Source organism: Myodes glareolus, chromosome 1, assembly GCF_982192425.1.
Source record: "Myodes glareolus chromosome 1, mMyoGla1.1, whole genome shotgun sequence".
Lineage (NCBI taxonomy): Eukaryota > Metazoa > Chordata > Mammalia > Rodentia > Cricetidae > Myodes > Myodes glareolus.
In genome coordinates this window covers 46,505,771-46,577,859 of record NC_142026.1, presented here as the reverse complement: position 1 = coordinate 46,577,859, position 72,089 = coordinate 46,505,771, and the positions used below count along the sequence as shown (strand labels likewise).

At 41.0% G+C, this 72,089-nt stretch overlaps 2 long non-coding RNA genes across 2 annotated transcripts; one reads left to right on the top strand and one right to left on the bottom strand.

The window, feature by feature from the left end:
• Positions 1-44,941: 44,941 nt before the first annotated feature.
• On the bottom strand, positions 44,942-47,554 carry LOC146896083 (uncharacterized). The gene is made up of 4 exons (XR_015003852.2): positions 47,342-47,554; positions 47,035-47,094; positions 45,434-45,486; positions 44,942-45,339 (listed from the first exon to the last, which is right to left on the bottom strand). It is a non-coding gene; the product is annotated as an uncharacterized LOC146896083 (long non-coding RNA).
• LOC125405473 (uncharacterized) lies at positions 45,608-47,094 on the top strand. Its single transcript, XR_007233577.3, has 3 exons — positions 45,608-45,902; positions 46,066-46,135; positions 46,853-47,094. It is a non-coding gene; the product is annotated as an uncharacterized LOC125405473 (long non-coding RNA).
• Positions 47,555-72,089: the final 24,535 nt, after the last annotated feature.

Genomic DNA, 72,089 nt, shown 5'->3' with positions numbered 1-72,089 from the left:
AAAAGAAAATGCTTGTTTCTTACACCTCTACCACAACCCCCCATACGTTTCTCCTTTCAAGAATTGCCACTCTCTCCTCTACCATTTTTTTCAAACCAAAATTTGAGATTCATCTCTTTTCTCTTTTCTTATCTTCCAAGATAAAATCCATAGCAATTCTTCGCAACTCTACTTTCGAAATAAATCCCAGGTCCAACCATTCCTCACTGTCTCCACATCTGTCTGTACAGTCCGGGAGTCAGCCTGTCCTGCCTGGACCACTTTGTCTTCTGTCTGGACTCACGGCTTCTATTTTTACCGTCTGGGTTCTACTGGCCATGCAGAGATTATTGAAGCCGTCAAGATATTCTATGCTCTTACCAGAGAACTACTTGTTCGGCCCATTACCTTTGCCACTTGCTTCCAAGCCTAGATTAAATTTAGGACGCCCCCTGCTGTTAACTAGCTGTGTGGCTCAGTTTGAGGCAGTGAAGAACCCTCCCAAACCTTCCCGTGTAGGCTTCTTTCTCTGGCTTGATGTAGCATGCAGGCAGCTTGCTCACAGGCAAAATCAGGCCAAGTAGCTGGTGAAACTACTGATGAGAAATAAATGTTCAGAGTTTCACATTAATGGGAAATGGTTTTGTTGCCTATATGCTAAGATACATCTTTGATTTTTTTTTATAAGAGTAACTAGAATTGCCCTAATTACTTCACCTAAATGCTAGAATATTGCGTATTACAATAGCTCTCCACTTGGGATAAATTTAGGCTTCTCTTGGCGTCTCTAAAGTCTGGTGACCTTGACTTTTGAACAGTTTTGTCGCAGCCCACACATCCTACCCACACTGGCCTCCTGTCATTCACAAAGCACCAGTTCTCATCTTGGGGACCCCCCCCATTTCCCAAGTTCCTTACTGCCGGGCACTTGTTACTGCTCAAATTTTAACTTCAAACAAACAAAACACAGTAAAAGCCAAAACAGAGAATAATGCCTGATATTTCTTTTTTTTTTTTCACAGTTCTTGGCTCTCCCTGGGAGTATGCATTCATTCATTCTCTTACTAACTTACTGCCTGTAGGAGGTGGTTTGTCGCTTGCTACAGTACTGTGTCTGTCCCAGAAGCAACACCCTTTTAACAACAGATTGGAGAACATTGAAAGGTTCTCTCTGACTGTGACAGGGTTGCCTTGGATTATAACTTCGTTCTGTGAAACATTTTCTGGAAAAGGTAACAGATACTCAGTAGGGATGGGGAAGAAGCAACAGAACCAAGTAGCAATGCCATCAAAGTCCACTTAGTGAACCAGGAAGCTTGTTAGGATCATTTAAAGAAGCAGAGGCAATTCAAAGGCAGTATCACTGAACCATCCGGGGAAATGACTGAGGCATGCTGTACCGCAAGAAGTTAGCTGGACCATGTGTGGGCAGCTGCAGAGGACGGAGCATCATGGGAACTGACTGGGGCATGGTAGACCACATGAAGTTAACTGCACCATGTGCAGGCTGCTCAAGAGGATGGGGCATCCCGGGAACTGACTGGGACATGCTGCAGTGCCTGATGTTAACTGGACCACATGCAGGCAACTCAAGAGGACTGAGCATCACTTTTTGTCTTTACTGCTCTTGTCACTTTGGGGAACAAGGGATCATGTGAATCTGGGAAGGTTGGGGAAGTCCCCAAGATATGTGAATTGTTTACTTTATAAATAATCCGTCCCAAAGGACAGAATGTTGTAGTTTGGAGGAAGTTGCTACTCTATGGACTTCCATCTTGCTAACAATATCCATTAACTTTCTTGACTTGCATATTTTGGTGAAGTAAGTGCTCAACAGTCAGCTAAGAACTGAGCCCTTCAGTCCGATAAACCATAAAAAAAAAATCCCTGAATCCTGCCACATAAGCCTGGAAACACAGCCTCATGTAGCAGAGCTTTCAGGTAAGAGTTTGGCTATAAACATTATGTCAGTAGCAGCTTTAAGAGAGGCTGAACAGTAAGTATAGGAAAGCTACGTCTTTGCTTCTGATCCGCTGAAACCATGAGATAATGCATGTAAGCTATTTAAGGCTGCCAAGTGTGTGACAATTTGTCACACAGAAAAACAAGTCAAATGCAACCTTGTAGATCAGTTGATCTGGATGGAGCAAAAAGAAAATGGAAGAAACACATTTTTTAAAAAAAAAATAAAAAGTATTGCGACAGAAAACTACAGAACCGATCTCCTTGCTCAAATGCCACATGTTCTAAAATGCAGTCTGTCATTATGAGCAGTGTTTTCCGGTCTGTGCTCTGGCTACAGCTCTATCTATAAGAATAAGTTGCTCTTAACATTTTCCCAACCGTTCTCAATGCTATGAAAACAGAAGATAAGCGTCACTGTATATATCCTCTTTACCCAGCTTCCTAGTTCTGTTTCTGTCACTGCGATAAACACCCCGACCAAGGATAACTTAGGGAGAAAGGGTCTAGTAGTCCCAAGGTCCCAGGTTAAAATCCATCATTGTGGGGGGTGGTAAGGCAGGAATGAGAAGCTAATCCCCATCACACTAAAGAGGAGAGAGAGGAATCAACGCCTGCATGGCTCACACCCAGCATTCTTTCTCACCTGCAATGCAGGCCAGGACCCCAAACTCACATTCGAGCTGGGTCTCCCCACTTCAGTTAGAGCAATCAATCCAATCTCAAAGACACACCCACAGATCAAACTAATCTAGACGATCTCTCATTGGAGACTCTCAGCCTAGGTCGTTCTAGGCTGTGCTAAGTTGACAGTTAAAGGAACCGTCATACCGAGACAGTCTCAGCATAGGAGAGCACACACAAGGGTTTGCCTACGAGGATGGTGTTCTCTGGCTGATGGGCTCTGCTTCTCCTCCTTTTAAAGTAAATAAGTATAAATAAATAACCAAAAGCCCAATTTACTTTGTTCTTGCTGCTCATATACTTACTAAGCTGAAAAAGAAGACATATGCAAAGTTTAGCTTTTGCTTCTCTATGGTGTTGATCTATTTTTTGTGTTTATTGCATACTCTGTTCTATCAAATAATTTTTTATCAACTGTAGAGATAAATCGTGACACAAAATGTAATAATTCTTCTATGTTATTATGTAAATGAAAATGAAGGCTTTTAACAAAACAAAACAAAACAAAAAGAGTGGAATATAAGAGGCAGCCAGATCTCTGTGAGTTCCAGGCTGACCTGTTTTATAGAGGAAGTTCCAGCACAGCCAGAACTGTTATACAGAGAAACTCTGTCTCAAACAAAACAAAAAAAAAACAGAAAATAAAGGTTCTTCTCTATAGATTAAACATATTGCAAAATCAAAACAAACAAGAGTAGTGGCAAATTTTCCATCTGTTTTCTGCAATAAATATGTGGGGTTAGTTGCCCACAGAGAAAGCAGCCGGATTCTCCCCCCTGTATGGTTTATAACGTACAGCTAGTTGTCTAGAGCAGAGCCCTGCCTCTGTGAAGATGGATGAACGACACTAAAATGATCACCAATGATGAGATGAGTGCCACGTTTGGAGATTTGCGTCTGCTTTCAAGGGATTTCCGCTAGAGAAATAGACATCTGTAGGCAACAACTACTCCAGATCTAGGTGTCAGAATGCAAGTGCAGTGTCTGAAGATGTAGACAAGCCTGGTGCTGGAGTATCTGAGTTCATCCTTTGCAGCACAAGAAAAATAATAACAACGACCTATGACAACATGGGTCAAGTTATCAAAGCAGACATAACAAGTATATATATATATATATATATATATATATATATATATATATATATACCTCTGAAAACATAGACCATATAAAATATGTATATATAAACATCTGCCTTGCTATAAATATACATGTACAATATACATGCATATGTCTATATAAAATAACCTCTGACAACATGGATTGGGCTATCAGACAGATGTGATACATGTATTATAATAATAATAACAAACTCTGACAACACGGATTGGGTTATCAAAGCAGATGTGTCCCCAAATATCTGAGTTTCTCATTTCTCACATGGAGACCTTAATCAATTTTCTTTGCATTATCAAAAAGAATAAAGTCCCACACCTGCACCTTTAAATGAAGCACCAGACAGCTGCTTAGTTTAGAAAACATAATAGTGTCCTTACACAATTCCAGAGTAATAACAGCACTGGGTACCAAGAGGGAAAAGGCTACTCTAGTGAAATAAAATAGGCAAATCTCTTCTACTTTCATTTAATATGGAGGATTTTTACTCTTTACACCATTGATTATACACAAAACAAAGAATCAACCATTTGAAACTTCTAGCACTGCCGTATGATTCATGCACATACAAAGGTCTTCCCAATATGTGAGATGGAAAAAGTTTAACTTTCTCCTCAAATAAGAAAGGCCATTAATACCAACCACCATTCAAAGCCAGTCTGGATCCAGGGCATTGGAGAAAAAGAAAATAATAGACAAGAATGAAAGTCTATTTGAATCTGCACTATCTGTTGGATGAAAAACAAGGACAGAGAGAACATCTCATCTAACAAAAGACAAATGTGAGAGTCATCTGAGTGACAACTGTATTGCTCCGTTTTGGAGCTAATTATACCTTTGAATCACATACAGAAAAGAAGACAAAGTTCCCTTCAGCAAATACGTACTTAATTGCTCAATAGTGAACACTTCTTTTTGAAGCAATTGGGTTATTTTTTAGAAGGTTCATTCAAAACATCTCCAGTCCTCAATAGAATACTGAAGGTGAACAGTTACTCCTTTGAAGAAAAATTGGAATACTGAAGTGATTGCTATGAGGTTGCTTTTTCAAAATAGGTTTTACCAAGAGCAAGGTATAACCCCCAAGGACTCTGGGGGCTGAGTGGAGCTGGAGAAAGGTGAGTTCATCACCACTCTGGCCATAATAGAGGTGGGGGATAAACTTCAAAATTGACTTATTTTTTTATGAATGTTTTGTGAAGGGACATCAGATTCTCTGTAATTGGAGCTACAGACCATTGTTAGTTGTCGCCTGGGTGTTAGGAACCAATCCCAAGTCCTCTGCAAGAGCAACAAGTGACCATAACTGCCCAGTTATCACTCAGCCATCTCTCCAGCAGAGAGATGGAGGTGGAAGCAGAGAGGGAAAGGAAAAGGGGATAAGGGGGTTTAAAATCAACTTAAATGTTGTATGAGGAGCAGCGGGCCACTTCCCGCTGCCTGGCTAGTTTAGCCCGTGAAATAACCACACAGAAATTGTATTCATTTAAACACTGCCTGGCCCATTATATCTAGCCTCTTCTTGCCTAACTCTCATTTCTTCTTTAACCCATATCTAGCAATCTGTGTATCACCACGGAGTTAAAGCTTACCGGGAAGATTCTAACCTACGTCCATCTCAGGTCAGAGAATCATGGCGTCTGTCACATTGCCTTCTTCCCAGCATTCTGTTCTGTCTACTCTGCCACCTAAGGGCTGCCCTATCAAAAGGCCAAGGCAGTCTCTTTGTTCAACCAGAGAAAGCAACACAAGAACAGAAAACCCTCCTACACCATTTCCCCTTTTTCTGTTTAAACAAAAAAGAAGGCTTTAACTTTTGGACTGGGCAGGAAACAGGCTGTACCGTATTACCCCTATATGGTGCAAACTAAGTTTTTAAGAAGTACTTAGCATTTTAAGAAGTGCTCCTGGACAGTAAAGAATTACAGATTCACAATAGGACAGAATCAGACATCAAAGACCTCTAAATGGATCACAGTGCTGGATGGGTATACGTAGGCCTGGGAGATAGAAGAAAAAGAATATAGAGAATAAACTTAATGCCTTAAAAAAGGTAAAGTCTTTAAAGAGACAGAGTACAGATAGTTATAGATTGAAAAAAATAAAGAAAAATAAGCCGCATAAAAGTGGAAAATTCACAGAGAGTCTTGGTCATGTTTATTGTGTTTTCTTTGAATTTTTTGACTGTGAAGGAGCCAAATACAGAAAGGCATTTCATTGTATGATCTGCTAAGCTATTCAACATGTACATTATAAAGCTATCTTGACTTCAGAATTTGGGTATAAGGATATGATGCTTTGGAAAAGAGGTTCTTTCAGAGGATGAGACCCTGTGGATTGCTTCTAGACCAATATTGTATAATATACCACACCCTCATGAAAGGTTGCTGTGAACACCCTCAAAAAATTACGTCACTAAACTGCCGACTGAGATGAACCTAGCAGACAGGTTATACCATGAATGACTTGAAAAACCGCACCCCCATACAGCAGGAAGCAGTTTGGAGAGAAAAAATGGTGCCCATATTCCCAAATATTGTTTATAAATGTTCTTTTACATTTAAAGGGGGATATGATATAGATATGAATAATTTACATTGGTATAAATTGCTTTGTTGATATAAATTTAAGGTCAATCTTGTTGTATGTATATTTCTGCTCTTGATTAAGGTATTGTAATTGTGTAATTCGTTTAAAAATGTAATGTATAATTAGGAAATATAGGTTGTTAATGGATAATTATTGATAATAGTCAAGCTTGTAGTTATGTTAGATTTTCTAGATGTGCATAGATACATTTAAGATGGTCTGGGAGACTTGTCTGTATTCTGTCAATCATGTTTTAAATAAACACTGATTGGCCAGGCAGGAGGTGTAGGCGGGAAAACCAGACAGGAAGTGGAAATGATGCAAGAAGACCAGGAGAATTCTGGGGAGGAGGATTCTGGGGAGGAGGAAGTTGATTCCTCCCACTCCTGCCCAGACCATCCAAGCAGCAGGATGTGAGCTGCCCCACTGAAAAAGATACTGAGCCACATGGCTAAAATAAATCAGAAAAATGGGTTAATTAAGATGTGGGTGTTAGCCAGTAAGAAGCCTGACCTAATGGGTCAATCAGCTTTATAACTTATAGAGTCCTTGATGTGATTTTTCTCTGGGACTAAACAGCTGGGGGAACAGGGCAGGACAAAAACCCCAACAAGCAAGCCCGGCCTTTTCATGTTACAGAATGGCGCCCAATGTGGATAACTGCGTCCACAGAAAGCCTGAGAAAGCTTGGGAAAGACTAGAGTAAAGCATTTTGGTTTTCAGCTGTAGCAGGAAAAAAGCTGTGCTGTTTTAAAATGTCGAAATGCTGGCTTTCTGGGCTGTCCCACCAGGGAAAACTCTGACTCTTTCAAGCAGGCAGTCCGGACTATGGAAACACTGTTGCAGCTTGCTTCCTGGCAAGGACCTTGAAAAGCCTTAGGAGCTTTTGAGTGTTGTCTTCTCCATATTCCTTAGCAAATTAAAGACCCATGTGGTCAGAAAAAGAGAGATCTACTGTAAAGAGAGATTCAAAGAGTAAGAAAACCTCTAAATGGTTCACAATGTGTTAAAAATATACGCAGGCTTGAAAAAAATGTTTAAAGCCTTAAAATAAAAAAGAAAGAAAGAGAGTAGTTGGGTGTGGTGGAACACACCTTTAATCCCAGCACTGGGGAGGCAGAGACAGAAGGATCTCTGGGAGTTCAAGGATAGCCTGGTCTACAGACGGAGTTCCAGGACAAAGATATGCAGAGAACCTGTCTCAAAAAGCCAAAAGTTAAAAGTAAAAATAAAAGAAATAGAGGTTAAAATAAAGCCACGTAACGATGGAAAATACACAGAGAATCTTGATACTGTATGCTGTTATGCTCTCTTTGAATTGTTTAAATGCTGAGGAAGGAGCAACAGCTGCCAAAAAATAATTTTTTATAAATGCTGCAGAATTAATCCAAGATAGTTATTTTGAAAATACCTTGGCTTCAAAATTGAAGTCAAAAGGTATGTTACTTTGGAGAAGAGATTTTGCTTTTGTTTCCACAGAAAATGAGAGGCTGTGGATTTATTCAGAGTTAAGAAAAATCATCTTTGACCAAGGGAGACCACTTGAGAAATCTCCAGTTGGAACAAATGGCCCAGATGTCTGAGTTCTTCATCCAGAACAGATTCAAGATTGCTGCCTGAGATGGTCAAGACTCACAGGATATTTCAGTCAGGATTTGTTCATAACTCTAAATTTTCTTTAGGTTCCCCATAAGATTATCAGCACCCCCAACCAGCAGGAAGTAGCCTGGAATACTACGCCCACATTCCCAAAAAATGGACTATGGATATTTTCCTTTGTTTTTTGGTTTTTTGTTTGTTTGTTTGTTTTGTTTTGCTTTTTTTAAAGAGGGGGGAGTGGTCCGGGAGAATTGTCTGTATTCTGTCAATCATGTTTTAAATAAACGCTGATTGGCCAGGCAGGAGGTGTAGGCGGGAAAACCAGACAGGAAGTGGAAATGATGCAAGGAGAGCAGGAGAATTCTGGGGAGGAAGAAGTTGATTCCTCCCACTCCTGCCCAGATCACCGAAGCAGCAGGATGTGAGCTGCCCCACTGAAAAAGGTACTGAGCCACAGGGCTAACATAGATCAGAAAAATGGGTTAATCAAGAAGAGTTAGCTAATAAGTAGCCTGACCTAATGGGCCAATCAGAATTATAACTTACAGAGATTTCTTTGTGTGATTTTCTTTGGGCTTGCCGGCTGTGGGGTACTGGGCAGGACAGAAACCTCCAACAAACAAACAACCCCTCATGTTACATAAGATATGCATTCTTCATATCTTTCAAAGACTACAGAATATGGCATTTAATGTTTTAAAAACTTAGGGCTTTTCGTGACAATGAGATGCGTCTGCTCCTTGAAGCACCAATCTACTTCAAAAGGAAGATGGGCATCGAAGAATCTCCTTATGGAGTTGGTTAGCCATTTGGGCAAGAAACTGCTCTTGCCTGGACTGTTGCATAAACTGGACACAAAGAACCTGCAGAGAGAGAACTGCTAAACTTGACTAAAGGTGAGATGATCCTTTGGGGTTCCTGTTTCATAAAAGAGTCTGCAAGACATTCTGCAGGACACAAAAAAAAGTGACTGCACTGTCTTTGAAATTTCCTGCTTCATGGAAATGTCTGCTGGATACTATGGACCTGTAGGCTGAATATGGATGCCCCAGTGGTACAGAGGAACTTTGGTGATTGTCCAGGCAGCGAGATGTCTCTGTCATTTCTAGAGTTTGAAAGTTGCTTATTTCTTGTTTCCCTAAGTAATATTATATCCTTCTGGAGTCTTTGATGGAGTTGAAGAATGGTTAGTTATAATTATAGTTTTCCTTTGTTATGATAAAAGATAAAATAGATATAAATATTGTAACTGTAATTCTTGCTTGATAACTGTTTTGTTATATGTCATTTTACTGTGTTAAACTGAAAGTCTTTCTTTTTTGTTTAAACAGAAAAGGGGAAAATGGTGTAGGAGGGTATTCTTTCTATGTGTTGCTTTCATTTGTTGAATAAAGAAACTGACTAGGCCTTTTGATAGAGCAGAACTTAGATAGGTGGAGAAGACAGGACTGGATGCTGGGAGAAAAAAGGCAGAGACAGAGAGCCACCATGGAGCCAGCCACCAGGTCAGACATGCTGAATCTTTCCCAGTAAGCCATAAGCTCGTGGTGACATACAGATTATTAGAAATGGGTTGAATCAAGATGTGAGAGTTAGCCAATAAGAGGCTAGAACTTATTTGTGTGTTGTTATTTCGGGATATAAGCTAGCCAGCCCACCACTCCTTTAACAACTCTTAAATTTTAATTCTGAGAATTGAACTATTCCATGAGGGAGTAGTCTTGAAGAAACCAAGCTCAGGATTTAATGCAATGCTGTAATCTGGCCTCAGGCAAGAAAGGAGGTTGGTACTCTCTCACAAACAACTCAGAACTAAGGCGCAGACCATCTTTCATCAATCTCCAGAAACCCTGTGTATGTCCATACATGTAGCTCATAATCGGCATTTATGGCACTTATGTCATCTGCATTTAGTGATATGTCAAGATAGAAATGGTGCGAGTGGAATACCCAGTAGGTTACCCATGTTGAAGTCTCTCAGCTAAGTCACAGAAAGCTCACCAGCTAAATAACTTGCCTACAGTCACCCTATTATTTAGAATTACAGGACCAGTTTCACTAGGAGCTAGAAGAACCAGGACCCACAGCAACCAACACCAAAAAGCTTCATGAAATAGAAAGACAACCACTATGAGGGAAGGAGATATCTTAGGGGACAGAAAGGGAATTACATAATACACATGGCCTGGAAGCAGTGTTCTAGGAGGGAGGAAGGGGACCAACAGGAGAGGAGGAGGGACAGGGGATGGCCTCTATAAGGAAAAGCAATAAGAACAAAGAATATATAAAAATGCTGAAGTGAGACCTATTACTTCATATGCTAAGCTTAAAAACTAACAAAATTCTGAAATAAGACACCCATTTACCAACCACCAGTTATGCTACACAAATCAAGACATGAACTTCTCCCTTAAATAGCACAATTCCCAATGTGAAAAAACTTGAGCCAATAAAAGGGGGGGCTGATAGAAATGGCATCTGTACCATTTGTGATAAAGAAATTCTTCCTCATAATCTATGACTCTTTCTGTTTCAAAGATCCAAATGTGAGATGCAGGGGGGAACAACTGGGTTCTCAGCTTGGGGCAGAGCATTGATGGAAGAGGGAGGTGTGGAATACTGTATGCACCATGAATACCAATGCTCCATGAGAGTGGCAAATTCTTTATTTGAAGTAGGTGTCAGTCCTGCATCCCCTACATATCTCAGACTCAACTGATCCATCTTTAAGTCAGCAAAACTGGACAGCAAGTAAAGCTAAGATAAAAATATGGAGAAGATTTTTTATCTATATTATATCTATTCACTCCAAAATTATACTCTCTAAATATTTGAACAGCACAATAAGAATAGAATAAATGCTATACATTTTTAGAGATTTATTAAATGCTTAATCATATTTTAAATCCATCGAACAAGGTGAATAGTTGACCTTAAGAGGAATGGATATTCCAAGCCAGACATTCTGAGAAGGATGTGGAGAACATAGATTTCCACAGAGGAAAAGGGAAACTTGCTTGTTTCTCAGGACATTATTAATGTGGTTTGGACTCCTGGATGTGAGAGAGTCTACCACGTTCATATAATGATCATATGGCTGCCACAATTATGAAGAAGCTTATATCCATAAGGATATCTGGGACAAGCTTGGCCCTTTCTGTGCATTGTTCCTTTTGAGTTCCTGAAAGTTAAGGGTCTGTCTAAGGTATACTATGGAAAATCAATAAGTTCCAATCTCATGCATAGGAAAAAAAAAAAAACAGGAAAAGTAGCTTCCTTTTCTGAGGCCAACTGCGTATGAGCATAGTCCTGGCAGGAACAGCTCTGCTCAGGTTGGGTGGTGATGTTCAGGGAAGCTACAGCACCAGGCATAAGATAATGAATCAGCTTAACTGGAGAAGACAAGGGTTCTACTAATTATAGAGTGAGCTGAGTGCTATAAAGCAAACAAAATATGCACGCGCGCACACACACACACACACACACACACACACACAGTCTGACATGACATTCAGTGACAGGTATAATGGAATTCACACCTTTGACTTACATGGCTGGGATATAACTCAATAGACAACAAATTTTAATTTCCAATTTCTTGGCATGAAAAGACCTTTCTCTGCCTTTTCAATCCCACTTGTAGGATGATTAGATGAACTTCTCTACTCCTCTTTGTCTCCAAGCATAAGGTTATAAGCCTTTATACCTATGTGATGAAAAGGACAGGCAGCTACATACATGGGGAGGGACCATGGATTGTGAGGTTAATTTTTTTCTAAATTCAACCTTCAGTTCTGGCCTAGATAAAAAATAATTAGGAGAATGTTTTACAAGGTTCCCAGAGGGGAGGCAGTTCATTCAACAAGCAATTTGGGAACATTTGGGCATTTAAATGGAAAAAAGAACCAGTGTTTAGCTTTAACATACTCAGAGAACAATCACAACCACTGAAGATAGATTATTGTAATATATCAAAGGAAAGATAAAGAAACTTCTTAGAAGAAAATTGCAGGAGAAAAATGTTATGACCAGTTCAGCCGATGTCTTAGCATGATCATAAAACAAAGAAATTAAAAGTAGATGTTATAGATAGCTTTGAAGACCTGAGTGGATGTATTATTTGATATAGGCACTACCATGTCAAGACAGTACCTCAGTCCCATGGGAATCTCAAAGCCTTCTCCAGGTGAGGCTCAGAGGGACAGCAAAGCCTTCCTGTGTCTAGCTAGGTGCCAGTGTTCACAGTGTGCGCAGAAAATGTCTAACTTAGCCTTATGCCCCAAGATCCTTCCAGCCTGAATGCTGCACCCCAGTAGAGAGACTCCTGCATCTGTATTCAATGACCCCACCTCCCTGTTTAGCTGTATATAATAAACACACTGAGCAGACAAAATACTGTAGCTTTTCCATACTAGATTCCAGGCCACCTGATCCCATCTTCTCTATGTGTGCGTTCATATGTCTGTGCTTTCTTTAGTGTCTGTCATTTCTTCATTCCCAATTAGAGCAACCCCTGGAGCCACGCAAGAGCACAGCAAGACATCACCACAATTCTGCTCTTCAAATAAAAGCATAAGGCACAGTCTGGTACAGAATACTCAGGGAAGACATGCAAGTAAAAGAGGATGAATCTAGAGTACACAAAGAAGTCTTAAAAACCACAAAAGAAAACAATCCGATTGAAAAATAAACAGATTTTAACAGACACTTTGACAAAGGAATTGAAAATAGCAATACAGAAAAGATAGCCAACCCCACTTGGGCAAAGGTGATTAAACCACGAAGAAATTTTACTGGCAAAGTTAAATCTAAAAGGATTGACAATGTCAGGAGCTGAGAGGGATTTGAAGTAGGTGCTGTTAGGCATGCAGAACGGTGTAGTCAGTTTAGAGAAGTTCCTGAGGTTCCCAAAAGTTTTGGATGCACACAGAAAATATTCCAGCAACTCCAACCATGGGAATCTACCTTAGACAAACAGTAGCTCACCTCCTTAAAGAGGCCTACATGCCAATCATACAGACTTTTCCCAGGCAAAAGCTGAAAATAATCATGTGGTTATCAAATGGAAACTGTATGATCAAAGTCCATAAGCTAAAATCTTTCACTGTGCAAAAATGAAGTGCTGTGTTAAGGAACCTCGACATTCTTCTAAGTGGAGGAGGTCTGTTACAAATGCATACTGCATGACTTCGTTTAAGGACATCTGAGGGAAGTCAAAATTTGAGGGAGAAAGATTTTTACCACGAAGGAGATCAGAATAATTTTCAAAGTAATAGGTATGCTTGCTATCTTGATCACCTCAGATATTATATAGGTATTATACAAATTGTGTCTCTCTGTGTGTGTGTAGTTTGTCAAAATTCATTATGAAACTGCATATTTTAAGGGATTTTTTTATTTCATATATGCATTACATTTTAATAAATTGTCCTTTCATTAGAACAAAAAACATCCTTCTATGATATTTACTACCAGGCTCAAATGATTCAACCTTCCATGAAGCTCATCTCCTCCTCTGTAAATGAACCACACTTCCGTTGCACAATTCTTTGCACGCTTTAACTTGCTCATTCTTTTTGCTGAGTAGTAACCCACTGTATATAATGTCTTTTATTTATTCACTCTGAGTTGGTTCCAGTGTTAAATAGCGTTGTGGACATTACCATGAGTGCCTTCAACCCACTATAATTTGCGATGTGTTTTGATAACCGGTACTAAAAACTACTCTTGTGTTTTCCTCTGTGTGTGACTAAGGAGATCATAATATGCTATACAACAAGATAGGCCAAGGGGTTGACCACTCAAACTCTCTTCGGTCTCCTGAATCATTACAGGGCGTTTGATATTTAAGATGCCGTTTTCTTCATGCATTGTTGTAAATATCCAGTGTTTTGCCATTGTGCCCTGTGTTCCACCCACTCAATTTGAGAACTAGCTCTGATGTGTTTGTTTCTCGATTTGGGGTCCTTACAAAGACACTCATCAAGTCTCAGAGCACAGTCCATTTGAATCCTGGGTTTTCAACGCTATGGATGCAGAAGATGCGCCTTCAAAAACTGAGGACCTATGCATCTCCTTTGGAGGTATGTTACCTGTATTGACAAAAAGAAGTATATTTCATGCTCCTTTTATCTATAACCCCACTCCTAGCTCAGTGTCTAGAAGAAACACATACAAGTGCCAAAAAGCAGTTACAATAATCTTACAGCAGTGTCATTTGGAATGGCCCAAAGTGGAAACAGGATAGATAGAATGGGAATATAGAATGTTTGTGTGCATCTGTGGTGGTTTGAATGTGAAATGTCCCCTATTGGCCTCTGTATTTGAAGACTCAGTCCCCAGTTGGTGGTGCTATGTGCAGAGGTTAGGAGGTAGAGCCTGCCTGAAGTATATCACTAGGGTAGGATTTATAGTTGTGCTGACTGGTTTTGTGCCAACTTGATCCTTGCTATAGCTATCTGAAAGCAGGGAACCTTTGTTCCCATAAGATCAGGCTATAGGAAAGTCTGCAGAGGATTTTCTTGGTTAATGATCGATGTGGCAGGGCTCAGTTCATTGTGGGTGGTTCAACCCTGGCCTGATGATCTCGGGTTCTATAGGAAAGCAAGCCAGTAAGCAGCGCTCCTCAATATCCTCTATGTCTGCCCCTGCGTCCGGGTTCTTTCTCTGAGTTGTTTTTATGGTGGCCTATTACGGACATGGATACTTTGCATTGGTATGGATCTTGGTCTATTGAAACAAATTTTAAGTCAATCTTGTTATATGTATATTTCTGCTCTTGATTAAGGTATTGTGTTTGTACAGCTCATATAAAATGTAATGTATAATTAAAATATAGGTTAATAGATAATCATCTATAATAATCAAACTTCTAGTCATGTTAGTTAGGTTTTCTAGATATACAGAGATATATTTCAGTTAGATGAGTATTCTTCAAATCTTTCAGAGACCTTCAGAATATGGCATTTAAAATGTTTTAAGAAGTTAGGACTTTTCATGACAATGAGACACATCTGCTTCTGGCAGCATGAATTATTTCAAGAAGAAGATGGATATTGAAGAGGAGTTTGTTACTCATTTGGGCAAGAAACTGCTCTTGCCTGAACTGCTTGCTGTTATGCTGTATGAAATGAACATGCAGGACCCACAGAGAAATGATTGCTGAACTTTCCTAAAGGTGAGACAGTACTTCAGGGTTTCTGTTTCATGAAAGAGTCTGCCAGACATTCTGCAGAACACAGAAGAAAGTGACTGACAAACTGCCAATATAGGTGGAACTGTCTTGGAAAAGTCTGCTGGATACTATGGGCCTGTAGGCTGAAGATGGATGCCCCAATGGTAGAGAAGAAATGTGGGTGACTGTCCAGGCAGCAAGATGTCTCTGTCATTTATAGAGTTTTGGAAGTTGCTTACAATGCACTTTCTGTTAATTTACGTAATATTATATCCTTCTGTGATCCTTGATTGAGTTGAAGATAAATAGTTATAATTATAGTTTTCCTTAGTTATGATAAAAAAGGTAAAGTAGATATAAATATTGTTACTATAATTCTTACTTGATACTTTTTTGTTATATGTAATTTTACTATGTTAATGTTAAAACCTTCCTTTTTATTTAAACGGAGAAGGGGAAGTATTGTGGGATTCCCTTCTGTATGCTGTGAATACCATTGGTTATTGAAGAATCTGTCTTGGCCTATTGATAGGACAGAACAGAGCTAGGTGGGGAAAACTAAACTGAATACTGGGAGGAAGAAGGCAGGATAAGGAGAGGCCATGTAGCCCTGCTGGAGACTGTGATGTGAAAGTATAATCAAAGTAAACCCTTTCTGCCCCAAGTTGGTTTTGGTCTTGTTGTTTCATCACAGTGATAAAACCCTAACTAAGGTAGTAGTCCCTCACCAAACTTGCTGTTAATGTCCTTAAGATTTAAAAAAAGACTCTCAGACTGGAGAAATGGCTCAGAGGTTAAGAGCATTGGATATTTTTCCAGAGGACACTGGTTCAATTTCCAACACCCACATGACAGCTCACAACTGCCTGTAACTCCAGTTCCAGGACACTTGACACCCTTACACAGACATACATGTAAGCAAAATACCAGTGTACACAGAAAAAGGAGGAATCATAAAAAACACTCTACATTTATCAGTTTCATTAGCTATCAACACGCTTCTTGAGTTTATTATGTCACATAATAATACCTTCGCTAATGATTTCCGTTTTTCAAAGTTTAACAATATTATTATCAACTTATTAGGTGAAAACTCATGGAAATCATATACTAATGCTATGTTGACAGATTCAACTTCATTCTCCTTCAAAGAAAAGAAAATTTGACAATTTCAAATTTAAATTTCTTGCAATATGTGTCTGGAAAGTATTTACTACTATAGTGCTTTTCAAAGGGAAGCATCCACGTCCTACTGCGGTAGTACTTTCTGGCCTGGTCTCTGTGATGACTCCCCCTGCCCCCTCCCATATAAAGAATCACATTAGCACAAAGGAGCCAGCAGACTCTTACAACTACAGATTGTCCACATTTGTTCTGAGAGGCCATGGCATTTGCAGCTGCGTATACATTCACGAGACATTGCCCAGCAAACACACACTGAGTCTTGCCTCCCACACATGACAAACAGAGTTCCACTTCACTTCCAATGTGATCTTTGCTTTGAATTAACTTTAATTATCTGGGGGAATTTCTAAGGGACCTTTCAAGCAGCACACTTCCTTCCCTCCCCCTCTTAGGTCTACAAAGATTGGGGTTTTATTTTTGTTGGTGCTGTTATGTTCTGAGCTTCCTATATCTCAAATAAAGGCAATAAAAGATAAATAAAACATCTTCTTACCTACAGCACTGTAACATTTCCGCTAAGCTAATACTTTCCAGCCTCTTGAGTTTTCTAACCTTGTGAAACATGACTCTCATTTTAGTGTCTAATGACTAACAGAAGCCTCTCTGCAATCTGGCTATGCCACTGATATTTGCCTATTCTCACATGCTTCACAGCTGAAGCAAAGGCCAAGGATCTGCCATTATGTTCTTTTTTTTTGCACCCAACATCTTCTTGGTCACTCCTTTACCTACTCCCTAATGTTCATGCTTGTCTAGGCTAGCAATTTCAAATAACTCCAAACTTCTGGAAAAAGTCATCCTTCCTTCCAGAATACACAGAGCAGACTTATGGTTGCACTACACAGATGAAGACTGGAGATTAGATTTAAGACACAAAAAGGCACCATTTGCTGAGGATGAACCTGCTTTGCCTGAGTCCTACTCAGTCCTAAAGTACTTCTAGAAATTTGATATTTTAAAACAATGAAATTGATTAAAACAGTTGCTAACTTCTTAGTAGCTAAAAGGTTATCAATAGGTTTCTTATAACTATTCCAACTGATTTTTGCACCAAATCAATTTCATCATGATTTAATTTCAGGGACAATACTGGGGGTAGCTTTTAATCCAGAAAAAGTCCCTGCAGAATTAATTGCTTCTTAGCTCCCTATTGGGCTTACTATTCCTGGCTTACAATTTCAATAATACTAAGGTTTGGATTGCTGGCAATTCTTGCTGATAATATGTTTGCTGTGACCAGTCCTTAATGTTTTCCAATAGATAAGAAAAGGAATTGAGCTAGCCCCTAACTTGAGATGGTCCTCCTATATTTAAAGTGTACGTATTTATCCTAAAACATGAAAATCAAGACATTTAACTGTAGAAACTCAGTTATTTAAAAGTAATATCATAGTGAGGAATTATGCTGGTCTAAGAAAGCGGAGCTCTCACATCATCAAGAATGTTTCTCTTTACAGTAAATGAAAATCAAGACAAACTGGATGCAATGCAGAGATCAATGGATTGTGGGGATACACACACCTACAGCACAACTCCTGCACATCAGAACCAGGGGAACATCTCAGAAGAAGGGGCAGACAGTCTGTAAGAGCTAGAAGTCTGCTGTGAGACTGTGACTGCTAATGGTTGCCTAAATGAGTCGTGAACAATGACAATATCAATAGACATGCTAACCCAGAAGGGGGAAAACCTCATGGAGGCAACTAACGACTGCAGAAAGGGACAATCAGCCTCTCCTCCTAAGTGGTTCCCCATTAGAAAGAGGTCAGCTCTGACAGCATAAACACATAAACAACCAAAATGGATTCAGTATGTTGTATTTATATATTTATGCATGTACATATATGTGCAATACATGTAACACTGACAATCATGGAAAAATATATGTAGCAATAATAATCAAAGAAAAAGAAAGACTGGAGAGTGGAATGCATGGGAGGGTTTGGGTGGAGGAATGGAAAGAAGAGGCATGATATTACTATATTTTAATTTCAAAAATAAAAAGCTGTATTGTGTGTTGTTAGTGTTTTTCACTTGAGGTGAAGTAATTGTTTGGATGTAATACTTGGAAATCTTTCATTATTGTATGTAAGACAAATGTGCATGCCCGTCTATTAACATAAAAGATGTGCATCCAGTAGTTTTCAGCTATTCAGTAGAAGCTAATAATCCCAGAATCTGCTCAACCCAAACTAGGTTAAAATGAACAGAAAATTCATAATAAATAGTGAGTAATGGATTAAGATTTTACCAGATTAGGGGTGACAACTATACTAACCTGTGGGTACAAGGATAAATGTTTAGAATATAGTCAGTGATTACGCTGGTTTAGTAAGGTGGTTGTAGTGGTTTCTCCTCCAAGATTTATGACTTTGCTAGCCTTGGGTAGCTGATTAGGTTTCCAGTAACCACGCAGGATCTCCCTCTTCTTGAGTGCACCTTAGATTCAATTAGAGAGCTCTTAGTTACTACCAAGGTATGTGCGCCATTATTACAAACTGCCATGCTGGTTTTTGCAGTTCAGAGACATCATAGCTGGGAGGACTGTGGGTTGCTTCCTTCCTTTGGAAGCGTCACAATACATAGATCCCCTTATAGAAAACCACAACCAATCAAAGGCAGAGTTGGGAGCCCAGGCTCAACTGATACATGTACAACACACCCCTCTCCACCTCGTAGAAAAGGGGACAGAAAGATTGTAAAAGCCAGAAGATCAAGGAGTTCGCTGTGAGATTCTATTTTCTAGAAATGTCAGAAGTTACACTCATCAAGTACCATCAACATGACTGATAAGCAGGAACTGAACAACAAAATATCAATAGAGCTGTCAAAGTAGATGGCGGAAAGACCACTTGGCCTCAGCTCAGACAAGAACGACTGGCAGCAAATAATGATGCCCATGGGAGAAACAGTCTTCGCCAAGGGAGAGCATGCCAATTGATTATGCAATACTAAATGGTTATCCCTGGAAACAAATATACACAAATAGCATTATACAAACTAATCAGGCTGAGCTTATGTGTTTAGGAATGTATAGAAATATATAAATATACCTATGTATGTAACAACAATTCAAGACCTTGAATTTTCAAAAGAGCAAGGTGAAGAGTACACGGGAGAACTTGGAGAGAGGAAGTGGAAGGGAGAAATAATGCAATTATAATTTCAAAAAATGAAATGATTTTATTTCACTCCTTATGGGTGTTTTGGCTAAGATCAAGTGTGAAGATGCTGTTTGGACAAAGAAACTATCCTTTAAGCTTTGGTTATTTTTATAGACTAGTAAGCCTGTGATTATAGCTACCAAGTTGAAACCAGACAGGCAAACTATAGCTTGGTTATATAGTCTATACAGATTGTAGCCTGTTTTTGTATGGATTAAAAGCTAAGTCTGAGCTTTGCCTCTTAAGCGGTTGTTTTAAAAAAGGGAAAGTAGCCGGTTGTGGTGGCACACACCGGCAGAATTTGCTCAAGGATGCGGATGCAGGAGGATGATGAGTTCAAGGCCAGCCTGGGCTACTCATTTAAAAAAGAAGAAAAGTAGAGGGGAAGTGGATGTATGGTAGAGCGTGTATATGGATATAAGCTGAGCATCTTCATTATCTGTTATGGACATAAGCCTGAGCATCTTCATTATCGAACTTTTCATAGTAAATTTTATTGATTTCTGAGCTGGTCAATAACCTGCATGTATGCCTGTGATAGTCAACCCTGTCAATGATGTTATCTCATCCTGGATCCTGCACCCGTCATGCTTTGTTTCCTGAGTCATTGTTTCTTTATCTTCCTCTTGTAGACATTTTTTTCCTATTTAAAGAATGTTAAATGCTTTATCTTTTTGAGCTTTGAATTTTCATTTAGTATTACACTACTAATGGGTCTGTTGATATAGTTAATGTTTTTCAACCTCTCTGTAATCATTCTAATTTGCAAATATAAAAGTATGTGTTATCTTTGCCTTTCACGGGAACTTTCTAAGACTTTTCAGTTGTTTTGAAATTAATAGAAATATTCTCAGATATGCGTTTGTATATTTAAAATGTTTGTGTTTGTATTCTGAAGTTGCTCCCAGTCACCATGTTATGAATCTTCTCAGATTGGTACAGTGACAAGCTGCTTATTTTTCTGAAGTGTCTTAAAATTTTACCATCAGTATAAAGGAGATACTTTGGAGGCATATGCAGACATTTAAATTTACCTTCGTTGGAAACCACATGCTATCTATGTGGTTTAAACGTGATTTTTCTTTTGCTCACTAAGAACATGTACTAAGCATGCTATGTGAAATGTTAGCTTTTGATCCTTACTCATATTGCAGTTGAATTCTGTCTCCTTTACTAGTTTCTAGACCCTTCCTATCTCAATTATATGTATGTGTGCACATACAAACATACACATATGTAATTTACAGTTATTCTTCACTGCTTGTGTGTCTTGCAACTGTGTTCTTCCAGGTAACAGGGTTTTTTTTTCTCACTCTCTATGTTTACTCCTGACAATAAGACTAGTAATATATTTAGGTGATGGGGGGATGGTGTTTTTAGCAGGCAATGTTGTTTTAAAGAAATATCTTCCTACTCACATCTAAAATGTATTCACTTTAGTTTCTACTATAAATTTTCAAATGTTGTGCTTGACGCTGGAGTTGCTGACTTTCCCGTCAGGCTTAGCTTTTGCTTTGACATGTATTTTCCTTAGGGGTGCAGTTTTGCTTTTCAGCAGAGGTAAACTTGTCTGGCAGCTCCATTTCTCCACTGACCCGATGCCATCTTTTATCACATACCGGTTACGTCACAGGTCTCTTGTGCTCTCTGTTCTGTTTCTCTCTCTTGTTTATCCCTACTTTGTTGAGTCACAGTGTCCTGACTCCTATGGTTCCACATTAAGCTATGGCTATAAGTGGCCGCTCTCTGGTCCCCATCAGGAGCATTTGGTTAACCTTGGATAATTTCAGTTCCATACATATCTTAAAATTTTCTTATCAATTCCTTCCACATTTTGCTTAGAATTAAAGTAAATATCTACTTTACTTTGGGGAGATGGAGTGTTTGGCGAGTATTTAGCTCTTCTGTGCTTTAAATGGTACAGAATAGCTCTTCATCTGTTTACTCTTTGTCTTAAGTCAGACTGTTATGAAAATTTCCCTATGTAGCACAATTTCTAATTGGTTTTAGTAATAAAAAACCAGAGTCAGATATCAGGGTAAATGCTGAAAGATCAGAGAAGTGAAGGAGTCAGCCACTAGAGAGACTTTTTATTTTCTTTTACCTCTATTGAATCCTTAGACTAAGGGAGGGGGCAAGTTCCTGTCTCCATGAATCCTCAGACTGAATGCTCAGAGCTCCTGTCTCCTCTTTTCTTATATTCTCCTCTCTATCCAGCCATATCACTCCTGTCTCCACTTCCCTAGTGCTGGGATTAAACACATGTGATCCTAAGTGCTGGGATCAAAGATGTGAGCTCTGTTTCTCTTTCAGACTGTATCAATCTTGTGTAGCCCAAGGTGGCCTTGAACTCACAGAGATCTGTCTGTCTCTGCTTCCTAAGTGCTCAGATTAAAGGTGTACACCACCACCTGGCCTCTATGGCTAACTGGTGGCTTAGCTCTGCACTTTCATGTTCAGACAGCTTTATTTGTTAGCTCACAAACAAAATATCATCCCAACGACAGGCATGTATTTTGTTCTCTGTACTTTGATGTATTTGACATTGATTGACAATATCATAACTTATATTTTTCTGCAATTATATATTTTTATTTTGAATCCTGATGTCTGGAGATGTAGCTGACTTTTGGGATCTTCAGTCTCTAAACCTTGCTCAAATTTTTTTCTATGCCTTTTAACAATACTAAAAGCTTTCAGATTTCCATAGAAAATTATGGGGGAAAGTGACATGCTTACTTTATCTTTCATATACTAATTTTACCTATCTAATTTTATTTTCTTAAACTATCCAAGAACTCTAGTACAGTGTTAACTAAAAGTAGCAAAGTGAGCATACTTATCTCATTAGTTAATTTGAAAAACAATGTTTCTAGTTTCCTCTAAGGGTTTTTAAAAACAAGTATTTTACTAGATTTCATATTTTTCTCTTCAAATTCAATGTGAATATGATAAACAACTTTTGGTGTTTAATAAAGCTCATGTCACTATTAAAATGATCCAATGAGTTTTCTATTTTAATCTTTCAATGTAGCAAATTAAAGTTTTAGATTTTTCTTATATTAAACTTTGTATCATATAACTCAAATCAATCCTTGTTAACCATGGCATATTACATATTATATGGACGTCTAAATTTGATTTGAGAACATTTTGTAGCTGACTTCTCGAGTGAAAAGGCCTTTACAATATTCTTTCTATCTAAAGTTTCCTTTTGGTTTTGATGCCTCATTATACTGGCCTCCTACAATGTACTGGGATGTACTTCTATTTTTTTATCGCCAGGGACAATATACATAAAATTGCAATACAATCTTTCTTGAGACTTTTGGAGAAATTTCCCCACAAAGCACCTGAAAGCACTTATAGAATACCTAGGGTTTGTTATGTTTTGTTTTAGGTAAATTATTCCTTTAAATAAAGTAATAGATATAAGATAATTCAACCTATCTATACTAGTTACTACTTAAACTACTTAACTAATGTTTGCTTTTCAGCATTTCCAACCTATGTTGAAACTATAACAAAGTTGTAGTTATAGCTACACAACCTAGTTATTTCTTCCATTTTGAAACATGTCCTCCTGAATGGAAGGGGAGGAGGCACAAGACTCAGATAGTAAAAGAAACAAAGTGGTCTTGAACTAAATGTTACTTACAAACCAAAGGAAGCCCTGGGATTTTAGAGATTCACAGGACCCCACCCTCATCCTCCCACTTCCTCCATTTCCAACCCCTAGGGTTTTAGAAGTAGTAAGCCCTGCTGGGGGAGGAACCTGGCCTCACAGAGCAGCCACCCACACTCTGCAGGGAACCCCAACAACACAGCTCTCCGTTCCCATCATCCACATTGGGTCACCCACGCTCCTTTAAGTAATCCCAATAAACTCACCGGTTCACTAAGCACAGCCAGGGTGGAATCATTTCTTAGGTCTGCCACTGCCTGGAGAGAAAAGATGTTTGTCATGTCTTCCCCAGGAGAGTCACACGGTTATACATAGCTATTCATTGTGCTGTGTTCAGTCACTACGTTTGATGTGTCTGCTTTGACCCATCATATTGCTTATGGTCTTTTGTTTCTGTTTATTAATTTTGCCAGAGTTTACCACCTTATTACTTCTTATCTTAATAAACTCATGGCTTTGTTTTTCTTTTGTGTTGATTTATATTTAATCGATACTTATTTGTTATTTTAATCCATTTCCTGTTACTTTCTTCGAGTTTAGTTTTCATCATATTTTAAGTCCTTTTCTAAGGACTTGGCAGGTTTCATGCCGGCTACCGCTCTTCTAATAACATAGATAAGAGCTATATTTTATACAGTATATAAAAATATAGTTTATAAAACATCATTTAGTGGCAAGGTAGTGTTTTCAAATGTGTAGACATTATCAGCTCACTTTGAACCATTAGCTTCATCTATTCATGCAATGTGTGGATACTTCATTTCTCACCCAGCACATAATCAGTGGTTTCTGCTTTGACCCATCATATTGCTTACGGTCTTTTAGTAGAGAAGAATGGTAGTATCACATTTTTGGTGGCAGAGCACTCTACACGGTCTATTTGAGTCAACTCATCTAATTCTAAATATTCTTCTACCGAGCATGTTAGGTTTAATCAATAGCTAATGGGAAAATGTGCATTACAATCTCCCTATTTGTAGAGAGAAATTATATTTTTTATGTTTTTATCATGCATCTGTAGGAGCATACATAGGAAAACTTGCTGCAGCATACATAAGATGGAAGGTTCTCATAAGTTCCTCAGTAAAGATGAGCTCTCTTAGTAAACACACTGAATCACGTAAGCATTATATATCCAATACTCAGAAAGAAGCATGCTTCATGAGTTGTGCACTCTGTATTTTTACTTCCGATCTTTGTGTGTACGTATACTTTTTTCACCCCCATTTGGGGGAAAATTTGGATTTTACTTATTAGTCAGTTGGTCACTTTTTCTTATTCCCTACTGAGTTTTAGGGTACTTTCTCTTATTCCCTATTGAGTTTTAGGTCACTTTTCCTTATTACCTATTGAGTTTTAGATGTTTCTGATTACTAAAATTACAATGACAGTTTACACATTTTTCATTTATTTCGTTATAACACCTTACTTCTATATTGTCATCAAAATTTTCAGTTTTCATATTTTTCTAAATTGATGTCTACATCAAACCCTAAAAACAAAAAGCATTTGGTGCTGTGGCATGTTCATCACATCCTGACCTACCATGGCTGTGAACTATGGCCTTGGTTATTAATAGGGTAATTCCTTTTTCTTTTCCTTTTGGTTCAGGTACCTAATAACATTTAAATTCCATATATCTCTGACTATCTTTTTTATTGGTTTCTTCCCTTTAATGATTTCATCCAAAATTAACTATCAGGTGAGTAACCATTTAGAAAGCCTTTGAGGCCTTTATGTCTGGTATTACTTTTCATGCTCTCAAATTTGAATCATAGTTTGGTTGACGTAAAGTTATTATATCTTTAATACTTCAACAACTTTATCAAGCTATCTTCCTGCATCCTTTGTTGTCATTAAAAGATGCTGTAAATCTGGTATGTGGTCTTCTTTTATTGTTGACTCCTCAATTTTAGAGTTTGCTTTTTGTCTTTAATATTCTAAAAATTCAATGCAATCTTAGAAGGAGGTGTTGCAAACATATTACATCAAACGAAAAGTGAATGGATGCCTCCTTTTCCGTTGGAGGTAGAATAATAGTGATTCTGGATAGGAGGTATATATATATCTCATATATATATATATTCATATATTCTACTGAGCCCTCTTAGTGCTGTCCATTTGTATTGTCTTTAAGGCTAACAAGCGTGTAATAGGCACTTGTTCCTAGAGAAGCTAAGAATTGTAAGCATCTTTCCATCTAGTAGAAAGGGCTTCTTATAAATTTCTCCCTGGCCACATTGTTGTTCAAAATGCAGAGAACAGACTCTGGTGTAATCAACCACTACTGATACATCGACACTCACAGTGAAGCCCTGCTGTGGGATAATGATCTTGTATTGATTTAATATAATGCTGATTGGCCAGTGGCCAGGCAGGAAGTATAGGCGGGGCAACCAGGCAGGAAGTATCAGTTGGGTGATGAGAGCAAGAGAATTCTGGGAAGAGAAAGACTCAGTCTGCAGTCCTCACCCAGATACAGAGGAAGCAAGATAAGAAGGTCTTGCTGATAAAAGGTACCAAACCACATGGCTAACATAGACAAGAATAATGGGCTAATTTAAGATGTAAGAATTAGTTAATAATAAGCCTGAGCTAATAGGCCAACAAGTATATAATTAATGTAGACCTCTGTGTGTTTCTTTGGGACTGAATGGCTGTGGGACTGGGAAGAAGACAGTCAACACAGCTTTTATACTGAAACCTCATGGGACAGCATGGAAGGGGATGAGGTGAGACTGTAAGATCCAGAGTACCAGGACATCAGCTGTGAGAAAGTGTCTTCTCTATAGGACCTGGAAGGCATACCCATGAAATCTCAACAATATGGTCACCTACAAATATGATCTGCATGAGTGTAACATGTAACTTTGTTGTAGGAAGGCTGCTTGTTTGTTTCCACCTGCTCAGCCCCAAAATCATCATACAAAAACTGTATTATTTGCAATACTGTTTGACTAATAACTTAAGCATATTTCTGGCTAACTCATATCTTAAAATAACCCATCTCCAATAATCTATGTATCGCCACAAGACTGTGGATTACCAAGTAAAGTTCCAGCATCTTTCTCTGGTAGGTCTACATGGCTTCTCCTGACTCCACCTTCTTTCTCCCAGCCTTTAGTTTAGTTTTCCTCTCCTATCTATATTCTGCTCCTCACAGGCCTAAGACAGTTTCATTATTAACCAATGTTACTCACAGCATACAGAGGGGAATCCCACATCATAGCTTTATTATGTATTTTTGAAATAATAGTACTTTCCTGAGCCATAGATAGATAGATGATAGATAGAGAGAGAGAGACAGACAGACAGACAGACAGATGATAGATAGATAGATAGATAGATAGATAGATAGATAGATAGATAGATGATAGATAGATAGATAGATGATAGATAGATAGATAGATAGATAGATAGATGATATACAGATGAGAGATAGATAGATAGATAGATAGATGATAGACAGACAGACAGATGATAGATAGATAGATAGATAGATAATAGACAGACAGACAGATGATAGATAGATAGATAGATAGATAGATAGATAGATAGATAGATAGATAGATAGATGATAGATAGATAGATAGATAGGCAGACAGACAGACAGACAGACAAATAGATAGATAGATAGATAGATAGATAGATAGATAGATAGATAGATAGATAGATAGATAGATAGAGGTATGTGTGTAATTATGTAGCCATGCATATCTCACATAATTCAACAAACTACAAGCTAAGGTGTAAATGAAGTTTAAGTATTACAAGGGCCTTACATTATTGTAGGAAAGGGTAGAGGTTCTTTTAATATTAAACATTAATCTCTATAGTAAACAGTATTAGAATGATAAAAGAAAAGATGATTTCTACTTTAATGTCCAGAGAAAATAGCCTAATAAAATGTGACACAACAGAAGTCAAGAAAGTAGAGAACTGAGAACTTGGAAGAAGCAAGGCAAACAGAATACACTTTAAAAATGAAAGATTTCGATTCAAATAGAACAGCAATTATGTTATATAAAACAAATGCTTCAACTGTTAGAAAAATGTGATCTAACTGGATAAAGAAAAAAAGCACTGTGCAATTATAGGAGACATTGAAAACATAAAATTATGGAAAATGTGATAATAGTACTCCGCAAACCTTAATTAGAAGAAAATTGATAAAGCTAGATCAATATAAGATTAAACAGGCTATTAAGAAATAGCATTACTAAGGAGACATTTTAAAGGCTCAGCTTAATTCTCATGGAAATTACATATATTTACTAAAATCATTCCTTCAAAATATGCAAAGCAAGAATTCGACAGGGTATAGGACATGAGCTAAGCAAGTTGGGGAGGAGGACCTGTTCTTCTGTCAAATGACTGAACACTTAGCACTGCAAAACTGCTGGGGTGCTTTTCATATATAGGAGTCAGTACAGTTATTGTCAAGGTCCCAAGTGTGTTGTGAAATGACCCGGGTAGATTCTCAGTGAATAGATGCAGTTGTCCTGATCCTGTTTTATTTATGAGTCCTTGTCTTGAACTCACGAAACACCACGTGACAAAAGGTTCACAAAGCGGCTTGCCTCAACACTGATTAGCAAATGATGCTGCAGCCTTTTTTTAAACTTATTCTTAGCATGTCAAAAGCTCCCTTCAAGTCACTTTCTGTCATGAATAGACAATGCAATTTTTAAAAATTAGTTTTGTGTCTTTATACTTTCTGAGTTGCTTTTCCTAATTTGGCGAGATTGTAAATTATGTTGGTTGGCTTCATGTATGATGTGATAATTTGTCACCTTAAATTCCTCAACTCAAACCAGTTTACTCATAACATGTTTTCAAGTTCAAGCATTACTCGATTTGATAACTTTTTCATAAAAGGTTTGCATCTATGTCTATGCTACGCTTGATCATAATCTTCCTTTTATGCCCCTGTCTAGTGTTCGTTTTTGACTACTACACTGGTTTTGTGAACTCTTGCCTGATCCCAGTTAATTTTGAGATCTGTCCCTTTTCTAATCACTTACCTAAGAAGAAGATGCTAAAATCCTTCCAAGAATTTGATCCTATTTTTTCCTATCACTTCTGGCAGTTTTTGCTTTATGCAATATCCAGGTTTGTTGGAATACTTCCTGGTAAAATATATATCATATCAGCATATCCCTTCTTTTTTCCACAGTGTTTTTTACCTTTGTCTGTTTTAACCCTGCAACATCTAATGTCTCATTGTCATTTGCATTGTTATTTTATAATAAAGCTCTTTAGAAAAAATGTTTTAATATATTTGTTCCCACCTTACTCCTCTCCCAACCCTTCACAGCCATCTCCTTACCAACTCAACTCCAAGCCCCCCCCCCATATTGTTTTCAATAACAGGGCCTTTCCTTCAGTATGTGCAGTGCAATCTATAGTCTTGGCAAGAGCCTGGGTTGTTTGGGGATTCCCATAGCCATGGTACCCTTTGGCTAACAACTTAATTAGACAATTAGATGTAATCCATCCCTGATAATGAATCTTTATTTGGTGATGAGAGATGTCCAGTTGGGGTTTTGTCTTGCCTGTGATTTGAGTGATTTCATTTCATTTGCCTTTGTGTGTGTGTGTGTGTGTGTGTGTGTGTGTGTATAACTTATATGTATGTGTGTATACATATGATGTAGAAAATTTCTCCTGTATTATTTTTCATACTACCCCTCAAATTACCCTTAATTTTAGCTGTATCTCCCCATATTCCCTTCCTTGACCCCTTTTCCCTCTCTCTCCCTGTTTGTTCCTCCCATTCTAGTCCCCACCTCATCCATCCATGACTATCTGTTCTGCAGCCCTCCATTCACTTATTCTACTTTTAACCTCTGCAACTCTATGAACTGAAACTTACTAATCCTTCACTTAACAGCTAATATCCATGTGTAAGTGAATACATACCATATTTGTCTCTCTCTCTCTGAGATGTCTCACTAAGGATGATCTTTTATTCTAGTTCCATCTACTTACTGGTGAATTTCATTATTTCACTTTTTTAACAGTGGAGTGATATCCCATTGTGTGAATGTATCACACTCTCTTTATTCATTCATCTGTTGATAGATTTCTAAGTTGTTTCCAGTTCCAGCTATTATGAGTAGAGAAGCACTGACTGGCTGAGCAACAGCCAGTGGTAGGATAACATGTCTTTTCAATATATGTTCAAGGGTGGTAGAGTTGGATCTTGAGTTAGATTGTGTCCCATCTTCCTGAGGAACCATCACAATGATTTCCATAGTGATTGTATGAGTTTGCACACACACACAAACACACACACACACACAATAAAGCACATAATTGGAAATCATAATATATAAGCACAGAAAAAGACCAAAAAGTGCCGCCAAAATAATCAAAATCACTATGAGATAAGAAGTCTACAAAACTATCTTTGGGTTTATTTTGTGTTGGGCATCTAATCCTGTGTGTGGGCCTACCATTAAGTACAGTTCATATACACAGTGAGACTCCATTGTAGAAAACTAAGTCTTCTTTTGCAAGCAGATGTCAATTGAAATTAGCTTCTTGGTTAGGGATGGAAGCCAGAGTTCATTTCCCCCTCTCAGTGCCGGAACCCCCTCTGACTTGAGTCCGTGCAGGCCCTATGCATGCCACCACAGTTTCTCTGGATTTATGTGTGTGTCAGTCCTGGTTGCAAGGCACTGTTTCCTGGATGCCACCCTCCCTGTTTGTTCTTTTACTCTTTCTACCTCCTCTTCCTCACAGCTTCTTAAGCCCTGAGGGGAGGGGTTTCCCACTAAAGACTGAGCATTCCTTTCTCTATGCATTGCCCAGTTGTTGGTCTCCATGCTGGTTCCCATCTACTGAAAGAAGAAGCTTCTCGGGTGATGACTGAGTGAGGCACTGACCCATGGGTATAGCAGAGTGTCATTGGGAGTCATTCTGTTGCTATGTAATCAGAACAGGGCCCATGAGCAGTCATGTGGGAATTCTGAGTACTTGAGGGAACACTTCAAGAAAACAAAACAAAAGTCTCGGTTCCTTCGAAACAGGAAAAGGCTCTTGAAGTGTGTATTTGTGCTTCCCCGCCCCACAGGGATATCAGAAAGGTATGATTTATTCCAGATGGCTCATTACTACCCACTGTCGGTTATCAGATAGAGTTAGACTGCCCGTTGTATGTGTCTATAGGAAACCACGTGTTTGCCATGCATGGTTTGTCTTTGGTATATAGCTTGAACTCATGTGAACTTTATTCATATATACTTGCTGAACCCTTAGAGTACAAATTGCCTACTGTTCTGAATGAAGCTGGTCATGGCATTGCTGCTGGAAGAGCAGACTGCAGTAGCTCGGACAAGCTGGAGAGGAGCTGCGGCATCGCGGTGCCCACACACGCAGGAGACTTTTCTGAGGGCTGAAACTTAATTCTTCATCTAATTTTTCTCTCTGTTGGATGCTCTTTTTTTCTTGCCTTACATTTTCCCTCATCTCTTTATAGCAGCTAAGCCAAAAATTTCTATGCAAGAAAAAGACTAGAAAATCTCCTGGAGATTGGAAATAGACAAGAGGGCCAGAACCTTCATCTGGCAATGGATGGAGATAGAGACAGAGACCCACATTGGAACACTGGACTTAACTCCCTAGGTCCAAACGAGAAGCAAAAGGAAAGAGAACATAAGCAAAGAAGGCAAGACCAGAGGGAACCTTCATCCGACGATGGATGGCGATACAGACAGAGACCCACATTGGAGCACCGGACTGAGCCCCCCAAGGTCCAAATGAGGAGCAGAAGGAGGAAGAACATGAAAAAGGAAATCAGGACCGCGAGGGGTGCGATCACCCACTGATACAAGGGGACTGATCTAAGGAGAGTTCACCAAGGCCAGTTGGACTGGGACGGAATGAGCACGTGATCCAACCAGATTCTCTGAATGTGGCCGGATTCTCTGGATGTGGCTGGCCCGGAGTCTTTCTGAAAAGCCATTGACAATGACACTGGGACTTGTTTCCTCTGCATATACTGGATTTGGGGGATCCAGTCTGTTTGGATACTCACCTTCCTGGACCTGGAGGGAGGTGGGAGGAACTTGGACTTCCCACAGGGCAGGAAACCCTGGCTGCTCTTAGGGATGGAGAGGGAGGAGGAGAGGGAGTGGGGGGAGTGGGAGGGTGTTGGGAGGAGGGGCGGAAATGGAAACTTTTATAATTTAATAAACTTTGAAAAAAAATCAGATTTAAATTTTAAGCATTCATTCAAATAAAATTGTCTTCCTTAAGCAAAAAAAAAGAAAAGAAAACAAAAGAAAAAAACTACCTCATAACCATAAGATATAGTTTCCAAAAACAAATTAAAATCTTTACATAAGAAAGAAAATTACATGATGATCACAAGTTACGTGTTTTTCTCAGTAGCCCACAAGTAGTTAAATGTTTTTCTTCAGCCCCAAACAATGACTCTTTTATTACTGACGAACAAAGTTTTAAGCAAGCTCAGAATACCTCAGCCAGTTCCTTCTGTACTGGCAGGCAGCTGTTTGTGGTTTTAGTGCGGCGGGATCCCAAATTTCATTTGCGTGGTCAGCTAACCATGCATTTTTCTTTACACATAATAGGGTCATTTAATCTCCTTTCCCAACTTTGCTTTCTCAAGGTGCATACAGGGACCTGTGATTAGTTCTGTAAGCTATATGACCAAGGAACCAGGCCGAACCCTGGGTGTGGGGACCAAATTGTTTTCTTTGATCACCAGCCCTTGTTTCCACAGGCAGAGTTCATGGGTCTCTAGTGCATGAAGCTTCCTTGTTCTTCTTTTTCATCCTCTGCAAACCTCATGTCTAACAAAGGGGAAGGTGGCGTTTAGCCTAATTTTGCCTTTTTGTATCTTTTACTGGAGCAATTGACAGAATAACCTAAACCATTTCCCTAATCATCTTTACTAACTGTCTTAACTATCTGTTTCTTTTAGGCTCAGAAGTTCAACTAAGTCATAGTCTTATTAACTAATCATCATTGCTCTTTTAAGAATCATTTTCGTTATGATCTGCAAGTAAATTGCCCAGAGAGGAGGGAGATTTTCCCAAGAAACAATCACACTATACCAGATACAATGGGGATCCCTTCATAGTAACCACACAGTGCCAAATACAGCAGGAACAGACAGCAGCAAACAGAAGAGAACACAGCAGAAGCAAGGGGCCTTCTGGAGATAGTCTTCCCAGGGCTTTGCCTCTTCAGGATGCACCCAGAGTAGCTTGGATATCCTCTGGGCTGCATTTTATAAGTCCCATTGCTGTCTGCAGCTCCCCTGATATGGTCATGCAATATGCACTGCATGCAATATGCATTGCATGATACTTTAGTCCGTTTCACTTATCAGTTCCATTTTCCCAGGTCTCACTGCCTCTGGAGTGGTGACACTATGCCTTTTAGCAGACAGTAGCAAATACAAGTTTTTAATGACTGCTCCCTCACTGTTGCATTCTCATGCCTATAAAAGCTGTAGTAAGGTGATGATGCCATGGTCTGCTACCAGCTAGAAAGGTATGGAGCATGCTCCCCCGTGTTTGATAATTATGAACTCTCTGTGCCAACGCTAGGGAAACGGTCCCCTGAGTAGCTCTCTTTAAGGAAACCGTTTTTCAGCATTCTCGATTCAGGTGTTCTCCTTTCGAATTACTTGTATTTTCACAATACAGAACCTTGATGGGGGGCAGTAGTTCTTGTCCATTTGGTGCCCCTGTTATCCCAGCGTAGAGCAGTGGGTTTACTTTTAATAGGACCGATCTACTTAACAATTATAATGGTGCCGTGTTACTTCCTGGGAAGACTGTAACAAGTCCTCCAGAGTAAACCAGTGAGTTCACTTACTGGGCCATGGGTGCGCGACTACTTAGAAAAGCGTGGGTGAAACAAAGGCAACTTAATCACCATGCCCATCATAGGTGACTACTGCATTCTGGGAGTTCCCTGAGTGACTGCTGAGAGCTGCTTGTCCACCTCTTCCCAACAAATGCTTGATGCTGATGTAACTCTTGAGGTGGGCCTTTTGTTTACTTCCTGAGCCTTCCGGCCTCAATCAAGATCCCCTCTCCAGGATGGAGAATTTCAGTTTGGAGAAAACTCCGACACACGTGGCTTTCCCCACTGCCTTGTCTGCCGTTTTAAAGCCACCCACACGGCCCCCTAATTGAGCTGCACGCCACCTTTCCCATGCTCCATTTACTTCCTCTCCCTGTAGACCCGGATAACTGCGGTGAGCAGTCACACGGCCCAAATGCCATCCTACCGTGAAATTTCCTCCACTAGACAAATTAGCCCATTATTTTTACATTCAGCCTCACTTTAGGTCTTAGGACATGGACAAAATGAAGGCAGATGGTGTGCCAGGATGTAATGAATTGACCCCAGCTTAGCTTGCAGTACAGATGCTTCTCTCTGAATCTTGTGAGCCCTGCCTTCACTGTTCCCATTCCTCTCGGCATCCTTGTCTTTCAAATTCTAGTTGGAAGAGTCCATTAAGTTCTGCTCACCCAGTTCTATGGGTTTTCTACCCAAATCGTCCCTAATCTACCTGCAAAATGAGACCAAAGGCCTAACAACCACAGGGTCATGCTTATCACAACAGTGGCCCCACTCCGGGGGATGAATTTGCCTGCATTTGTTCCTTTTCTCATTCTAGAAACATCTGACAAACGCAATTTAAGGAAGGAAAGGTTTTTCGGAGCGCAGGGTTTGAGGCATCCCTGCCATGGTAAAGTGGAGTCAGGGTGGCAGGATCATTAGGCAGCTGGTCGCACTGGACCGCCAGCCATGGCGCAGAGTGAGATGAACGCTTCCGGTCAGCTAACCTTCTCCTCTTGACTCAGTCCAAAAATCCTATCCCATGGGATGGTGCCGCTCACATGCCAGGTGGTTTTTCTCTGCTCAGTTAACCTTCTAGAAATACACTTAGAGACACGGCCGCAAGTGTATTTTTGTGGTGATTTCAAATCTAGGCAAGTTGACAAATGATCATAGTATACTAAAACTCACGAAACCTGAGGAGAAAACAGGGAAACAAGCTGAAGACCCAGAGTCTCACCGGGAGTCCTGTGATGGCATTAACTACCGATATAACAGGATCTGGGCTTACATGTGAACAAGCCTCCGCTCACACTTCCGAAGAATGTTTAGTCTCCACCTGTGAGGAATTTATGACCTGTCCCTGAGGTGTTACATCAACTAGTTTAATTGCTTTATAACAATCATTCTAAAGGTGAGCAGCACCATTCCCTGGACTGGACTCTTGGACTATCCTGAAGGAGGAAAGTGAGCAGAGTACCAGAGTTCATCACTTTCAGCTTTCTGGTTATGGATGTGAGGTCCCTCTGTTCTGATGCCCTTGCCACGAAGAACTGCATCTCCAAACTGTGAGCTGAAATAAATCCTTTCCCTCTTCCCTTGCATCTGTCAGGGTATCCTATCAAAGTAACAGGAGACAAAACAAAGGCAAGACCATACACTCAAGGAAAAGTGAACTCATTAAGGTTTAATGTTTTAAATTTCATCAAAATTATAATGTTTTTCCTCTGTGGAAGAAGATACTATTAGGAGAATGAAAATGCAAACTAAAATTTGGGGGAGCCATTCACAAATTACATAAGAGGCAAGGAATCTGTGTCTATACTGCGTGAGTCACCCTCCTTTCCTCCTCTGGGTGTGAATAAGTTAAAAATCCAAACTAATAGCATTTGACCTAATTCTTCATGGCAAAAGCCAAGAGTTGGGATGATAGTGGATGTGCTCCCCAGTGCAATGATTGTTCTGTCTCTTTAAGAGACAAGCCACGCCCACTCCCTCCCCCATCCGCTGAGGCAGGCAGGTCTTCCTTCCTGCTTGCAGCCTTAGTCTCTCTCTCTCTCTCTCTCTCTCTCTCTCTCTCTCTCTCTCTCTCTCTTTCTTTTCCCACTCCCTCTCAGAGAGGCAGATTCAATCTTTCATCACTCTCTCTTCTCTCTCTCTCCTCTCTCTCTCTCTCTTTCTTTTCCCACTCCCTCTCAGAGAGGCAGCTTCAATCTTTCATCTCTCTCTCTTCTCTCTCTCTCTTTCTCTCTCCCTCCCTCTCTGTTCTTCTCCCCTTCTCCCCTCTCTTCCATAACCACTAAATAAATATACAACCTCACTCTGCATGGCGTGCCTATCTGCCTGCCACCACCACATGGCTCACCACCAGGGATGCAGCTGGGGACCAGCTGCCTTCGGAGTCCTGCCGCATGGTCTTGTGTACTGTCCCTGCCTGGGACTGGCTGCTCTCGGGACCCGCTGGCCCCTGCATGCCACCACATGGCCCGCTGCCTACCAACACTTGGAGACCTGCAGCGTTTCTGCTGCCTGCCACCACTGGGGATCCTGCAGCAATTTTTATTTTTCCATTACACCCAGTACCACTGAGTTCTAACCACTGAGTTTAAACACTAAGCTTCCAGGCAACCAGGTTTTAGATTCTCTCTCCCTTCTAGGGAAAAGAATAATGTACCTAGGTAAAGCCAAATCCTTGACTTCACAAGGCCATTCTCCAGACACTGGCCACTGTGCATATTCTGAAATTGCTTGGGGAGAAGCATTAATTGAATCCAATCCACCACCATACCCACTGCTAAGAATCAAAAACACTTTCTTTTCTATATTGGCTCCCAGTTTATGCACAACAATATCACCTGAAATAGCACATCATGGACCCCGCAATGACATTAAACAACAACCTGAAGACACTCAAATAATAAAATGCCAGCAGAGAGGAGCTCCAAAATTGAATATAAACTCATTGCTATTATCACATTTCCAGAGAGGAAAGATCAGAGATTAAATTTCCTTGCAAATTTGAGTTCAAAATAATTCAAATCCAAAGGAATTGAACTTCAAAACTTAATTTTCTTCCTCGTGAGATTTAAAGTCTCAGTGCCCAAAGCTTTCTCCCAGTTTAGCTTCAGATCAAGGAGTTCTAAATATCATGGCACAATCGAACCTGGAGCCTTTTCCTACTAAAGAGCGATTCTTTCTGACTCTCAAAAACTGAATGACTTTAAAATCAAACCTCTTGTGACTATTGCATATAAATGGCACAAAGAGTTAATTGACGTTAGTTTCTGTGGCTGAGATAAAATACTCCAACAAGAGAAGCTCACGTTTGTGGTGCAGGGCATCATGGTAGGGGAAACCAAGGCAGCAGAAGCTTGGAGCATCCAGCTGTGCTATGTCTACAATCAGGAGACAGCGATGGACTAAGGTGTGAAGGCTTGGGTTCACCTCTACATTTTATACAGGCCGGGGTCTTCCACCCAGAGAATGGCCCTGCTCACAATTAATATGAGTCTTCTCAGATCAATTAGCACAACTGAGACAATCCCTTACAGACATTCTCAGAGGCTAACACTAAAGACAAGCCCTCACAAGTGTGCCCCTGGGCTTCCCTCCTAGGTGTCCAGTTTCAATACTAACCATCAGAATCATATATTCAGGATTGTTGTTCCCAAGCCTGACATCTCATAAAAGTTATGAAATAAGCTAATTTAAAATATATGGCAGTTATTTCATGTAATATTGCATACAGAAAACTGTTATGGTGCACCCAGTGATAGACTTACTTGAGGTTGTCTTAATAAAGAAAACTATTATTCAGAGACTGGTTTCATGCTGTATGACAAATCGCTCTAGCGTGGTTTTCCAGACTTGAGTCCTCTGCCACCAGACTGTTCTTTTTCATGGTAAGTTGCTTACCAGCATCCCAGGATTCTACCTACTCAAGAGCAACAGACCCTGCTGTGACAGAGAGGGCCTAACAGTCAGCCAAAGACATCTCCGGAAATTTGTTGGCAAAATGAATTCTGCAGATGCTATTTGCCAGGAACTAGAGATGGAGTGATTTCTCTGGATTAACCATGGAGAGCAAGATTCGTTATAGAGGGTAAAGAAAAGGTCAAGGCATGAGTGAAGGTGTGAGCAGAAACAAAACAAAAACTGAACAGGATTGGGGTGAACCAGAAGCCAAGGAATGCAGGGGCCCTCCAGAGCTGGAAAAGAAGTAGTATCTCCCCTAACTCCTCCACCCACAAGGAAAGAAGCTGTGCCACCGCCCAGTTTACCTCATTTTACTGTGTGTGTGTATGTGTGTGTGTGGTGTATCTGTGAGTATGTGTGTATGTGTGGTATATATATGTGAGTGAGTGTGTGTGATATCTCTCTCTCTGTGTGGTGTGTCTGTGTGTGTGTGTGTGTGTGTGGTGCATCTATGTAAGTGTGTGTGTATGTGTGGTTTATTTCTCTCTCTGTGAGTGTGTGTATGTATGTATGTATGTGTGTGTGGTGCATCTATGTAAGTGTGTGTGTGTGTGTATGTGTGGTTTATTTCTCTCTCTGTGAGTGTGTGTATGCATGTATGTATGTATGTGTGTGTGGTGCATCTATGTAAGTGTGTGTGTGTGTGTATGTGTGGTTTATTTCTCTCTCTGTGAGTGTGTGTATGTATGTATGTATGTATGTGAGTATGTGAGTGTGTGGTGTATCTGTGAGTGTGTGTGTGGTGTATTTATGTGAGTGTGTGTGTGTATGTGTGGTATATCTCTGTGTGTGTGGTGTATCTCTGTGTGTGTGATATGTCTGTGTGTGTGATATCTCTCTCTCTTTCTGTGGTGTATCTGTAAGTGTGTGTGTGTGTGTGTGTGTGTGTGTGTGGTGTATCTGTGAGTGTGCGTGTGTGTATGTGTGGTGTATCTATGTGTATGTGTGTGTTGCATCTGTGTGTGCATATGAATGGAAGTCATGGGTTGACTTGGATGCCTTCCTTAATCATTTTCCACCTTGCTTTTTTGCAGCATGGTCTCTCACTGAACCTGGAAAGGCCACCAACTAGTTATTCTGGTTGTGGAATGCGCAATAAAAATAGGTGATCTGCCTGTCTCTGCCTCCCCAGTGTTAGGGCCACAATATACACTACTATCATTTGGGGGATTGGAACTCAGGTCCTCAAGGCTCAGGATAAAGCAAGGATTCCTACCTCCGGAGCCATCCCCCATCCCAGTTCTAACCTCTTAAAATCATCTTAGACTTTCAGTCTGGATACCATTGAGGGAAAACAGAATCTAAGCTGTTTCAAGTCACTAAGTTTATGGTAATTGATTACACAAGTAATAAAAACCAACACACCCGTGCCCAGCTATGCAACCCCCAAAATGTCACCAAGCATTGCCTAATGTTCTATAAATCTACCCTTCATCCCCTATCAAGAACCCTAAAATAAGTGTTTGATTCATTCCCACCATTACAGGTCTGCAAGAGAAATGCGCTTCAGCTGACTCAGCTGTGCTGAAGTAGCAAGATCTATCTACTCTACTTTTAATGCAATATCAGCTCTAAACTCAGGTTCGGGCTCAAGCCTATGCCGTGTATGTGTTGTCTGGGTACTTGAGCTAACATGCAGGGGCAGTCTGGGGTGTCCTCATCTCATGAAGGACTGCCGGAGTTCAAGAAGCAACCAAACTACATAAGCACCCCTAAAGCTTTTCCTAGCATGGTATCCGCTCCCAGACCAGACGTTACACACGTATGAGTAAGCTAACCCCAAGCAGGTAAGAACTCATCTCAGAGTCAGGATTCCATTAGAGAAATGGACAACTACAACTGCAAGGTGTTCATTTATTTGTATAAATGTACACACACACACACACACACACATACACACACATATATACATTAGTAGGTATATTAAAATGAGATGCTGTGTTCTCATACACTGGGCAGTCAGGAGTAGTGTCCTAGTTTGCTTTGACATTGCTGTGATATAAAACATTCTGATCAAAAGCAACTTAGGGAGGAAGGGGTTTATATCAGTACAGATTACAGTCCATTGTCACTGGACATTGGAAGTGAGGGTAGGAACTCAAGGCGAGAGCCTGGAGGGAGAAGCTACTGGAGAGACCATGGAGGAATACTGCTTACTTCCTTGCTCCCAATGACTTTCATGGCTTGCCCTTCTATACACCCCAGCGCCACCAGCCCTGGGGTTGCACTAGCGGCAGTGGCTGCCCTACCCACAGTGGCCACACTATCCACAGTGGCCTGGGCCCTACCACACCAATCACCAATAAAGAAAATGCCCCACAATCTTGCCTACCAACAATCTGCTAAAGGCATTTTCTCAGTTGAGAATCCCTTTTCCCAGATGACCATAAATTATGTGAAGTTGACAAAACAGCAAAACAAAACACCTAATTAACTGACATAAGCAGGAAGCAAAACTGAGCTAGGACCCATGAGACGGAACCAGGAGCAACCATAATGTGCTAAAAGGTGAAACTGTTCGTCACCACGCTGAGTCATTAACTCCTCCTGTAGGGGTAGCCGCGAGGAAAGCATATGGCTTTCGCGACAGAGATAAGCATGTTCCTAACCCAGAAGTCTATGAAGCAAAGCCCAGTCACCCAAAAAGAGTGAGAGCCAACGGACTAAAGGGCTACCCCACAGCAACTGACTGCAGCCCGGAGGTAAACATAAAGGCTTTTTGACCCATTTACTTAATGGAAATATTCTTCTCCTCCACCCTGACACATTTCTAATCTCATGTCTTTGCCTCATACTATCTACAAACAGAATAGCAAAAGGGATCCTAGGGAATGAGTTTCTATTAGCTAAACTGATATAAGGGAAACCTATTTGTTATATTCTTGCCATCCATACACACACACACATGCATATAAATATAGATATACATAGATATCAAGCTGAGTATGGAACTCCACCAAGTGAGTCCAGGTCCTTTAACTGATACCTTGTGTTACATTATCCTGTAAAGCAATGGAAAAGGAGAACAACAAAGTAATTTCTATACATTTATAAACAAATATATTAACATCAGAATAGCGGAAATCATTCTTGTGTTACGCTTTTCATTATGCAAAGGATTATGTAACCATGCCAAATTTTATAATTACCATCCAGTGATTATTACTATTATTGCTTTAACAAGCATTCAGGTGACTGTTCCTTGCCTGGTGAGAGGGCTGACTATTCATTTATAAAATGTCTAAGGTGCTATAGCAGTCCTGCCTATATTTCTCTAGTTTTTCACTGACCCAAAATCCAGATTGCAGACATACTTAGACCTGCCCCAGGTTATCCTGCTGAGTCTTTCTACACAGCAGAGTAGCCACATAGTTTGATCTCCATAGTGAGAATTAGTCATTCACCATCACTATCACCACAACCATCACCACTACCCCAACCATCACCAATAGTTCAGTGTCTATGCATGATTTCCCAACTTCAAGTTTAATAGAGCTACTGCTGTATCTTCTATTTTAGCTTATTTCTTTTGTTTTGAGATGGGGTGTCTCAGTGTAGCCTGGCTGTTCCGTAACTCTGTAGACCTGGCCAGGCTGACCTCAAACTCAGAGATCTGCTCTTGAGTTCCAGAATGCTGGAGGGTGCCATCTCTTAGACGCATTTCTTTCTCAAGAACTAAACTGTTCATACCAATAGAGCCTAAGCATGTAGGAACAGAAAGTGACGTTGCACTAGTGGACCATTAGGGGTGATAGTGAGATGGTGAGAGAAGCCCCTGCCTTTTCCAGCCCATGATACCAGGTTCCATATATCCACCTCTAGAAAAACAGGGCAGCCTGCAGCACCGTTGCACATACGGCAACATGTAATTCATCCCAGTGTATCCTGATGGCTCTTAAAGGTGTTGTCAACCAGGCGATGCTGCAGCTAAGTCTTCAAAGGGTGGTTCCATCACTCCATAGGGCCAGCTGCACTGGGGTGAGCAAGGGCACGGTGAAATGTCTGAGCTTGCTCAGCCTCAGTTTACTGGCATAATTAATTTCCTATGAAATGGGTCCCCTCATCAGAAGCAATGTTCAGTAGAAGACCATGTGTATGGAATGCATCCTAAAGTGACTCTCAGGGAATGACAGCCCTGCATAATCAGTAAAAGTGTGTCTTGTGGCCAACAGAGTACATAGAAGGTAGTGGATGTCACATTCATGACCACACTCCATCATATGAGATTCCTTCTTAAAAGTCATAAGGAATTAAGGAACCATATTTTGAACTATCTATGGAGAGACTTCCCATGAGAAGAAACAGTAGATGGCCTCAAGGCATTCTCCAATTGATTGCCAATAAAAAGCTGTCTGAGTTTACAAACTAATTCTTGCTATTTTCTAGAGGAGAACACAGACTTCTAATCCTTCAGTAGGCAGCTGAAATACGCAATGCCCGTCCTCCTAATCCTCTGAAATGATGAAATGATAGATAATAAAGGTTACCAACTTGATGATGATCTATCACACAACACTGGCAATTTACCCATGACGACAGTAGCATGACATGCCTCGGGACTACACATGGAGATTTTCAAAAGGAGAACAACCTGGTCTCCAGCATCTCTATCTCGGTGAGAGCAAAGGTCCCTACCTTCCATGAGAGAAATAACGCATGTCATCTACTGGCTGATATCCTGCAGGAGATGAAAGTGTCAGAGCTGCTACCAAAAGGCGAAGCACTCAGCAACGGTTGCAATCAGATCACCTTGGGGGAGTTGATATCTGCATTGCCAAGTTACAGCCAACTAATGACGTAGCATACTTTTTGTGTGCCCATTGGACAAGAACGGGCGGTAGTGGAAGAATTCCTTCTGATGGCCACCTAATTTAAATAAAAAATAATCATTTCTTCATCCTTGTTCTATTTTCTTTTAGTCAGGAATTTGGAAAGTACTTGATTGGGTGATTCTTCTTTTCTGTCTTCCCTGTTGTCCTTCATCACCTATTGCTCTACTCATCCGAACGCTTTCCTGGGGCTGGCGAGCCCCTTCAGAGGTAACCCATTTGACCGACAAGGCTGAGACTCTGCTCCATCCCTTAGGAACTATATTATTTGAGGAAGTTACTCAAATTCTGTAAGTGCTAGTCTACTTAACTATAAAATAAAGGTGACGATGTTAATGCACGCTTTGTAAGTCAATTGGAGAGTTGGTGAGTACATGTCAAAGGTGTAACGAAGGGTATGGTCCATAAGAGAAATTAGTCTATCACAAGAAAGATGAATGGGAATCAATTCTAGGAATGACACTGATTCTTTTAGTTATTGACAATTTTCCTCCATGTGAAAAATCACAACAATGTCTAATATTTAATTCCTGTAAAATGAAAATGTTAAATGGAAATTAATCTCTCTCTCTATTCTTCTCTATCTTTATTTATTTTCTGTACAAACTTTTGCTTACTGTTTGTGTCAGAACATAGAACACACTCTCAGCTTCCTTACACTATTTAATTATATTGTAATAAAAACACAATGCTGCCAAAACAAATTTTCAAGTGTCAAGCAAGCTGTTCACTTATTTGTAAAATAAGATCCCTAGAAAAAGCGCACACGACATTCACACATTCATACACATAACAGAGAGAAAGCAGCAAAGCAGCTTTTTTCTTGTAGAAAGAATGGATAGTTGGTCTCTGGTTAACTAACAGCCCTATTCTTACAGTGACCGTTTGGTTGTTTCTAGGAGGTAAATCTTGATCTTCCTTCTTTTCTCTCTCTCTCTCTCTCTCTCTCTCTCTCTCTCTCTCTCTCTCTCTCTCTCCCTCCCTTCCCTTTATGATAATTCTAATTGGGTATCTCTCATTTCAATCAGAATGGAAGTTTCTATGCATCCTTTAAAATAGTTCCCTGGACAACTACCTCCGCCTTATGATCAGAATAAGCTATTATGTAGCAGCAAGTTTTCATTTGGGGAAAAGTCACTTCATAGAACAGTCAGTGAGGTAAAATAGAATACTAGAATGTGAAGACCCAGGGCCTTGAGGATTTCAATTCATCCTTCTGACTGCAGGTATGAACACGTAATCCATCACAGGAGAGCTTTCCCGGTTTCCAGATTCCAAGGGAAAGACAACCCACATCCTGTTGTACTGACTTCTACTTTCTCTGTTCAGTTGCAATGCAGTGAGTGCACTGCAGCTTAGCCGGACTCAGTTGTTAGACATGCTAATCTCATCCTAAAATTAATATCTAACTGGTGCTGGAGGGATGGCTCGGCAGTTAAGAGCACTTGCTGTTTTACAAGAGGATTCTGGTTCAATACTCAGCACCTCCCTCAGGCTGCTCACAACTACCTGAACTCTATGTCCAGGGCATCTGATGGACTCTGAGAATACCTACATACAAGCGGCACATCCATCAACGCTTATATTCTAATCAAGTTTCTTGGTAATTGCTCAGAAATCATGTTTAACTGCCCTTTAACTATTTACTTAATGCCTCCTTGTCTTTCTGTGTAGCATCCCTAACTTCCTTGAACAGTACAAGCTAATGTAGAGGATTCTAGTTAATCAATACACTTATGGGTGAATTTACCACTGTGCTTTGGCCATTCTCAGTAATCCCAGTTTACATTTATGTCCTATTTGTCCAAAACACTAAACTGGTCAAATTTTAAATGAGAGATGGCTAATCAGTTAAGAACACTTATGCTTTAACCAGAGGACCAGAGTTTGGCTCCCAGCACCCACATCAGCTGTCTCACAGACACCTATAACTCTAGCTCCAAGGGATTCAAGGCTCCCCTCTGTACCTGTACATACACATATGTGCACACACACACACACCACGACACAAACATAAATAAGGTAAATGGTTAATAAATTTTCAGATGGGAATAAAGAGCAGTTAGGGGTTTTTGTTGCATTTGCAGAGGACCCAAGTTCAGCTCCCAGCACCCACATGAGATGATTCACAAATGCCTGGAACTCCAGTTCCAAAGGTTGCAGAACTTTCCTTGGCCTCCTTGGGCACCTGCAATCATGTGTACATTCTAACACAGAAATACATTGATACACATAATAAGTAATTTTTAAATGAATCTTTTTAAAAACTAAAAAATTCTAATTAGTGTCGGCAGTGATTATGAGTAAATAAGCTATTCTCTCTGTGCTAGGAATGTGCTTATATCAGTTAGATCACATGTATTTTCATTTTAGAAACATGCCTATTTTTCATACATCTTAAAAGGTAGGTCTGGGGAGATTGCTCAGTTGGTATGAAGTTCTAAGTTCAGGTCAGCAGCATCCATGCAAAATCCAACATAATGGTGCCTATGTCTAGCCCCAGTGCTGGGGGACAAGAGACCAGTAAGTTCCTGGAGTCATTGTCAGCAAGTCTAGACAATCATTGAGCTCTAGGTTCAGTGCAAAACAAAATAACGGAGAATGATTAAGGAAGACAGGGTCAGCCTCTAGTATCCACACACACGAGTGCTCAGGAGCAAACATCCATAGACACACCTGTAACACACACACACACACACACACACACGTGCACATACATAAATAAATACATAAATAACATATAAATAATTAAGAACAATAACTAGGAGGAAGATAGGGATGGCTCAGTGCATACAGTGCTTGCAACATAAGCATGAAGACCTAGTTTGAATTCCCAGCACCATAGTAAAAGCTAGGCACGGTAGAGTCTGTAACCAAGGCTGGTGATGGGAGAGCGGAAGCATCTGGCCAGAGTTCAAGAGTCGGCGGGAGAACTTGTCTCTAAAGAATAAGAGAGAAACAGAAAGAGAGAGAGAGAGAGAAATGTAGCTAGAAAAATGCTTGTTTCGACACAGTAAATATTCATTCAATAGATGTGAAAAGGCAGAAAAAGAAAAGAAGAGAAATTACTTTCTATTTGGAGGTCTCAGACATTTTAAAATTCAACCATATTATACGAATAAAGAAACAAAGCTGCACAAGGTCCCTATGCGCACAGAAAGACTGTTTCATTCGCTTATGGATTTGTGGGCACCAAGGTTCTCTTCTCCCATCAGCTCATCAAGAGCTCTCCAGTTTCAGAGATGCTTTTCTGTCCATCCGCATGGAGCCTGGGGCAGCTCAGGGCAGGTGTTGCTGGGGACCCCCGCCACCGTTTGGAGCCTGAGCGTGAAGGAAACCCACAACGGCAGACAAGCTCAGAACAACTTGCACATTGGAGATTTTAAAACCGCTGGACCAGTTAATCCGGGACAACAGATGCTTTCTGCTCCTGCTAAGCTTTGGACCTTCTGTCTCTTCTGACGGAAAGTCACGCGGTGCTTGAACCGAACCGTAGATCTCGTTCTCAACCACGTTGTTCTCACTCTTGCATTGCCTGCTCCACTCTCTTCTTTTCCTTTGTCGCCCTTGGAGCTGCTTAGTCAAAACAGGCAGTCTTGAGCTTTTTATGAACAACCAGGTTCCCTCCACACGAGTAGGGGTCTGATTAATGGAAGGATGGCCTCACCTTCCCTCCATGGCTACGTTCCTGTTGGGCTGTTCCCAGAGCACGCTTTCCACCTGAAAAATGAAAGCAGGGTTTCAGCATCTGGAGTTTTCAGTGTCATCCAAATATGTTCCGGTTTAGATTTATTCAGAATTTTGAAAACCAGAGCCCTCGGGAGCTGCAAGGTCGGCGCATACATATGTATGACCTTATCAATGTGGAGGCAAAAATTCCATGCATTCGGAACGCCCTAAGTCAGAGGTGGTTGCTAGCTGGAATTGATTTCTTCGTGCTGCTAAGGCGACTTCTGTGACCTCACCGTTGTAGCGGAAAGGGTCATATTTACTCAAAAACTGATCTATTGGCTGAAGGCAACACTGCTCAGACTTCTGCCTTTCCTGACGAGGTGTCTAATAGCTAAATGAAACCATGGGAATTTCTCCATCGAGAAATCAGCAATGCACTCTCACCCACAGCTAATATTTCAAAGGTAAAATACCGTTAGGAATGCTAATTTTCTTACTCAGCCTGGGTGTAATGGGTAACCATGAACATCCAGAGATGCAAGAATCAATTGACATTACGGAACTTCAAAATGAGAAATATTTTATGTATTCAGGCATGCGTGTTAACATGCTTATTCCCACATTTAGTGGCAACTGCATGAACAGGCCTGAAGGTCCATCCTCAACGAGCTTCTATGTAGCTACCAATGCTAACAAGGTAAGCTTGGTATTCTGACAGGAAATTATCTCTGTAGGATTGTTTTAAGCGAGAGAAGCAAGGGCCAGCAAGAGAGGTAGGTGTATAGCACACCTGTTTGTGTTCAAAAATGGAACTGAGCACATGCAGGCATACATATGGATACATGTGAGGGCAGATGCTTCAATATGGAGGGACTGTCTAGGTAGACCCACAAGAAGCCTCGCGTCAGGGCGGGGTGGTCGGAGGGGTGGCGGCAGGGCTGGGAGAAAGGCAAGTTTCCCTCTTCCCCTATTCCTTTCATACCATTTGAATCTTTGTCACCCTTCCCCTGCACTGCCTATTAAAAATACAAATAAAAAACTGTATTCCGAAGTCTGACTTTGATTTAGAGCTTAGAAATGAGGACATTAAGATTTCATATTCCCTTTCTCCTCTCGGGCAGAAGCGGGCCCCTTCCATCACTGGTACTTGCTTTTGACTGAATAGTATTTTTAGATCCCCCCCCCCCCGCCTCCCGCCCCTAGAGCCCAAATCTCACCGCATTAAAGCAGCCAGGGAAATACAGAGCCCAAGTTCTGTATCCTAAATGGTTTTCGGTCATGGAGAAAGTACTTTCTCCCTAACGCTACTGTTTATAGCCATGGGAGCGGGCACTGAGGTAATTTCGACTTTTCTTCCTGCTAGATTAAAGAAAGGGCTTAATCTTTTTTTTTTTCTTTCCCGTTCCTCTCTAAGAAGGTGCTGTTGTCCTTTCCTCAAAGAGAGCACGTATCTGAAAACAGCTCTGGTGCAGTTCTGCTGGAAGAAGCAAGAAGCTATTAACGGAGGCACTTGAGGCCGCTGTGCAAGTCCATTACCCCAGAAATAGATTAAAGTAAGTTTGCAGATCCGTGCTGGCCCAGCGTTCTCTCTCTTACCTGAAAGAATGTGGCTCTGTTAGTAGGAGACAGATGTTCTTATCTCATCCGCCTGACAAACTAAAGTGAAATAAATAAAGACAAATAAAAAGGCCGCCTTCTGGGAATTTGCCTTGTTTCTTTCATTCTGAGTCACATAGTTTGGATGGGTTCTGGGTTTTCTTTCCTCCCTCTGGCCTTCCACCCACTTCCCACCACTTCTGATGGCACTGCCTAGGACCGTGGCTCAACACAGCTGCTTGAGTTTATTTCCAGCACCTCATCCTGGGTGACCTGGGAGACAGGCTGCATAAAACCAGGTGCTCACCTCACAGTTTCCCTGTAGGCCCAGAGCTTGGGCAGGGCCAGCTAAGCACCAGGGGAATCTGTTTGTCTGATTTCTCCAGGCCTCTTCTCTTTTCCTTCCACAGGAAACTACTAGGAGTTCCAAAGAACAAAAGACGAAGTTCAGTGGTGCCACAGCTAATGTTTAAAGAGGGGGCTCGGGCCAGGCAGTGGTGGCACAGGCCTTTAATCTCAGCACTCGGAGGCAGAGGCAGGCGGATCTCTGTGAGTTCAAGGCCAGCCTGGTCTACAAGAGCTAGTTCCAGGACAGGCTCATGATGTAGATGTGATGTAGATGTCTGTATATCTGTTATTTTCTTTGGTTAATAAAGAGACTGCCTTGGCCCTTTGAAAGGACAGAAAATTAGGTAGGCAGAGTAAACAGAACAGAATGCTGGGAAGAGGGCAATGGGGCAGACGCCATGGAGCCAGCCACCAGGTCAGACATGCTGAATCTTTCCCGGTAAGCCACCACCTCGTGGTGCTACACAGATTATTAGAAATGGGTTAATCAAGATGTGAGAGTTAGCCATTAACTAACTCTCTAGAGATAATGGGCCAAGCAGTGTTTAAATGAATACAATTTTTGTGTTGTTATTTCCAGGGCTAAGCTAGCTGTGCGGGAGCCGGGCAGGATGAAAAGCAGGCCTGCCCACTACAGGCTCAAAAACTACAGAGTAAACCCTGACTCAAAAAACAAACAAAAAAGAGAGTGGTGGGGGCTTGGGAGGGTTAAACACAGTTCTTCAAAATTCATTTGCTTAGTAATTACTTTAATTATTTGTGCCCATGTTTGTGTGTGTGTGTGTGTGTGTGTGTGTGTGTGTGTGTTTGATGGGGGAGTCATGTGTGGAGGTAAACAAACAGTTTTATGGAGTAGGTTGTCTCTCTCCACCCTTAAGTGGGTTCCAGGGACAGGGGAGTCCCAATAACCTTTACCCACTGAGCCAAGTCTGGCTCAGGAGTCCATTTCAAAGAGTAGTGTCAGATTTCTTCCATCTAATGCATGAATCAAGATTAGAAGGTGTATTTGTCAAGTCTAATAAGAAGATCCCAGCAGCACCGTCCCTTCCAGACTCCATTATGCCTTACGAGATACCTCAGGCATCAGATGTGAGAGGGACACCTGTCACAGCAATGGACGTTAAGATTTGAGATCACAGGAAAGGTAATAGCTCCTTCGCATTAAATTGGTGGCTCTCAAACTTGGCAGCCCGGGCATTTCCTGTGCTTGAAATTTCATCTAGCACTTAGTGGGTGGCTTGGGGCGGAGTTCACGCATGCGCATCACTAAGGTATCCTGCGATGTGTCTGAACTCAACACTGCATACTGCAGCTTCCAATCAGGCTGTTGAGACTAGCTCAGGACCACTTCCCTCACTGGAAGGACCGTACAGACGGGCCTGGATAATTCCTCATTCTCTCCAGTGACTACACTGTGTATCACTTTTACAGAGTACAAGGCGGGCTGGGCGGTGGTGGCGCATGCCTTTAATCCCAGCATTTGGGAGGCAGAGGCAGGTGAATCTCTGTGAGCTGGAAGCCAGCCTGGTTCATAAGACCTAGTTTTAGGACAGGCTCCAAAGCTACAGAGAAACCCTGTCTCGAAAGACAAAAACAAACAAACAAACAAAAACAGAGTACAAGGCGCCCTCTCACCGCACCCCTACGCTGCGAGATTTTCATCTCCATTTTACAGATGAGAGAAACTGAAGAGCCAAGAGATTTGCTGAAGGTCAGTGGCCCAATGGGTCAGAGGCAGATCTGGAACTTCAGAGAAACACTTGAGGCCATTGCAGTTTTTACACTAGAACATCAGCTTCCTCCAGGCTTGATGTCCGAGATGATCAGCCAGTGGTACTGGAAACCATTTTACTTCCTAGAGGCAGGGAAAGCATGGAGCTCAGATGCTGTGTGATAGATTTTTACTGGGGCAATGCAACACACACGTGGCTATTCAGCCTGGAAAGGGAACCCAGGACAGGCCAAGGTAAGGACTGCACCAAGGTCCAATCCATTGAACCAGAGTGTTTGTTGTTTTGATTTTTAATTTTTATTTGAGAGAGAGAGACGCTTGAAGCTCTATCATTTGAATTACCTGTACTTCGTCATCCTTGCCCATCCAAATTCCAAATAAACAAAAATTTACTTTTCATTTCATAGAAGACACTCACTGAATATAAACATGACAAGCCTTCTTATTTTTAGTGTTCCAATAATGTTGAATAAATTATTTAATAACTGCATTTCATTAAATTACTGTTTGCTCTTACCCAAGTAACAGGCTAGCTTGTGTGTGTCATAAATGAGGGACATAATGAAAATTTATTAAAACCTTTATAATATTTTATATATTTTCAGGAGATATAATCCTAATGAGGGTTTTTCACTGTTAGTCACAGAAGCATGGGTGAGGGGTTGCTTACAAGGAGCAGGGAAGACTCAAAACCAGTTGCATCACCAAAAACAAACCCACCCTAACATGGAAGATTCGTGGAAACTGAGGCGCTGGACCTCTGTGTACAACTCACAGGCAGACATCAGTTCTCTTGCTGATTCTTACATGGTCAGAGCATCACTGCCCTCTACAGTCGGGTTGGTCAGAGTCTCCTTCCCCAGCCAACTGGTTGGGAGGGGAGCTCAAGGATCTTTCAAGTTTCTATTCTTTAGACTTGCAACCAATTGTATTACATCCTGATGCCCTTAAGCCTCTTCTTCCCTCCTGGAGAAGATATTTCAACTTAGAGAAAAGTACCCTACAACACCAAACTGCAGCTATGCAGTTAACGGGTACTACTCCTGATACAAAGTGACTAGTATGTTGTGCATCTCTGTGTGTGAGAGAGACAAAGTTCGTGGAAGAGAAGCAAAACAAGCAATAGTGGGGGTATTGTCACCATCGAGGAAACGGGCAAGATGTACAGGGAAATGTGTCTCTCTGTTTGGGGCTTCAAATAAAGGCAATGTGGTTATTACAAGTGAGCTGCTATGTGTTTGGAAGCCTGCCCACTGCACTGGGAAACCAACCATGGCAAGGGGCAGCCACATGAATCAATGAGGTCACCTTGGATGGTCTTTATGAGTGTGACAGCCAGCCTGTGCCTATTTTTATGAGTGTGTTTGTGTGTATGTGCTAGTTGGCTGCTAACAGGATGTTCAAGCAAGCCAGAGCCTGTGTGCATGTGATATAAATGGAGGGAAAAAAACAAACACCCTGGGAAGCATTAGCATAATTATATAGCCAGCCTGTTTCTTACGTGGGAGTAAAAGTAGGCTTCACAATCCCTGTCTGTTGTGACAAGCGCTCAGATATACGCTTGGAATGCAATACGCAGGGGAAAGCTTCTCCCTCACTCCTATTAACATCTTTAACCCTCTAGCATAGCTAAAGTTTTGCCCAACACCTATAGACTAGACTCAAACTTCAAATCACCACAGAGACTGCTGGAGAGAATGACTTATAAACTGTGAGCAGAACAGAGGCGTAAACAAGACACTGCGCGTTAATGCAGTTAATGGTTTGATCGGCAATTCAGTTATTCTGAACCAGCTGTGACCTTGATGCTTAAGGAGCTGAATGGAATCAAACCTGTAGCTTACAGGAGAATGCTATCTCCTCTACTCAAAATGGCTGTTCTTGGGGTTCAAAGGCTCATGGAGCACCCTTCCTTATAGAGACTCACATGACAAAAACTATCTCAGTGCAACTTTCCTTCCAGTGGGACTCAAGTTTCCTTGCCTTTGCGCCAAAGACACTTTGAAGAACATCACCTTTGATCTATATTTTGATCTATATTTCTAAGGAATCTAAGTGTTACGCCACCTTCCAGAGGCATCTTTAACTTCAAGATTTCTGACTGCTTAAAGATCTTAAAATGAAGAGTCGCACACATTCCTTTGAATCTCCCTCCAATCGCCGATTCAGACAAGAGAATTTATCTGTGATTACCATACTCATTAGTACCATATCTGCCTTCCCCTTCTCTTTGTATAAGAAAATGTTCAACACATTCTCCTAAAACCATTTCACCACTCCAGAATGGCAGGATCATTACTCTGAAGCCTGTGGCCCATTAAAGCCCATTGAAGTCAAGCTTCTCACACATACCAAGGAAATGAACCCTTTGCAAAGGGCACTGTTCATTCAGAGGGGTTTGAATGGAGCCTGAGATTCTTTATCTCTTACAAGTCCTGATGATACTGATTCTGCAGATCTGGAAATAACACTGCTGAGTACTACAATGGACAACCTGTTCATAAACAATCGGTTCTTGCAAAAGGAGTTCCTCAACCTCCTCCAACCTCATCCTTTGAATGCCTAGCATCTCCCATTTTGAGTCAAGTGTTTGGGGGATTTGTTTGCTGTTTGCTATGTGTTTTCAAGGTTCATAGTTGTTCATACTAGGATAATTTAATAGAAACAATCCAGATTCATGTGGAACTAGCACTCTCTGCTTTTATTGAAGTATCAACTGGTAAAGAAAAATGCTACGGCACATACACTACTACTTCATTTTGTAGATGTCCCAGCACCAATGGGCTAGTCCCCTGGGTGCAGGCTACAGTAGATTCTATGCTATGTGAAGTCTGGAAGGTTATCTTATAGAAAGAAATTTGAGTATTAAAGTTACAAAATAAAAGTCTTCCATAAGGGTCTTCTTTCACATGCATTATTTGTGTCACATTGCCTTGTTTCCATCCTTCCCCAACATGCACACAGGCACACACACACACACACACACATGCACACACACACGTTTATGTGTCTGAATACCCACAGATACATACCACATTTCCTAGGCAATTTCCCTGGGCTCATTTAGGAGGCTCCGTTATACCATCTGTTCAGATCATCTATTCTCCACTCCTTCTCAACATTCCTGTGCTATAGCATTATAACAACAATGATGGGCACGGCTCTACTCCTTCACAATCACCATAATACTATCACTATTCGCCCTCTGGGGATGAGGGTTCTAAGGTGTATACAGAAAGGACAAGAAACTGGCCTAAAGTCACACGTGACATTCTTAATAAACAAGGACACACATACACATAATCTGAGACCAGAGTCTATGATTACAACTACTACATACTTTTCTTATCCTTTCAATCACTTTAAGGAGAGAGAAAGAGAGAGAGAGAGAGAGAGAGAGAGAGAGAGAGAGAGAGAGAGAGAAGCTTTATTATCCTCTTTATCTTTTATAGTGGATGACTCATTAAAACTAGAGCCAAAATAATTAGCAACCAAATAAATTAGTTTCCTTTCTAGGAGAGTGTTTTCAAACACTCCCCTGAGGTGAGGGGAAGTATTTGCATTCTGTCCCTGTTGGTGTGTGCAGTGAAGTGCTCTCTCCTCGGAAGGGCTGGGTCCTGGTAACAGCGCAAAGAAGCCAGGCAGAGCTGTGGTTTCTACTATAAAATTCGGTGGCACTTCTTATTCCCTCGCATTCGCATAGGTCCTGCACTCTGCTTAGAAGTCTGTCTCGGTGCTCTCTGAAGCTATCTTTATTATACTAGCGCCCATAATTACTCATTTTCTGGATAAAAATGAGGAACCATATTAGGATCTCTGTGCATACCAACTATGAACATGCATTGTAAGCTTTTCCAGGCGTCTCCCATTCTAAGCGTTTTGTAATTATGCATTCCTAGAATAGCGTATAATATATAATAATATATAATAATTTGACCCTTACATACATGGATATGTTTTATCACAGAAACGTTGTCACTGCCTTTCTCTAGTAGGTTAACATGAGTTTCTTCATTTGGTTTCTAGCACTGTGAAAAAAACAAAAAAACACCTTGAAATAAAAGCAACTTAAGGGAGAAAGGGTTTATTTGTTTGATTCACGATTCTAGGTGATGGTTCACTGTCATGGAGGACCTGAAGGCTCCAGGGCTTGGAGCAGCTAGTCACATCACAGTCACAGTGAAGATCACAGAGCAATGGATATTTGTGCATGATAGTATTCGACTTACACTCTCCTTCCCATTCAGTCGGGGGTCAGGCCTGTGAAACAGTGCCACTAATATTCACAGGAGGTCTTCCTACCTCAATCCAACTAAAGAAAATCCCTCCTAGGCATGCTGACAGGCCAACCTGACCTAGGCAAGTCCTAACTGAAATTGTCTTCCCAGGAGATTCTAGATTGTGTCAAGCGGACAAAACTAGCCATCTCAGTGGTTATCTTAGGTCAGCCATACTTCAGTTTGTCTGTACCGGCAACAGCCAGAGTACAGGTTCTCCTCTATGCAGCCTAAATAACCACACCATGACACACTTACCAATGGTGCCTTAACTTTGTCATGCCAGAATGGAAAGGCGAGGACACTGGGCAAATGACATGAACTAGACTAGAATACACTCAAGATCTGTAGATCTAAGAAAACAAACTCGAAGTTTGGTGAAGGTTTGAGGAATCATCTTCATGGATAAAGGGCGGGACTTCCTATTATCTTATGAACTATGGAGATCCATTCCCTATAAGTTGGTTACGGCCTGATGGAAGAGCTTTGAACGAAAGATCTAAAACGACCCATCTTTTCTAGACTAGAAATCTATTCCAAGTCACTGGTTGCATGGAGCCTCAAAAGATTGAAAGATAGGGTTAATTTTGAGCATTTACATGATTGCCCAGGCTGAAAATATGCTAAATATAACCATTAGACCCAAGTTCCAGGACTATGTTTGCAATGTTTATTTGGGCCAACCAACTTGTCTCATCAGAGTGACGTGTCTTGGTACAGTATTTCTCGACTCTACTAATACTGACTATGTCTTCTTCAGTATACTCATCAATACACTGGAGGAATACAGCCTGAAATCCATGACCAAGAGCTGAGCAAACAGATAGCCTAAAGGCAGATAAAGGCTGTTATCATACTAGAAACATGTCATTTTGCCATGTTCCTGAATGTTGACATTAGGTGACAATTACTCGGTCGTCCCACACACGGGGTCTTGAGAAGAAATGTTGCCATGTCAAAAAGAGTAATTTCTCCTCAAACTCCCAGGAGCATCACTAAACACATTTTAAACAACATAAATCTCTTTTTCGGTTGAGAAAAGTTACCTGAGACGACCTGAAGATGAGTTGATCAGTTAGGATCCGTTTCGCAACGTCTGCCCTTGGAGGCTCTCGTTTTTCACAAACACTGTTAAAAATCCACATGAATATTTATGTCTAAAGTCTTAATGCTTATGAGCAGACCAAGTGGAGGAAGTGACCTGTGAAACAGGAGGTATCAGCAGATAGATGAACTAGCCTTTTTGACCGTTCCTTTACATAGCTATCTCTCTTGTTTATTGCCCACCCTCACTGTGACCTGCAGTCTGAGATCCCTACCAGTGATCCCAGCTTGCATCTCTCTCCTGCTTGATTCCTTACACTAACATCTTAATACTGAGTTGTCTGTGATCTCGGTAGCCCTTGCTTCCCTTCTAGGGGCTGTGGTGAGATTCAAACGAGTTTATTCTTATGGGAATAATTCATCAGTGGTTTCGGTTTTGCTTTGTTTTGTTTTGTTGTTTGATTGCTTGTCTGCCAAGATCTCCCTCCCACCCCCCCATCGCCCACTCCCTCCCACCCTTTTGGCATCCATGATACTGTGTGGCATATGGTAGGTACTCATTAAACATGTGTTGAGAGAATAAATAAATGGGAAAGGAACACATTTGATACTCTAAAGTAAGACTCCTTTTCGCAGGATTTGGGCAGGGGAAGATGAAACCCCCTGAGTTTTCATCAAGTGCTCATTTAGAACAAATTTTATGTCAAGGGTGAGCGAGTTAATTATTTGACTCAGTCATCAAACCAAACCTCCAAGGTAGATAGCATTAGTATCATTATTTTATATTTAAGGAGATTGAGGCAGAGTCAAGGCCAAAGCCGATGTTGAACAAATGACAGAGCCATAGCTGAGAGCTCAGGTAGCCACACTTCATCACTGGTTTCTGCACACACGACAAAAGAATGTTTATCTAGTCATTCTTTCTACCTATAAAACCCTTATCTTCATTGCTTCCTATAGGAATTTTTCAAATCTGTGATTCCAAAATGTTTTTCTACTTTGCATATTTTATTTCACAATGATGTATTACACACCAGAATTGTCTGAGGACGCTTTGAAATCGCTGCTTAGTAAAGTAATCGATGTAGATAGATTCCCACTAGAACCTGTGCCCTTCCCAGCCACAGCCTTCACAAACCTCCCCAGATCAACTTGATAGTAGTAGACATGGTTTTCCTTTTGTAATACAGGCCTCAAATCCAATCAGAAAGTGGTTGGTTACCCCTATGACAGACACAGCAGGATTGCACCAGTGGATGCATCTTTACCAGTCCAATTGGTAGTGCTGCATGCTGGGTGTACATGGGATAGCTTTTGGCCATTCTGCCCCAGCAGCCCACACAGCATGTTCCAGCGTATGAGTTTGTCAACATGGAAACTTGTAGCACAGTGCTGGATCGATCTTCCCATGCTCCTTTACTAAAGTGGATGGTATAACCAAGGGTAAAGTATCGCTATCCATCAGATTCTGCTAGCAACCGGCAGCAGCTACAGCAGCCTGGACTATTTTGGGGTTCTCAGTGGCCTCCCTGGCTCCCTGGGATACTGCTGTAGTATCCCACCTGAGTTTGAGAACTTCTGTCCTCAGCTCTGAGCAAGGTTGATGACATGTAAATTTTCTGCCTCTAGCCTCTGGTCCAGAAACGTCATTCTCATAATATCCATCCTCAAGCTCCCATGCCCCCTTTCCCATCGAGCCTGTCACATGTAAACAAGCAAGCAAGCAAACAAACAGATATTGGTAAAGGGAAATCAATACAGGGTCACTGAATGACATCAGATTTACATTAAGGCAAATTTGGTAAAAAAAAAATTAGTTGAAGTGTATCTGTCCTTTCTTTGTAATTTGTGTAATATAGTCTTGAAAACGGTCACCAATTACAGTCTATTGCTTAAGTAAGTGTTTGACTATATGTGGGTTAAATATGAAGATACTTTTCCAATTTTGTTATTAAAATATTTCATGGTTCTAAACTCTAAGATCACGAGAGAAGAATACTATTCTCTCTCAAGCACAAAACCAAATCCCATTTAAATGGGGACTTGGGATCTTACATTCTCACTAGAAAAAGAGCACATTTAATTTTTTTTTATTCTGGTCAATTAAAAACACCACTGCCATAAACCTCCCAAATGAATTTCTCTTTGGGAAAAAAATTAAATTGAAAGCAAATAAGTGAACAGATGTGAAATGAATTTTACAGCCCTTCCTCCCCGCCAGTGTCGATTCACTGTTCATCTGGGGACAGGCTAGTCCTCAGCTGCCACAGAGAGGGGGAGGGCAGCGCCCAGAAAGTGTGTGATATCTAAGGAAGCTTCCAGGGAGGATGTGTCACAGTTGGAAAACAGGCAGGACACTTAATACCATGCTGTCAATGCTATATGGAGGTTTTGAAAACTAAATAACTCCAAAAAAAAATAGACTATGTGTTCTCCACAGAAAATTAAAATGCAAGCTGGGGCTGTGTCTCAGAAGTGGACCTTGCCTACTACGGGGAAAGCTCGGGGATCAGTCCCGCAGAGTCTCACATACACACCATGTTCAAGCCTCCACTCGCCCATTTCCACTCAAGTGCATTCGATAGTTCAACACAATGAATCATATAAAAGAAATGACAGGAGATCCCCCTCTGCACACATATCAAAACACCCCTCTTCCTGAGCCTCCTTCCTCAGTTCTCCTCCTCCTGGGCCCCCTCCTCAGCTCCCCTCCTCCTGGGCCTCCCTCCTCAGCTCCCCCTCTCCTGGGCCCCCCTCCTCAGCTCCCTTCCTCTTTGCTCACAGGAAGCTTTCAGGGATTTCTCCACTGGAGCTCCTAGAAGTTCAGCCAAGTTCGTCTTGAAGGGCGCTTCCTGCCTCTCACTGGAAAGCTCCGTTGAAGCGTCCACATGTTAGCTACCAGACCACCAGCTGGACTGTATTGAAAGGATGTGCGAGTCTTCAAAATCAGATTAAGAAAGCACACAGTCTTCTATAAATAATTTAACTTGCAAAGCTAGCCAGCCTCTGAATCAAGGACAGATTCCTTTTTTGAATATGCCACATTAATAAGCAATTACTGTGTAACAAATGCTACCTAATCTCTTCATTCATAAAAAGCATTCATATGAGTAACTTCTGATCCTCTCCTCACCCTTAACAATTACCATTATACGTTCTTATTCCGAAGCCCAATATGTGAGTATTCTTCTGTTCAATTACTATATACTAAAGCCATATGTACAAGGCTCTGCGCTCAATTCTGTGAGAAAATATCCGACCTTAATAAGAGCCAAACTTTTTATTCAAGGGGCTTCCAAATGCAGTGACGCAATCTCTTGGCTTTTTAGAAAGAAAGCCATCTGAGTTGAAATACCAGCTCTGCTTGCGAACCTTGGATAGGTTTATTAATATCTCCGAGCTCTGGTTCATTCTTCTGTGAAATGAAGATGGTAATAATACCAAGAGGTGGAGAAGAGTGGGAACCACACAGGCCAGCATAGAGAACAAAAGCAGCACCACCAACAAAACCGTGAATTCACAGACCAACTTTGAGAATGACAGGTCAGTGTAAGCGATGGGTGATTTGGAACCAGACTACACATGGTCTTGAACATCAGGCGTTAGCTAAGAGACAGTGGGGTATGTTTCGAAGGTTTTGTGCAGGATTGGGGCCTTGAATAAATACATCCTTCGAACGGATGTATCTAACGGATGGATAACTAACAGGAAAGGCCTCAATCCTTTCCTGACATACATATGAACATGACATACATACATACATGACATATGAACGAAGGGGCATAAAGAATGTAAGGTCAAAAGGAAGCAGAGGGGAGGGTGTGGACCCTTCTTGGCATGGCATGACTGTGTTCTTGAACTCACAGTATGTTTGGTTATCTCACAAGAGTCACATAAGACTGCGTCTAGTAATACTCTGTCATGGAAGAAGGAGGGGCTCATGGGACCCCAGCTCTCCTGAGGATTTATACATCGTTAATGGTTAATGGAGGAGGGTGATAATTTCAATGTTGTGGCCATTGGTAGTTTGCTTATACTCACCCATATTCCTATAAACAACCTTACTGAAGTTCATAGGACTACCGGAAACAAATTGAAAAGTAGATAATTAAACCTAATGACAACTAAATGCAAGATGGGACTGTAGATTTGAGCCTGGGACTATAGTGGCATTTCATTTGTATTTTAATAACTAAAGCTTGCCTGAGGATCAGGAAAATAAAGTCACACTGGCCAGCCTTACAGACCAGGCAGCAATGACATACACCTTCAATCACAGTAGCCACACTAGCTTGCCACAGAAACCAGGTTGTGGTGCATGCTTTAGTTCTAGAACTAGAGAGGATTGTAAAACAGGAGGAGACAGGTCTTAGTCTCAGTCTCATTCTGAGGTTTCCTGGAGGCAGGATCACCATTTTCGGACTGGGCTCAAGGTAAGAGCCAGTGGCTGGCTGTTCTGCTTTTCATTCCTTCAGGTTGAACGCCAATTTTTGTCTCTGGGTCTTTATTAATTGTGCTACACGGAACAGATAAATGTCATTAGTAGGACAATAGGTGTCGTTCAAATGAAGGTCATAGTTTTTGCTAATAATCAATAGTAAAGCTAGTCTTGATGAGTGTTTCACAGTTATACAATGTGCCAACATCGGGGAAACTGCATGGAAGGCATAGATGAAGTGTCAGCCTTATTATCTGATAACCGTCCCTAAGGGTAAAATTGTCAGCAGAGTCCAAGCAGGAGGGGAAGAAACTGTGGCTCTGAAAATGAGGTGATGTGGAAGCCAAAATGATGAGAGCTGGAAATTGCTGGGGTGGGGAGGGTGACAGAGCTGTCGAGGAGAAACTGGCCAAAGCCTGGTGATTGAGAAATTTCTCATCACTGATGTCCAGGGATAACTGGAGTCTAGAGGAGCAGTAATGAGACCAATTTTGCCGTGTCGAGACAAAGAAGCTAATGGAATAGTTCAGTGTGATATGTTTCACTGGAAACTTGATGTGAGAGACAAGGGGGAAGGGGATTAGTGTCAAGGTTGGGGGTCACCCAACATGCAGGACATAGTTGGAATGATGAAGCAAACACATGTATCAAAGAAAAGAGGGAAAGATTGATGAGAATAGATCCTGGTGGGAAATCCCCACAGTTAATTGTGATGAAAGAGGAGAATCATTTCTAACTCTATTTCTTCCATCAAGAGAAAATTTGTTGCTAAAGACATACTAGATTTAGTAAAAACAGAAAAGGGAAAAAAATAAAACCAGGGTCACTTATTTGAGGTTCTAAATAAGCAGAGAAAATTAAGAACAATTTTCCTAGGTTAATATAACATTAACTGCAAAATCTCATTGACATGTAAAAGAATTTACCTAGTGCAGCACCTATGGAAACGGGTGTGAATTATTAGAAATAGAACTGCAGTGTGACCGAGCTGCGCTGCTCCTTGGTTTTCACGGGCTCTAAGCCCAAGCACAGAGATCTTTGCACATCCACGTTCATTGCTGAGCAATTGCCAATAGCCAGGAAATGCAACCGTCCTAGATGCCCATCAACAGAGGCATGGTATATATTCACAACAAAATTTTATTCCGCTGCAGATTAAAATGAAATCATGCTATCTGTAAAAACAGCGAACTTGAAAGCACTGTGTTAAATGGCATATGCTTGAGCAAGAAGGACGTTTTCTGTCATATGTGGATCCGAGACAAAATAGTGTGAGTGTGTGTGTTTGTGTCTGTGTGTGTGTGTGTGTGTGTGTGTGTGTGTGAGAGAGAGAGAGAGAGAGAGAGAGAGAGAGAGAGAGAGAAAGAGAGAACTAGAAAACATACCCTGAAAAGAGAAGGGAAATTATTGAAAGAGAAGGAGATAGAATCATATGGCATTAAACAAGAAGACTGACTACTTGGTGGAAGGAAGGGACCATCAAGAAGGGTACACAGAGGTCATGGAATAGGAAGTGAATAAGAATAAAGTGCATGAGAAATTGTCACACTGTAACTCATTACTTAGGATGTTGACTTTAAAAAATCAATTTAAAAATAAAATAAAATTCTACATAGGGAAAAATGAAAAAAGTAGGGTAGATAAAAAATTCTCAAAATTTAAATAACTGTCCAAGTATACTAGCTCTCTGGTGCAGACAGAGTTTCTGTCCTGTCTGGTCCCACAGCTGTTCAATCCCAAAGAAACACACAGAGGTTTATACTAATTATAAACTGTTTGGCCTACTTGCTCAGGTTTATTATTAACTAGCTCTTACAACTTAAGCTAAGCCATAATTCTTGTCTATGCTTAGCCATGTGACTCGGTTCCTTTCCTCAGTGTCACCACTCTTCTCCCTCCACCCCATGGGTATTTGACTTAGTACGACAAAGCCCTGAGTTAGCCCAACATTTTTAGGAATGGATTTGTGTGTGTGTGTGTGTGTGTGTGTGTGTGTGTGTGTGTGTGTGTTTCAACTCTACGCTTTGTAACTAATCCCCCTAAGTACTCCACCTGCTCAGAGTGATTCTTTCTAACTATTTCTGGTATGCCCCCATACCCTAGGTAGGAAAGGATCTGTTGAATTTGATTGGATTTTGAAATCTTTACCTATCTCCACTTTTCCCTCCTTTCCCCATTCTTTTGTCCTGCACACTGTTTCCCTTCTAATAAGGCTAAGCAAGCTATCCAATCTAGATCTAGAGTCTGTAGCCATATAAATACATCTCTGTCTCCTGATAGCATTTAGTTTATTTTCTCAAAGGAAACAATTTTCATTTATGGACAAAATAATACAGAATGTTATTTGTGGTATAACAGAGAAGGGAGTTTGTAAACCAGTCTAATCTGGAGGTCTCTTCCCTCTACGACATACTCATTTTGTGGGCTTCAACAAATGACTTAATGTAGCACAATTCTAATTATTCTTAATAATAAAAGCCCAGAGTCACATATAGGGATTAATGCCGAAGATCAGAGAAGCAGATCAGTAGTCACCAGAGAGTTCTTTCCTCTACCAGTGCTCAGACCAAGTTGGGGAGATCCTGTCTCTACGAAACCTCAGACTACATCCTCAGGCAGAATCCTCAGACTGCATCTGAGCTCCTGTCTCCTCCTACCTTATATTCCTCTCTCTGCCCAACCATATTACTACTGTCTCCACCTCCCTAGTGCTGGGATTAAAGGCATGTGTGAACTGTTTCTCTTTTAGACATAGTCAATCTTGTGTAGTCCAAGGAGGCCTTGAACGCACAGAGATCCGTCTGATCTCTCTGCCTCCCAAGTGCTGGGACTAAAGGTGTGCGCCACCACTGCCTTCCTTCTATGACTAACTAGTGCCTTACCTCTGCACTCTGATATTCAGGAAAGCTTTATTCGTTAGAGTACAAACAAAATATCACTACATTGCTTAATCTTTCTAGACTTCTCACTAAGAAAGTCACTGTGTAGTTTGGAGCCAGTCATCAGTAAGCATCCCTCAGGCTGTCTATAGCAGCTACTGGAGATGAGGAAGCTAGGGTTTAAAATCAATATGTCATTTACTAAAGAACCCTGAAGAGCAGACTCTAAAATATACATTTAATCACTAGATAACATAATATGATAATGCCTACCTCACAAGAAGGTTGTAAGATTAGTATTATTATAGGTTCTGGGTATGACACTTCATATACACTGGTTATAATTTATGAGAGCTAAGTATATTAGCCTTTCCTATTCTATTCTTTATGTCCAACTCTAAGCATTAAGAACCAAGCATGATTACTTTTTGAAAAGCAGAATTACAGCCGGGCGGTGGTAGTGCATGCCTTTAGTCCCAGCACTCAGGAGGCAGAGGCAGGCAGATCTCTGTGAGTTCGAGGTCAGCCTGATTTACAGAGTGAGTTCCAGGACAGCCCAAGATACACAGAGAAACCCTGCTTCGAAAAACCAAAAGAAAGAAAAGAAAAGAAAGACAGAATTACATGCAACAGAAGTAGGTGGTCCCTTAACACAATATTTTAATTGTTTAAATAGTCACATGCAGAAATAAATCAAATTCACCTTCCTGTAGACTGCTGCATCCAATGGAGTAGATAAGCAATAAGTTAATAAGCAAATAACCACTCGACTGTGGGTTCAGGACAGATTTTTCTCTTTTCAAAGGACAGAGAAGGCCATTTTTATTACGTTGACACTGTGGATCCATGAACATAAAAGATTTTTCTGTCTTCCCATATCTTCTTCAGTTTCTTTCTCCAAGAACTAGAAATTCTTGTCATACAAGTCTCTCACTTGTTTGGGTAGAGTTACCCCAAGATATTTTATATTATTTGTAGCTATGTGAAGAGTGTTGTTTCCATGATTTCTTTCTCAACACATTTATTGTTTGTATATTTTGCTGCAGATTGTTTGTATATATACTGATTTTTTTAAAAAAAATTAATCTTGAATCTAGCCACTTCACTAAAGGTGCCTAGCCCTATTGTCATCAGACAGGCTTCATCCAGCAACTAGTGGAAATATATGCAGAGACCTACAATCAAACACTAGGCTGAGCTCTGGGAATCCTGTGGAAGATGGGGAGGAAGGATTGTTTGAGCCAGACAGGTCAAGGACACCACAAAAAGACCCACAGAATCAACTAACCTGGGATCATGTGGGTTCATAGAGACTGAATCAACAACAAAGAAGCCTGTATGTAACTGACCTATGCACTCTGCATATATATTACAGTTGTTCAGCTTAGTTTTCTTGTGGGGCTCCTAGCAATGGGAATAGGGGTTGTCTTTAACTCTTGTGTTGGCTTTTGGGACCCTACTCCTCATGCTACGTTATTTTGTCCAGCCTTCATTCAACTTGATGTTCCATGTTTGGTTGATATTTATGGGAGTTCTGTCCCTCTCTGAGTAGGAATGGAGGATGAGTGAGTGGGTGGGGTGGGCAGAGGGGAGGTGAGGGAGAGACTGGGAGGAGAAATAGGCGGGGAAAACAGCCCTCAGGCTGTAAAAAATTTTAAAAAGTGGGGGCGGGGGCAGAGAAGGCTGAAAGATGAAACTTCTGCCTGGAAGAGGCTTAGAGGGCATCTGGCCTCAGAGGCCACTCAAAAGAATTTAGTTTGGCTTACTCCATACACAATAGCCTTAGAGAAAGCAAACATCTAGGAGGAATAAACCTACCCAAGGGAGTGAAGAACTTTGAACTTTTGAAGAAAGAGATGAAAAGGACGCTAGAAAATGGGAAGAAATCTCATGCTTATAGATTGGTAGAATTAACATTGTGAAATGACCATTTTACCAAAAGTTATTTACAAATCAATGCAATCCCAATCAAAATTCCCATTTCATTCTTCACAAAAATAGAAAAAAATTTAAATTCATATGGAACTGTGAAAGATCCCAGAGAGCCAAAATAATCCTGGACAAAAAGAAATAACCTGGAGGGATCACATGCAGAGCTTAAAATATTTCACTGAGCTATAGCAGTGTGGTATCTGCACAGAAACAGACATATACACCAATGGAACCGAACAGAAGACTCAAACAGGAGCACACAAATTTCAGTCACTTAATACTTGGCCAAAAATACACTGGAAAAAAGAAAACATTTCAACAAACGGTTTTGTGGGAAGTGGATGTCCACATGCAGAATTAAATTAGACCCATGCTTATCACTTTACACAAAAATTAACTAAACGTGAAACTTAAAATATTCTAACTGCTGGAAGAAAACATAGGTGGTACTCTGTATTATATGGGTGTAGGAAAGGACTTTCTGAACAAGACTCCATTGGCCCAAGAATAAAGACCAACAATTGGTGGTTAGAGCTTCCTGAGCTAAAAGACTTCTGCACTGCTAAAGAAACAACCAGCCAGGTGACGACAAAGCCCACAGAATAGGTGAGAATCCCTGACATTTATATCTGTGAAGGTTTTAATGAGAATGTCCCCCAAAGGTGGGGGGGGTGGGCTTGAATGCATGAACCACACTTAATGGAACTATTTGGGAAGTATTAGGAGGTGTGGTCTTGTCAGGGAGGTGTGTTACCAGGAATTGGCTCTGAGGTTTCAAAAGCCTGCATCAGGCCCAGTTTCTCTCTCTCTCTTTCTCTCTCTCTCTCTCTCTCTCTCTCTCTTTCTCTCTCTCCCCCTCTCTCCATCTCTCACTCTATCTGTCTGCCTGTGTCTCTGTCTATCTCTCTATCACTGTCTTTCTCTCCACCACCCCTCACCAAAGGATGAAGATGTAAGCTCTCCTCTACTGCTCCACATCCATGTCTGCTCCATGCCCCCACCATGATGATCATGGTCTAACCACAGAAACAGTAAGCAAGCCCCAGTTGAATGCTCTTTTTTTAAAAAAAAAAAAATATTTTTATGTGTACAATATTCTTTCTGTGTGTATGTCTGCAGGCCAGAAGAGGGCACCAGACCTCATCACAGATGGTTTGTGAGCCACCATGTGGTTGCCAGGAATTGAACTCAGGACCTTTGGAAGAGCAGGCAAAGAGAGTGGTTAAGATGCTCTTAACCACTGAGTCATCTCTCCAGCCCCTTGAATGTTTTTTTTAAAAGACAAAAAAAGTTGCCTTCATAATGGTGTCTCTTCAGAGCACTAGAATAGCAACTCAGACAACATCTGAGAGAGGATTAATATTCAGAATATATAAAGAAATAAAAACAAAAAACAAAGAATCAAAATAAAAAGTGACCTATTTAAAAAATAATACTAAAAAAAGACTAAGAAATGCCATTACTGCATGCATGTAATTCCATGTATAAATAAACACATATAGTTTTAATGAACTTATCTCATCTGGGATAACAATGCTCTCTCTAAGAGCCAAAGACCACTTAACAAAAGTCCTAACACCAGACATGAGAAAACCTCTTTTGAGCTGTTGAGCCAAGGCTATCCAAGAGACTCCCAAAACATACAGCCGGTTGCTATTGCTCTTGGTTGTTCTCCTCCAGAAGTAGGAGATAAATCCCTATGATGAAGATACCATGCTCTTCAAAAGCAGGACAGAAAGGCCTCTGAGCTGGAACTGACCTGAATTCCTCCTCCGCGAAGACAAGTTTTCATAGACCAGAAGGCAGAAAAGCAAGCTTCTACAGGAGGGGTCAACCATGGTGATGCCTATGAACCATAACAACCGTCATGGCATGGTGACCCTAAGGGTGCAGTAGTGCTGTGCATACCTTGGCGTTAACCTATGACTCTATAACTGGATTTAAGACCTATTCAACAACAGGGAAATCATGTCTGGTACAGGAAACCTAGCTAACTACTCAGTGTTAATGAAGTCATAGTTATTGGAAAAGAATCTATTACCACTAATTTACTCAACTAGCATAATCCCTAGCAACAATCTATAAACATTTGTCCTTATACCCACAGATAAGTATAGTCCTCTCCCTCATAAAGGAAGCTTCTCTTTACAACAGATGGAAACCACAACCAATCAAAAGGCAGAGTTGTGGAGCCTAATCCCAATGAATACATCTACAAAATACTCCTGTACCTAAGGCTCAGAGATTATTGTGGAAGAAGGGCAGAAAGATTTTAAGAACCAGATGACCAGGGAGTTCGCTGGGAGACTGTGTGTCCTAGTAATGGCAGAAGCTACACCCATAAGTTCTCACCAACATGAGTGTCTAAATGTCAGCTGAATAATGATGACCCAATGAACATGCTGAAGTGAATGCGGAAAAGCCCACAAGGCCTCAAGCTTGTACAAAGATCTGCAGGTAACTGAGAACTGCTGGGAACAGGAGAAGTAGCCTTCCCCAGGATATAAGCACATCAATGGGTGATCCAATACCACCAGTCAGTTCTGAAAACACATACACATAACATTACGCAGACCTAATAGGTTATATTTAGGAATATATATTCATATATGTGTGCAACAACAATTAACAAAAAAAAGACCATACATTTGAAAGAAAGCAAGGAGTGTTACATGGAGCGGTTTAGAGGGAGGAATGGGAAGGGAGAAACAGGATTCTATGATAATCTCAAAAATAAAACGGTCAGAAAAAGTCCTCTTTCCCAATGTTGGCTACCTTGTTCCATCTTCTTTTCTTTCTTTTTTCCTCTTCAGGTTTGTTTCTCATAGAAGTGAAAATTATGAATTTTCCAACCTTCAATACTAGATGCTTTTTCCCTATTCACCTGTTACCTGACTTGACATGCAAAAGTTGTTCCTACATCTCTTTCTATAAAAATACACTGGCTAAGTGTAATTTAGTGTCTGTACCATCTGCAGCATGACCGTTGTCCTTGGTAATGTTGCATGGCCTGTTCTCCATTTCAGAGTGGCCATTGAGATACAATAGTCTGAAGGCAAAACATACTTCTTATTTTTCATGCCTTTGAAAAAAAAAAAGACTTGTAGAGATGTTGATTTTTTTATTAAAATAATCCATCTTTTTATGTCAAATGAGCACTGTAATTGACATGATTACTTTGAGCTGATCTATTATGGATTCAAACAAGCTAAGCAAAAACTAATTGAAGAAATAGGAATTAATAATGGTGCTGTACTGTTTTTATTCTGCAATCAATTCTAATGAAAACCTGGAACATGAATTCAAATGTTCCGGTCATAACATTTGTCCATAAGTGGATTTATATGTATGTGTCTGTTTGTATCACACAATGCTTTTAATGTCTAAGACAGTGCAGTATGTTAAAGTACTATAGCAGATCTAAGACAAAGTTTTATGAGCTCGGTTTCTTATTTTGAAAAAAAATTGTGATAATAACATCTTGAAATTTAAATAACAATATTTAAGGTAGTAAATGAAACATATCTAGAGAAATTTAATATTTAGTGGAGGTTAGCTATTAATATGTCACATGTGTCTAATGTTATGTAGATATACACGTCTCATGGCATGTATATATGCACACACATAGAGTCTTCTAAAAAAAAAAAACCACGGCATCTTAAATGTGGAACTATCGATTCTGCCAAGCCTGGGAAAATTGTTCAAGGTCATTCAAAAGATGCCGAAAGCCATTACCTTCCGCAAATAGCAAACCTCCTAGGAGGCGGTGATGAAATTCACCCAGGTTTTGATGACTGTTGATGACTTTGAAAGGCAAAGCAGAGCAGCAGAGACACCTGCAAACTCAACCCGCTTATCTTCAGTCAGAACTAATAGTGCTATTCATTTCGAGTGACCCTAAAACAGCTCTTCACATTCCCATAGTGCCTGTGCAGCTATTACACCGACTCTCTGGGAACAAATAGAGAAACAAATCAGCGACAGGCTTTCCCTTTGTCAGGTTCTATCGCTTTTCTTTGGTGTTGTCTCTCCGTTATGGGGCCTCCTGAGAAGCCTGAGCCAGCAGGCAGATCTCTGACCCAAGCTAGGCTCAATTTCAGTATTTTCTCCAAACACATCCCTAGAGGAGTTCCGGGGGCCATGGGATAAATACTCAAGTCCAGGCTAGGTACCTAGATCACAGGCTGAGCAGTTTTAGGTCAGTGTTTTCCTCCGTGGCATTTCCCATCACCATAACTCATTCTAACAAGTTCATATTTACGAATATGAAACTTTGACTTGGGGCCTGGCAAATGGTAGCCAGCTGTACAACAGTTTGTTTCTTATTCAGAAAAACAACATTTTCTGTCGGCTGTCTAACACCACGTTAAATAACTTCCATGTCTAGGAACGTTGTGATTTAGTAGAGCAAAGGCTTGAAGAGATTAATGTCCCCAAAAAGGAACAATGAATACAAATTCTTTAAGCCAAGACTGTTCTCCCTGCTATTGAGAATTCCTCATTTATGTATGCTGTAAAGCCATCTGTCCTTAATGCATTGGATAAAACATTCTGCAAATGTCAGCTACACAGCACTAGGGCGTCACACAAGATGCCCTTTTACCCACTACAACTGCCTTATTTACTTTGTACTAAAGAATATCCAAAAATTTCAAAGAAAACAAATTAAGTGTAAGGTTTTTCTGAGCACCATTTTGTAGTGTTTAGCTTTTTAGCTATTAGACTAAAATGTAAATAAGTTGTCAATGCAAATTCCAAATAAAATTAAAAATATTTTGTAAGTTCCGAGATTTTATTACTTTTGGGCCAACAATTGTTTTTCTTTCTTTTCAATACCCATACACAGTTAAGAAACTTGAAAATTTGACTTTCAAATTAAATCAGTTATTTACACTACAAAATGAAGATACTCGATACTTTAAAAGTAAATTATAATTGCAAATATCCACAAGATTGTAAATGGCAGGAAAGTGATTCCTCATACTCCAGAAAATATCCTAGTTTCTAAAAAGTGAAGGTAAAATTATATAATGACACAAATTTAAGAAACATAGAAAAGAAAGGACAGAAAGAGGATCAGCGACAGAAGATAAATCAAAGGTTTTGGTTTTAAAGTCATTCTGGATGTCCAGTGAGATGTACTTTTAAGGTTTTCTCTACGCTGAAGAAGGGCATAGAGAAAAAACTTTTGGGGGTGGTGATGGCACATATGCTTATTCCCAACACTCAGGGGGGAAAAAGGCAGGTGGATCTTTGTGAGTTTGAGGCCAGCCTGGTCTACAGAGTGAGTTCCAGGACATCCAGAGCTACATAAAGAAATTCTGTCTTGAAAAACCTTTAAAAAAAAAAGTCATTTGGTTCAATCCAATGGGCTTGAATTTTGTTAGCTGTTGATTCAGTGGTATAATCTGGAATCTAAAAATCTGCCACTTGGCCAGCCATCCCAGCTTCCATCCAGAGGGCCTTCCGAGTGGTGAGTTGATTCGGGCCAAGGCAGGGGCCCCGGCGAGGGGGACCTAGGACTTTCCCCGACCCCATAGACTCCCAGGTCAGCCTGCCCTGCTGGCTCCACCCTGCTAGCTTCCCGCCAGCCATCCCAGCTTCCATCCAGAGGGCCTTCCCTAGTGGTGAGTTGATTCGGGCCAAGGCAGGGGCCCCGGCGAGGGGGACCTAGGACTTTCCCCGACCCCATACACACCCAGGTCAGCCTGCCCTGCTGGCTCCACCCTGCTAGCTTCCTGCCAGCCATCCCAGCTTCCATCCAGAGGGCCTTCCTGAGTGGTGAGTTGATTCGGGCCACGGCAGGGGCCCCGGCGAGGGGGAGCTAGGACTTTCCCCGACCCCATAGACACCCAGGTCAGCCTGCCCTGCTGGCTCCACCCTGCTAGCTTCCTGCCAGCCATCCCAGCTTCCATCCAGAGGGCCTTCCCTAGTGGTGAGTTGATTCGGGCCACGGCAGGGGCCCCGGCGAGGGGGAGCTAGGACTTTCCCCGACCCCATAGACTCCCAGGTCAGCCTGCCCTTCTGGCTCCACCCTGCTAGCTTCCCGCCAGCCATCCCAGCTTCCATCCAGAGGGCCTTCCGAGGGGTGAGTTGATTCGGGCCACGGCAGGGGCCCCGGCGAGGGGGACCTAGGACTTTCCCCGACCCCATAGACTCCCAGGTCAGCCTGCCCTGCTGGCTCCACCCTGCTAGCTTCCCGCCAGCCATCCCAGCTTCCATCCAGAGGGCCTTCCCTAGTGGTGAGTTGATTCGGGCCACGGCAGGGGCCCGGCGAGGAGGAGCTAGGACTTTCCCCGACACCATAGACCCCCAGGTCAGCCTGCTCTACCTGCTCCACCCTGCTAGCTTCCCGCCAGCCATCCCAGCTTCCATCCAGAGGGCCTTCGGAGTGGTGAGTTGATTCGGGCCCGCGGCAGGGGCCCAGCGAGGAGGAGCTAGGACTTTCCCCAACCCCATAGACTCCCAGGTCAGCCTGCAGTGCTGTGTCCACACTGCTAGGCTCTCCCGCCTGCCATCCCAGCTTCCATCCAGGTACAAATTTCTATATTTCTCCCCTCCCACTGAGGCCATAAAAGTTCCCCAGTTCAGCTGCCTTGCACACTGGGCCTGCTCTGTAGGGGCATCCCGGAAAGAGGGAGTGCCTGTGCTTCAATACCCTGCCTGGGGAAAGGTAGGCATTCTATCAGTGAACTCCCTGCCCAACAAGGGAACCTGACCCGATACCAGAAGTTCCAATAGAGAGCATTGGATCGAAGAGATGGGCAGACGCCAAGGCAAGACCTCCTCCAACAATCTGAAAAACAACATGAAAATATCAGATCCCAACGACCCTACAACAGAAGGATTTGAACACTCTAACCCAGATGAAGTGGAAAAAAGTGCCATTATGAAAGCAATAGAGTCCCTTAAACAGGATATGAATAACTCCCTTAAGGAACTGGTCGAGAAGTATAACAAAAAGTTTGAAGAAATGAGTATAGAAATGGATGAGAAATATAACAAAAAGTTTGAAGAAATAAGTAAATCCGTGAGTGATACCCTGAGAAACCAAGAAAAAACAATCAAACAAGTAAAGGAAACAGTCCAAGAATTGAAAACTGAAATGGAGGCAATGAAGAAAACACAAAACGAGAACCGGCTGGATATGGAAAACCTAGGTAAACGAGCGGAGACTACAGAATCAAGCATAACCAATAGAATACAAGAGATAGAAGAACGAATCTCAGATTCTGAAGATACCATAGAGAAAATAAATGCTCTGGTCAGAGAAAATGGCAAATCCAACAAATTCTCTTCACAAAACATTCAGGAAATCTGAGACACAATAAAAAAACCAAATCTAAGAATAATAGGGATTGAAGAAGGAGAAGAACTGCAGATCAAAGGCCCAGAAAATATATTCAACAAAATTATAGAAGAAAACTTTCCCAACCTAAAGAACGATATTCCTATGAAGGTTCAAGAAGCATACAGAACACCGAATAGATTAGATCAGAAAAAAACATCCCTGCGTCATATAATAATCAAAACACAAAACATAAATATTAAAGAAAAAATTTTAAGAGCTGCAAAGGAAAAAGGTCAAGTAACTTATAAAGGTAAACCTATCAGGCTTACACCGGATTTCTCTATGGAAACCACGAAAGCCAGAAGATCCTGGATAGAGGTACTGCAGAAACTAAGAGACCATGGATGCAAACCCAGACTAATATACCCTGCCAAGCTACTGTTCACTATCAACGGAGAAAACAAAATATTCCAGGATAAAAGCAAATTTAAACAATACGTAGCTACTAATCCAGCCTTACAGAGAATATTAGAAGGAAAATCACTACCGAAGGAATCCAACATTCCCAACACGGCCTACAATAACTCGAACATCTAGCGACCATTCACAAACACAAAGCAAAGAAGAAAAACACATACACTCTACTACCTAAAAAAAAAAAAAAAATGACCGGAGTCAACAACCACTGGTCATTAATATCACTTAATATCAATGGACTCAATTCACCTATAAAGAGGCACAGACTTAGAGATTGGATACGAAAACAGGATCCAACATTCTGCTGTTTACAAGAAACACACCTCAACCACAAAGACAGACATCTACTCAGAGTAAAGGGTTGGGAAAAGGTTTTCCAAGCAAATGGACCTAAGAAACAAGCAGGCGTGGCCATTCTAATATCTAACAAAATCGACTTCAAACTAAAATCAATCAGAAGAAATGGAGATGGACATTTCATACTCATAACTGGAACAATTCATCAGGAGGAAGTCTCAATCCTGAATATCTATGCTCCTAATATAAAGGCACCCACATATGTAAAAGAAACTCTTCTAGAACTCAAGGCGGTCATCAAACCACACACACTAATAGTAGGAGACTTCAACACTCC